General features: G+C 45.9%; 1 protein-coding gene and 2 long non-coding RNA genes across 3 annotated transcripts; 1 reads left to right on the forward strand and 2 right to left on the reverse strand.

Annotated features, from left to right (window-relative positions):
- Positions 1–8,105: 8,105 nt before the first annotated feature.
- LOC135379584 (uncharacterized) lies at positions 8,106–11,692 on the reverse strand. Its single transcript, XM_064612470.1, has 6 exons — positions 11,659–11,692; positions 9,331–9,396; positions 9,219–9,257; positions 9,093–9,155; positions 8,531–8,969; positions 8,106–8,471 (listed from the first exon to the last, which is right to left on the reverse strand). Exons 1-5 carry the CDS (start codon positions 11,690–11,692, stop codon positions 8,566–8,568), a joined length of 606 nt encoding a protein of 201 aa, XP_064468540.1. The 3' UTR covers positions 8,106–8,471; positions 8,531–8,565.
- A 19,625-nt stretch (positions 11,693–31,317) lies between these two features.
- Positions 31,318–32,063, reverse strand: LOC135366901 (uncharacterized). The gene is made up of 2 exons (XR_010414309.1): positions 31,948–32,063; positions 31,318–31,493 (listed from the first exon to the last, which is right to left on the reverse strand). It is a non-coding gene; the product is annotated as an uncharacterized LOC135366901 (long non-coding RNA).
- Positions 32,064–44,245: 12,182 nt separating this feature from the next.
- LOC135366903 (uncharacterized) lies at positions 44,246–44,983 on the forward strand. Its single transcript, XR_010414313.1, has 2 exons — positions 44,246–44,353; positions 44,808–44,983. It is a non-coding gene; the product is annotated as an uncharacterized LOC135366903 (long non-coding RNA).
- The last annotated feature ends 27,106 nt before the right edge of the window (positions 44,984–72,089 follow it).

Here is a 72,089-nt window from a genome sequence, read left to right on the forward strand (position 1 = left end):
GAGGCTCCGCCTCCAAATGGCGCGCCAATAGGAGGACGCGGGAGGCGGAGCGCTGCGGTCTCTGCTCCATAGAAATCATAAGGAGAGACTAGAAGCAAAGGCCTGAGGAAGAAAGAGGGAGAGAGCAAAGGAGTTGAACGGAGGGACTTTCCTCCTCAACGGCAAAGCGCGGGCTTCGCCATATTGTAGGAGCCGAAGCCGACCGGAAGTGCATGAGCGCCAGATAACCAAGCCAATCCACAAAAAACAAAAACAAAATTGGCAGCTGGTGCAGGTACGTATTCGTTTATCTGCCTCCCGAATGTGCCTCTCCAAGTATTGTACGCTGCAACGTCATGCTAGCCTTTTATGTCAGGTCTCGTATACCTGTTTCAACCGCAGGTTGTGCTAGCATGACAAATAATGTCTGTAAACGTATACGCTGCGTAATTTCTTACGGGGATGGAACGTCAATACCCAAATTTTCAGTGCGTGTTACCGATATAGCTTGGTCTGTGCAAGAAGTTTAGGTATCGTAAGCTACTCTGTCATATTGAAAAATGCATGAACGGTGATCTGGGTTGATATCTGACCTCCATTGAGCTCGGCGTTCTTCACTAAGCAGACACACAAACACAGGAAAATGGGGGCCTTAAAGGTGATAGGTGCTGTCATAGTTGTAGCATAAATTTTGAGTAAACGTAGGACGCTTGGCGCCTAAATATTAAAGGAGAATTTGCACATGTAACGAACATGACTGATTGAACTCGTTTATTGGTCTTGTCGTGACCTCCGCCTCACTGGTTCATGAAGAGCACTTGTTTTGTCAGCTTGCTCATGATGTAGGCCTTCTGGGATTTCTCTGTTATCTTGCGGGACAGTTCGTGCAGCTTCAACAGCAGGAATGATCTTGAGCTTGAATGAGCTTCCACAGCATGATCACTTTCACCAGTGAGATGATATGTTCGGGCTCAGAGCTGTAGTGGTCCAATAGATGTTCTTCATCTATGTGGTGGACTTTATGGTAGAGTTATGCTGCATTGTTTATGACAATGTGATTAACCAAAGCAGAGTTCTCATTCATTTTGACTTGAAGGAATTTCACCGCACGTATATGCATGTAGAGACTGTGTTTTCGAATCTGTTGCTTGCGCTCTCTCATTTTCACAATTTTTTAAATCCTAGTTTCACAGGCTGTGGACACTGCAGCCATATGCTCTGGAATGACATGAATGTGGCACCATGCTTCGCAAACAGGTGGAAGCACTTCATCACCTTCAGAAGACGGTATCGCCAGAGTGTGGAGCCAAGTAAAGCTTTGTACCACGGTACAACTAAACAGTTTTCAGTATCTGCTTATTCATTGTAATACCTATTTCTTAGGTGCACTTTACTGTGTGCCACAGTAAGCATTTAGTAACTGCAACAACCAGTATCCAGCACTTCTTGTTTGAGCAAAGCAGTAATTTGACTAGTGGACTGCACTCTACAACAGTGTGAATATCCCTGTGCACCATGGTGTGTTTGACTTGACCATTGTTTCAGCTGGTATGACGTTTGACTGAAAGAGCATTCACTGTATAATGCTCGAAACTGAGGTATTGATTTTGAACTTGCACGTTAGTTACACCTCTGTCATAGCTATTGCATATCTCTGACATTAGTACTTTTCAGGAACTGTTACTTACTTGTACTATAATAAAAATCTTGATTATTACTGCCTACTCCTACCAGAGGTAACAAGATGTTATTATGTAAGTAAGAAAACAAATGTAAGTAATTCTTTTCTCGACAGGCACCGTGTGTGTATACGACCTCATTCTTGCTCCAAGATTGCTTTCATCTGTCCTGTTATTCAAAGGCCATACCACTTTTTGCATATGAAATAAATTGTAATGTACCACATCTTGTTCGAGTGTCATTCCTGCATGTTTCATGGACAAGTGTAGAATGAACATCATGGACCCCCGACCAGTTGCAAACGCTGCCAATACCCCGAAAGTGTGTAACTCTCTGCATCACAAAATGAAATTAATATACTACCGTGCTGCTGTCCTGTTTCCAGGAGAAAATAGTGGGGATAGCACCTGGCTTCAGCCATTTCTTGTTGTGGCTAAAGTAAAAGCATGAGGGCTCGAAGTGTTTGGGACATATCCTTTGATGCATAATGTAAAAACCCCGAGACTAGGGAACACGAAGGGACAGACACAACACGAAGTCTCAAACACAGAGCTGTGTTTGAGACTTCGTGTTGTGTCTGTCCCTTCGTGTTCCCTAGTCTCGGAGTTTTTACATTATGCATCATCTTCACCTGCTCGCTTGCTTCCTAGCCATTTTTTCTGTGTCATATCCTTTGAGTCTGAAAAGGGTGAAAAGACTGCTCAGATACACTTGAAACCACTGTCGCAAAAGTATGGGGTCATGGTGGGGAAACCAATAATATTGACAGAAGTACGACCTATGGCACCTCAACAATTCCCATCGCCTATGAATAGAAATAATGATTTGATTATTTCTATGCCTCCAATAAAGGTGTTAGGGAATGTTAGTGAATAATGACACTCACTTGTGGAAAGATACTCCAGATATGGCAGAATGTCTTGTGTAACACCTTGGAAACGCGCACGACATGGGCATGACTTGTGCCCGAAGCACACACACAATTCGGGAAGCAAAACTCCAGATACAGTGCAGCAAGATTCGCAAGTCCACCAGCCAACACCAAACACCTTATTACAAATGAAGAAATGCTGACATGACAACAACAGCGGGAATAGTGGGTATTGCCGGTGTACATTGAAGAACAATATTCACCACGACCCTGCGGCCTGGGAAGCTTCCTTGCACTGGCTTCAAAACTGTAATCCACATCTCCAGGAAGCAGGCCATTACATTAAAAAGAAAGAAAGTCAGAGCCCCAAAGAATTATCGGCAAGCTTGTGCTGTGAGGTACCTGCTCTTCCCCGGGGGCGCCGAGCCCGTAAATCATTCCAATTCACATTATGTAATCTTGCTGCTGTTTTTGCTATTCCAGTGACACTCCTCTTTTCATATGTTGTCTTTTCAGTGTGTATTAATTGTGTAAAAAGAAAAGAAAGCAAGTCGTCGCATCCAAAAGTTTAACGCAAGAGTGACGAGCATAGAAATCATCCTTATGATTTCTATGGTGTAAGGGCCCCATGTCTTTAGCGACGACAGAATGCACCTGAGGCGCTATGTTTGTTTGTGCGCTTACGAGGCTCTTCCGGGAGAGACAAATATTTTTCGGCTGTGGCGGCAGTCCCACGAAGGAGGGACCGCCAGAATTATCATCCCCAGGGTCAAACCAGTCTTTCAATCGTTTCATTACTCCGTCGGAGTTTCCCCTAATTCCACATGTTCTAACGATCTAGTCAAGGATGTCTGGTCACTTGTTTCAGCCGCATTGTTTCTTGTGATGCAGCGAGCGTCAAAGTCGCACTCCGCGTAATTAGCTTTCGCCGATAACCGCGGCCGGCTGTCGGCAATTCCGGAACCGAAACTCTGCTAGCTTCCCCTTGCACTCAAGGCTGCCTTTTCTTTTTAGAACAGGTGATTACAGCACGGGAAGGCCGCAGTGTTACTTACTTCATGTTTATTTGATGCTTACTTCCATTTATTTCCTCGTAAATTGATTACAGTAACAATATTCAGCATTGAAACCGAGCTGCCAAGGACAGCGCGCAGACAGCACTGGCACATGGCAACACTGGCCGCCACAATATGGCGCATCCCTCGTTTTGACGCAGAGCCAGTGCCACCTTTGCTTCTAGCCTCTCCTTATGATTTCTATGCTCTGTTCTTGCCTAATAGATGGCGCATCGGTAGCGCTCGGCTCGGGATATGTGAGCCGCGGTCGTCTGCTTCTTCCGGTAGAGCTACGACCTTGAAGCCTCTGCTCTCGCGTAAGAGATGGCGCAACATTGGCGCTCGGTAAGGGCACGTGTGGTCGCCATAACTTTTAGCCTCGACCTTGAGACTGGCCGGTAACCTAAATTCCGATGACACGGCGATAGCAAACCATAGTGCGTAGTTTTGACGATTATGCTTCATCGATGTGTCATTACATTACCAAATTTGTGGCCAGTTCGACGTTTCGCTCCGCTCTTATGCGTGAACATTGTCTCAGGTCATGAAAAAGGAAAGAAATGTTGCTGCTTTTATTCTACTCCTCGCAATTAAATAAATCATTTAAAATAATTGTACTGTGTCTTTCTTTTTTTTCTTGTTTTGTAAGTAGTTACGCAAGTGTGTAAAAAGGAAAGAAATGTTGCTGTTTGTTCTACTCCTCGCACTGAAATAAATCATTTCAAATAATTGAACCTCTGTATGCAATAAGGGGATAAGTCGGAAAATCCCAAAATGAGAAGAGGGGCCTGATACGATTGTCCGTCCCATTGACACACTTGCATTTCCCGTTTTTTACCATGCTGTAGCGGGCCAACAAATCGCAATAAGGTCCTAAGTTTTCATTGGCAGGTGCATACTGATATGTCGACGTCTTTGCAACAAAAATAGTAAAAAGAGGATAAGTCGACTTATCCCCTTGTTGCATACAGAGGTTCAATTGTACTGAGTGTTTCTTTTTTCTTTTTGTAAGTAGTTACGCAAGTATACTGCGTAGTTTTGACGATTATGCTTCATGGATGTGTAATTACATTACCAAATGTTTGGCCAGTTCGACGTTTCGCTCCACTCTTATGCGTGAACATCGTTTCAGCTCATGAAAAAGGAAAGAAATGTTGCTGCTTTTGTTCTACTCCACGCATTGAAATAAATAATTTAAAATAATTGTACTGTGTGTTTCTTTTCTCTTTTTTCTTTTTCTTTTTGTAAGTAGTTACGCAAGTAACTACGGTAGCTACTTACAAAAAGGGAAAAAAAGAAACAGAGTATAATTATTTCAAAGGATTTAGTTCAGTGTGAGGAGTAGAACAAGCAGCAACATTTCTTTCCTTTTTACATACTTCCGTAACTACTTACAAAAAGAAAGAAAAAGAAACACACAGTACAATCGTTTTAAATGATTTATTTAAGTACGAGGAGTAGAACAAAAGCAGCAACACTTCTTTCCTTTTTCATGAGCTGAGACAATGTTCACGCATAGAGCGGAGCGAAACGTCGAACTGGCCAAACATTTGGTAATGTAATTACACATCCATGAAGCATAATCATCAAAACTACGCAGTATACTTGCGTAACTACTTACAAAAAGAAAAAAGAAACACACAGTACAATTGAACCTCTGTATGCAATAAGGGGATAAGTCGACTTATCCTCTTTTTACTATTTTTGTTGCAAAGACATCGACATATCAGTATGCACCTGCCAATGAAAACTTAGGACCTTATTGAGATTTGTTGGCCCGCTACAGCATGGTAAAAAACGGGAAATGCATGTGTGTCAATGGGACGGACAATCGTATCAGGCCCCTCTTCTCATTTTGGGATTTTTCGACTTATCCCCTTATTGCATACAGAGGTTCAACTATTTGAAATGATTTATTTCAGTGCGAGGAGTAGAACAAGCAGCAACATTTCTTTCCTTTTTACATACTTGCGTAACTACTTACAAAAAAAAAAAAAAAGAAACACGCAGTACAATTATTTTAAATGATTTATTTAAGTGCGAGGAGTAGAATAAAAGCAGCAACATTTCTTTCCTTTTTCATGAGCTGAGACAATGTTCACGCATAAGAGCGGAGAGAAACGTCGAACTGGCCACAAATTTGGTAATGTAATGACACATCCATGAAGCATAATCGTCAAAACTACGCACTATGGTTTGCTATCGCCGCGTCATCGGAATTTAGGTTACCGGCCAGTCTCAAGGCCGAGGCTCGAAGTTATGGCGACCACACGTGCCGTTAGCCGTTACCGAGCTAAAGCCCCTCTATACGGAAAAGTAGCGACAACCTCCCTCTCTCACTCCTCCTTTCGACGCGCGCGCCGTCTCGAAGGCTCCAGGGAGGAGAATAGCAGACGACATCTGCCTCATCTCCATGCTTTTTCTGTGTCGGGAAATACTCCTGCGGCGGGCATATACACACAAATATGCGCTGGATACTCATTAGAAACGTTGTCAAGGAAGTGCTGAACTGCAGGAGCAACGAAATAGACATTCCACAGAAGTCTTAAGCCGCAGAGAAGCGGGTGAGAATGGCTACGGATCGCTACCGGCTCATCTCGAATGCATCTGCTGCAGCCGTCGGATTATCGGTGATAATGAGAAATTCGGAAGGCGAAATATGTTCTTTGGTGTCTGTGCTTGTGTATCAGCTCAGCACAAAATTTGTTAGACAGGGTCTCCAGGTACGTTCGTCCTGCAGTGTTAGCGCCTTGCTTGTGACGGTCGATCCATCAAATCTCATTGAGGTAACCACTGAGACGAAGCTAACCCGTCCCCATTATCTCTTATTTTCAATAAACGTATATTTCCCCCGTCAATAATAACCTTTCCCGCCACCCCGTAATTGACAACGGCAGGAACCAGAGGATTGGCAGCTGAGTGCTTGTGTATGTCTGAGTATGTTTGAGTTTTAGGCACTGGTTATATCCGGTTTTAACTCTGACCCGGGGACGTGCAAGTTAAACTGGGTCCAACTATGTCCCATTCAAACAAAGAGTGCAAGCAAGTACATGTCTGCAAAACATTTATTTCACTACAGCCTACCGGATCTTACTAACAGCAGCCTGCATGCCCAGACTCCTACTGCCACACTTTTGGCTGTTTTGCTGGCTCTGCACCAAAACAAGATTTCTCTTTTTAACTAGAATGCGCATCCTTATTCTAAAAAATGTTGCTATTATAGTGTCAGCAATGTCATGACAAGAGGGAAAGCAACCTGCCATAACAAGTGCTCCCCGTACAGTTTTTCTCAAGGTGCTAAGTGATAGTCTGTTTGTGATTAGGTTGTCTTGGTTCTCGCGGATGTAGCCCTCAGCAGCCTCTATGACCTGCACCACAGCAGGCGATGGAACTGTCAGCGACATCTTTTCTTTGTTATATGCCTTCAGAACTGTAAGCTTGCTGCCTTTTGCTGTGCTTGTTATCGCAGTGCTGCAGTTTTCACACGAGATTGTCTTCTTGACTTGTGATGCAACGTAACCTGCGAGGTACTCCAAAGATTCTTGCTCTTGGTTGTCGAGGTCCAGGAAATCCAAAGGACAGGCTACGCCATTTTCTTTTGGCCTCGATTTCTCATTCTGTGGCAGGCCTGTCAAAAGGAAACAGTCCTCTTCAGCATAGCTTCCATCCTTGCTGGGACGAAGGAACTGTGCCATTGTTGCTGCACGGAATGCATATTTGAACTCGAGGACTCGTGGGACTGGGTTTTTCGAACGCAGTGTGGAGAAGAGGTTCTCTAATGCATCCTGGGAAAAACGGCTCAGGAAGAGAAACTTATAGCCACATTCTTCGAGAAAATGTCTCTGTAGAATTAAGGCAGAGCTTGTTGCAAGGATAAAGCCAGTCTGCACTGGCTTCCAGGCAGCCTTTCTTGCGTCACCAATAGACAGCACTTCAAAAAGCTGGATTACCCCGTTCGGAAACTCAGTTGCTCTTCCATACTGTATGCCATCAAAGTTGCTGAGGGCTAGTTTTGTTGTCCTTGATGTCATTAGGCGGAACCACTTGAACACCGTTTCGACGAACCATGCTGTCGTTAGTGCAGATTTGTCCAAGGTTCCATTGTCCACAAGTAAACGAAGTGCAGCGCTTGTGTCATTGTTCAGTAAGGTGAACGCCGGTCCCACCTTCATTTTATCATAGTGGCTTGGGTTCACGTGAGAGGGCTTGAGATGAGGAGCGACTTTCAGTTCTGCCTTGCTGTCAATCTCTACAAGCTGCCTAATTGGTTGAATAGAGACCTCGTTGCTTGATAGGCCATGGGCTTTAACTATCTTCTCTGGCAGATATATCTTCTGACCATTAGTTAGGTGGCTCCTCAAGTTCTTGAATAAGTGGGGCACATCGGCCATGAAATGCAGCTTTCTGTTTTCGTCGCAGGGATGGGGGCACCAAGTTTTTGGTTTGCTATGCTTTCCAACGACAACACCAAATAGCTTCCACAGGCCCTGGTTTCCACCACCCATATCGGTAACGACAACACCAAATAGCTTCCACAGGCCCTGGTTTCCACCACCCATATCGGTAACGATGACATCCACCTTCAACGAAATGGCCTCGCACTCCTTAATGATGTCAACGATGAAGTCCTTCACTGTCCCGGCATGAAATGAGTTGCCAGTCAAATGGTAAGCAACTGTTTGCTTCCAGCGTGTAGAGATGCCTCCGAGCATGAAGACTAGTCCATGGGTGGCCAAGCAGTCAACCGGGAGAGTTCCATCTGCAAGAGGGACGGTTGGTGTTCCCAGCACGGAGCCTGAAGAAGGGTCGTAGACGAGACCAAGAGCCAGTTGCACCTCATCCAGCATTAAAGTGGCGTGACGTTCTTCAGGTGACATCAGTTTTGCCTGCACATGGAACGTTGGGTTTACTTGTATATCCAACTAAAAGGTGTCGTGCACCCTACCTATTTATCATGCGTGGTGTCAGGTGTCATGCATTTTATTTGTGCCTTTGTACCTTTAGTGCGAGAGACTTCATGATGTCCTGTAACAACCCTGGATGGAATTTGTAGCCCTCCAGATGCCTTTGCAGAGTCCGTTCGGAAGGCAACGGTTGACCAAGTTCCTTCACAGCATTGTAACCTCGTGCTCCACAAGATAGTCGTATTTTTAATGCCTTGACTACAGTCTTCCTGCCCCAGGCTGTGCCTTTCATTGTTGACCTCTGAAGACACTTCACTTGGTCCTCATTTAGGTACTTCTTCAGTCCCGCGGCCATTCGTCTGTTGACAGCAATGGCATGACACCTCTGCTTTTGAGACAATTTGAGCTTCCGTCGTACAGTATCGAGCTCAGCTTCAAGTTGCTGAATCCTCTTGACCAGGGCTACATGAGTGGATGCATCTGGGTAAAAGAGTGAAACAACAGCTTGAAGTCAATGTACATGGTAGCGGATGTCCAAACAGGCGATTGTTAGAATTAACATACAAAAAGCCAGACAATATCTGTGGAACGTCGTTTACTCACCAGTCGTTGGATGGTCTTGTCCAGGTGTGCAGTCTTCTAAGCTTGACACTGCTGTGGGCATAGCTGGACAAAATACACAAAATTCATAAGCATGTGCATAATCATGTCACTGAGATTCACACCTACCAGGTCCTGGCTGGTGACTGACAGGAACATCGGTAGAGGCTGTGAAGGGTAAACAAGCAAAGTGCAAATGTGAGACAAACAAGTACCCCTGGAGTGGAGCTAACGTACTTACCATTATCCGTGTGCTGTTCTGGTGAGGCATCTACAGTTTCTTTTGAAGCTGTGGGAGTAGCTGTGACTAACAAAGAAGACATACAAGCAATATTAGAAGACGGAAACATTTTCCCAGTAATTTATAAAGCAAGTCAACACTGTTCAGATGTTTTTCATCGCTACATGCATACCTGGAGTCTCCCTTTCCCTTCTTCACCCCGGTTGCGGTAATCTACTGCGCAGCAACCGGGCATGTTCGCCCTTTAGAGAAATAAATATGGTAAAGAAGAAGCAAAAACTAACTTCCGCAAGCAGAACTTACCAGTAGTCTTCAACTTACCAGTACTGACAGTCGCTTGCAGGAACGTTAAAACAGTGGACGTTGCACAGGACAGCAGCTACAATGGCCACACAACGCCCGAGGCTGGAGCCTGGAGCCTTCATGGCGGCGAAAAACCACGTGCTGCGAACGGGCCTATCAGCGAGCTCGGCGGCGATTTCAAAGCTTCTCGCTACTTTTCCGTATAGAGGGGCTTTATACCGAGCGCCAATGTTGCGCCATCTCTTACGCGAGAGCAGAGACTTCAAGGTCGTAGCTCTACCGGAAGAAGCAGACGACAGCGGCTTACATATCCTGAGCCGAGCGCTACCGATGCGCCATCTATTAGTCAAGAGCAGAGGCCGCAGCGCTCCGCCTCCCGAGTCCTCCTATTGGCGCGCCATTTGGAGGCGGAGCCTCCCTGACTCTTGGTCAGCAAAGGCAAGGATAGTCGAGCGCCGAACGCGCCAGAGCCCCCCCCCCCCCCCCCCCCCCCGTCTTTCCCGGTTTGAAACGCTACTTTACTGAATACAAAAAAGAGCATTACGTATCATACTATGCATCCCGCCCAGAAATTCAGCATCCTTCGCGTTGTATGTGTTATCCGTAATGGACGTTTGCAGTTTCGCTAAGTACAAATTATATTCCTTAGTCCAACAGATGATTCACGGGAACATTATTACCCATATAACTTCGTTTCACATGTGCTCTTCTGTGTATGACTTGAAAAGAGGTCAATGGCTAGTTAACTTTCCTATTTTTGACCTTGGAGAGTGGGGAGTTTCATCGCCACAGGCGATACTCTACCCAACTGCTGGTGGGAACGTGGGGAATAAAATAACGAGCCCCTTCACAATAACGATCGAAGTCCGATGGTGTCCAGAAATGTCAGAAGAGCTTTTAGCGCAGAGCGTTGCTGGGCTGGATTGGGCCAGGGACCAAGCAATTTCGATAGGGAGAAGGGGCGAGACTCCAGCTGACGAAGAGACTCGGAGAGTGTGGTTCGGGAAGGTTGGTAGTGAGGGCATATGCTCCAGATCCTCAAGAGCACCACAGTGGCAGCAGGTGGGAGAGTCAACTTGCCTCAAGCGGTAACGCCACTGAGCTGTAAAGGCCACATCGAGGCGCATTCGGTGGATTAATGCAGCATCTTGACGAAAGGTGTTTCGTGGCATGCGGAAAGCGAGCGTTGGATCAACTCTGCTCAACATAGAGGGGGGAAGAATGTCGGTTGGCAGGAAGCCAGGGGTGTTACTAGGCGTCGCAGAATTGAACGGCGGTCTCCTCTCAGCAGAACAATACTGGTCCGTTTCTGATACGCGAGTGCTGCTTCTGCGGCGCTGTCGGCCTGCTCGTTCCCCACGACACCACAATGGGCTCGAACCCACTGGAGAACTAGCCTGTGACCTGCTGCGTAGATTGTGTGGTAAGCCATTAACACATGTGTGACTAGGGGTGCGGATGGGCCTCGTATGCCGGAATTTTCAATTGCTTGAAGTGCAGATTTGGAGTATGTAAAGACTGCCCATTCCCGGGGTGTAAAGTCAGCGATGTGTTGTAGAAAGAAAAGCATGGCATAGAGTTCCGCCGCTGTGGAGGAGGTTGGATGTGAAAGGCGCCTTCCGTGCACTACGCCTTCGGATGGTATGACGAATGCTGAGGCGGACTTGTTGTTTCGGGATGCGCCATCGTTATACGCTGCCGTAAACGTAGAAAACTTCTCGTCTACCAGAGCACGAAAATGGGCTCGGAGGACTTGAAGGGGGACCTGATCTCTTCTTTCCAGAAGGTTTGGGAGGCGTACAAAAGTGGGCGGTACCGGTAGAGACCAGGGGGCTTCCGGCGGTATAATGTCCTTAGTTATGAAGCCAGTGACAGTCTGGCGTGTCCTCTGCGCTACTGGATAGAAGTCGCTTTCAGGGCGGTATCGAATTTTCCTGAGGAGCGGGTGGCGGGGAATGTGAGCTCGCAAACGGAGGTAGTGCCGAGCAGATTCCCGTTGACGGAGAATCTCAATCGGGAGCTCACCAGCTTCAGCCAGTACTTGCCGTGTCTCAGCCATTCTTGAAACTCCGAGGCATCGACGAAGGCTCCGAGCAAACAGGGACCGAAGTGTATTTAATGAAGTTGTTGATATCCTGTGCAGAATAGGAAGGCTGTAAAGCACAGTCACCCTCACCAATGCCGCGTGAACCGCGAGCAGGGAACGCTGATCACAGCCCCATCCTGATCCAGAAAGATGTTGAATTGCGGGGAGCCATTCAACATCTGCTTCTCTCACAAGCACACACACACACACACAGCACAACACAGGCAACAAGTTGCCTTACAGTTCGTATAAACTATGGTAAATTTGTGTTTCAGTTTTATGGAGGGAAAGAATGGAAAAGGGAAGAACTCCTTGCTGCTGGCATTAAGCGAGAATGCAAATTTTAACTCCTAGAGATGCGACCTTAAAGGTTATCTATGTCGTTATGCGACTGCTTCAATGTAACACACAACAAGTTTTCGAAAAATGTTCATGCTATTTTTCTCAAGCGTCTGACACGATGTCACAATGTTTATTGAGTATTTATAGCAGTACTGTGTACTTTTGGCGTCTATATGTATATATATATATATATATATATTTCTTTTCACACAGGACTGTACTTTTTTTTCAACTGTATAACATTGCATACTATATACCAGGTGAGATTGCATTATAGGTTTTGTCCTTGCAGTCGCTTTGAGATATTGTATTCTATGTATTGTGATAATAAAAATAATTGCATTGAATTAACTTGTAATGGCTGCAACTCATGTGGAGTTGCTTTCCCCACGCTAGTGAAAACGAAATCTCAATTTTATTTTTCTTGAAATTCAATTGTATTCAGTTCTCTGACTTGCAGGTAGCATCTGTAATTACTGCCTGGGTTACAAAAGGGTAGAGAGCGCTACAACGTAAAAAAAAAAGAAAAAGAAGAAGAAAAAAGAAGCTAGTGGCAATCTTAGTACGGTGATAACGGCCCGTTGTTACTGCCGTTCTACAACTTTTTTTTTTCTTCTAAGGCTGTTGGTTGACTGGAATGCCGTGTTTTTGGAACCGTTATAATGAACGCTTTGCGATGTAATCAAATCTGTTACTAGCTATTGTGCTACAGTAGTTCTGCCTTGGATATACAAAAGGTAGGGGGCGGTTCTAAAAGGCATCCTCACTAACAGATATCGCCTGTGTCTGCTCGGCTATCACGTCGAGTACTTATAGTACCAGGCACATTGATATGCCCTACAGTGAAAAGACCACAAGTCGTACCTAGAGAGAACAATGAGGACGATAACGAGTGAATATCCAGTTCGAGTACATCCGAATGTGTTCGCGATAACAGTTCCGAGAACATGATAAGCTAATCCCCCTGTTTCTTTGAAGCGGGGGACATCACGTCGCCCAGCGTGCGTTTGATAACTTTCTTTATCGTATCGTTTTCGTAGAATTCTTTCGATGTACTAAAAGCCCTAGTCGGTAGCTCAGCCCGTAGCGTGCTCACTTGCTGAGCTCAAGATTGCGGGTTTAAACCCGGCCGAAGACGGTTGCAATGTGGGGGCGTAAACACTGCTTCCTGCACCGCGTGTCGCATATTTTCGGCGCACGGCAAAAGAGCCCCAGGTGGTCGGAATTGTGCGCAGCCCTGTGGCACGTGTAGCATACTACAGGCATACATGTACCTTACGTGTAACATCACGGCATCATTATTATTATGTTGATGTACTAAAACTGTGGAAATCCCCGTTGCAATCACATTAACAAGGTTTCCCGTTATCTAGAAGGAGTGGCAGCAGTGCTCTCACAGCACCTCAAAGTATGAATATATCTTGCTAGACGGGTAGATCAAGCTTTCGTTGTCTTTCTGAGGGCGGCTCTGTGAAAGGCAGCTCAAGCGGGACAATGTACTGCCAGACATTGAAAGAAACTTGTTGCTTGATTGCAGACATAGGTCTGAACCTGTCTGTTCTTCTTTTGCTTCTTTGAACCTTTATATCTTCGGCTAATGCCAAATAAAGTTAGTCGTAAGTAAGCGCTCGTCCCATCTACATGCTCTCAGTGGTCGTCTGTTCTTACCGCTATCTTCTGTGCTGAATGTCGAGTGCAATGAGGATGGACGGATACTATGCCGTTACTTTTCCGCTACCATCCTTTCTCTAGGCAGCACATTACCATAGGCATCTTGTTGCCATGTGTCTAAAGAAGGCGCAATGTTTATGCAGCATAAAGTATGTTATGACTTACAAAAAAAGGAATACTATTTCAGATTGAACTCCATCTTGAGGTGATGCGCATTTAAGACATAATTTAATGCATATAGCACATATGTACATTTGTGTGTATAATAATTTTCCTCTCAATGTTTGGAATACGAGGCTGTTGTTCTGCAATAACAGTATTTTGTTCGAGATATCAGCGAATCTCAACCTCCAAACCTTTTCGTCTTCTTACTTACGACGGATTGAGCAGTTTTCCCTGTAGTCGAGCGGTGCAATTGCAACCATAAGCTGCCACTCATCGAGTCAGCAATGTGCTTTCTTTTTTTAACCTTGAGATTTCGCACTTAAACTCTCCTGCACTTGTTGCCTCCGGCGCCACGTTCTGTGCTGATGCCTTCATCTATTCCATTTCAACGTGTATAGATTTCAATAGTTTCCCTGTCCTTTTTCTTCCCGCCCTCCTTGGCCTTCTATTGTTTTACACATAACCAGCCCCAAATAACGCGTCCTGGAGTAGCCAGACCCGAGTGGCTCCATTATTTTCTTTTACAAAACAATCATAACTAGCTACGATGTCTTAAAATGATCAAACGCCAGGGTCAACGCCTGCAAGAGAACAGGCAGCCTTCTGAGAGCTGTTGGCATACTGCACCAAAGCTTAGGTCTCAGAGCAATTAGGAGTTACCACTGCTTCCATTCGTCCAGACCACACGACAGCTTATCTTATAAAGGGTTCGATTATACTACGTTTAATTACCACTTTTTCTCGTGAGTTCCTCAGAAACAGACTACCGTATGAGATTACGTCCGCAATGAAGCATACACAGAAAGAAAATCTATGTACTTAAGGGCCCTGTGACACTAGTGCGACACGACATTCAACAACCTGCGACACGACACAAGAAGTCGAAAGCAGTCGTGTCGCGTCGAGTCGTTGTCTCAGGACGTCGCCGACATACGGTCACACTGACGCGACACCTCCGCCACACGACAATAGAATCGCTGTCGTAAGACCTGTTTCATCAGTATGACTGCGGAACCTATTCAACTGTCGGATGACATGTGTCGTACGGCCATGTCGTGTGATGTTTAAACTCTGTTCAAACATCCGTGATCACTGCTCGTTAAACAGGAACATTCTCTACCATTCTATCTCACTTTTGGGAGGAGAAACACGTCCATTTGCGTTTTTCTTCGCTGTCTTTGATATCCGTTGCGATCTTCCAGTGCAAGCTCGCGCATCAAATTTTGATAACAACCGAGACGCTTCCGGTGCAGCAGGCATGGTCGCGACCACATTTGCTTCCCCCCAGGCTCGTCGTCACTGCTGTAGGGATGGAACGATATGGATATTCTTATCGTTATGTTATGCCTGCGATGTTATCGATAACTTTAAAATATCGATATTTATCGTGAAAAATATCAGTATTCACATCGATATGAATTTCGATCTTACATCGATATAGATATTGATATTACATCGATACAGATATCGATATGTATGCTGATAGAAATATTAGTAACTAGGCGGCTTCTGCGCAGGGGCAGGATAGGAAAAAAAGAGCAGGTCAGTGAGTTTGTTAATCAAACTTGAAGGTTTTTTTCCCCTCTCTCCCTCTTAATTTGGTTTTGCGACATGATGCTGATATTTCCTGTAAAAATGTGATGCACGTTAGGGGAAATTTTGTCGGTTCATACAAGCCCGTGGATCGTCCGGGGCTGCATTTCGTGCCGAACGACGCATTGGAAAGTGCAGAACGACTTCCCCGAGCGTAAACGTACACGGCAGTCGAAACCGAGCATTTTCTGTTGCTGGCGTGGCTCCGTCTGCGCAGACATCCACTCCCCCAAGAACAAAGAAGCAGGAGGCAAGTCGGTGCGGATGGTGCAAGAGGGCGACATCCTGTACACTCCCCTAAGTTGTTGCACTAATTATTCCCCAATATTTCTGTAACGATAATTGAGAATGTATCCTCATTGGTCCTCGTAATGCACGTTATTCACCGCCACCGCCAAAAGCGAGCTGATCCTGCCATTACCCCAACCCCCATGCTCACCACGTGCCCCAGCGGTAATTTGCATGAAAGGAGATAATACAAGGACAACTTTTTCAAGTAATGGCGTGACAGCTTTTCAAACATCGAAATATGGATATTTCCTTTTAAAATATCGATATATCGATATTTTAATGAAGTCCATCGATTATGTTTACGATGTTGATATTTATCGATATAGGAAAGTTCGATATTTTTGCCTCATTAGAGTGCTGCCAACAGCAACTGATAAACTGAAATAATAAATAAACTGAAAGCACCGGCAGAAGTAGCGTACGCCTCTGCCTCCGCCATTTGCACCCGGCATAAAGTGTCGGGTGTCTGTCAGCTGCCCGGGCCCAGCCTGTGTGACTTGCGACACGACAGTACAGTTGCCGAGAGGTGTTGTAAACTACGTGCGACTCAACATGTCGCGGAATGATGTCGGGGTCGGAGCTGACGGAGCACGACAGGACATTGCCGAAGCAGCAAAATGTACTGAAAGTCGAGTGCAATAGGGGTGGACGGGTAGGTGGAAGGCCTTGAACAGACTCCTGAAACTAAAGAACATTGATAAGACACATACCGCCCACCTCTATTGCACTCGACTTTCAGTACATTGTGCTGCTTGGGTGAACTTCCGGCTGCCGTATCCTGTCGTTTGACACGCCCCTAACTTTTCTCTAAAAATTGTTGCTTGAAAGTTAATCGCTTGTGTACCCCCACCAAGCTAGTGGGCAAATATAATTATTAAGCATATTTGCATACGCTGATCATCCCAGAATATTTTCTTTTTCATTTTGTGTGTCTCATATGCCTACAGTGTAACGTATCTAATGTGAGAAAATACCTACACCACGTTCGGCAACCTGTGTGAACTAAGGTAATTCTCTCTTGTCGGAAATGCTTTACCTGTGGCACAAATATCTTAAAGCAAAGTCGGCGGCACCTCGGAGTGCAATGACTATGGCGATATCTCGCTGCGTGTCCAATATATTTTCATATGGTTCTTCCAGATGGCACGGCGCTTTGTATATCTGCTCCGAACAAGTTACAAAACACAGCTTGGGCTACCAACGCCCTCGCTCTAGTTTTGCAACTGATGGTAGGGAGTTTTACTGCATCGTAAGCATTCCACGAAACCAATACGATAAACGAGGCTGTCAAGTCATAGATCAAAGACGTGATATCAGCCCTTTCGAAGAAATCAGGCGGTTGTCTTATCATATTTTCGGAAACGTTATTATGAGTATATTCCAATGAATACTAGAAGTCACTTACGGAAACTACATTCGAAGCCCATATTACGCGGCATGTTATATATATACATACATGTTCGTGCTCCCCAAATGTAAACTAACTGTGAAAGTTAAAAAAGAATGCAGAAAAGAACGCAAAATATAATATTCAATATTCATAACGATACAAGACATCTGGGATAGTTGGTACTTGTTGGTAAAGCAGTTGTCCTTGTGTTTCTCTCTTTGTCCCTGTTGTTCCTACTGCTTCAGATGCGCTTCAATATTCAATCGCACTTAGGTTATGAGAGTTAGTGAAACTGTGGAAGATCGGCCACACCACTCTGCCTCATTAACAAGTAACTAAAAGTAATAACAAGGAAAAAAAATCTGCTTAGCCATCAACTTGCTTTTTTTACTCTGTATTCCACTCTTCCATACCATGAAAAGTAGCGTTAACGGTAGCAGAGAAAGAGTCCGCCACTACCCATCTTTGTAGCGGAAGTACTTTTCCCGTTACCAATTTAAAATGTAGCGGGACCGCTACTCCGCTAGTGAGAAAAGTTGCAAATACGGTATCAGCTATATACTAGTAGCGCCGCTATGTACAACACTGGCCATCCACTCCCATATACGTGGACTGTCAGTACAATGTGTAGCCTGAGATACCATTTGGCGACTCAGTTTCGTACATTGGCTGTCAACTTCCTCGTTTGTAGCCCAGCATGATATGGTATCGCTCATCTGCTGGTACAAAATCGTGTCACATTAATGTACCAAATATATTTAACAATTTAAGGTGCTGCCTCAAAGTGTCACTTCTAACGGCATGGAAAAAATATATTCGGGTCTGCATACAACTGGAGAGAGCAAAGTTAAAAGAACAATATTAAACCCAGTAATATGTTGGACAGTGACGCCTATCCGTTTGTACCCAGCTCGGTATTCACTGTATGCGCTGTAGGACGTAGAACAGAGACATCGAAATAACGCATCGTCCCGTGTATTTGTTCTACGTCATTGTAATTTTCAGCGCTTACAGTGACTATGGTATATACCAGTACTTATAGAGCCAAACGCATTTAACATTGATGTTGCGCTTGAGATGATGCGCATTTAAGACACAATTTAATGCACATATCACATATGCGCATTTAATAATTGTCTTCTCAGAATTTTTAACACAAGACTGTTTATCTATTCTGTTCGAGACATCCGCGGCTCCAAACTTCGATCTTTCCCGTACGCTTGTTGTTGACGTATTGATAAGTTTTCCCTGTGATCAAATAGAGCGACTGCCATCCCAAGCGACCACTCATCGAGTCATCAGTAAGTATAGCTACCAGGTGGTGAAAAGATCAAATGAATGGCGAGAATAGACCAGGGTTGAAAAAAATCCGGTTATTTTTAAAAAGATCCTCTCCAGTGGGATTTTTGGATAAAACCCGGATAGTTTTGGAGAATATTTACAAGGCTAGAAATGTGACACAGAGTAAAAACAAATGTGATTTGCTGTTCTTGATTCCGGGTGACCTGTCCTAGTTTCCGTTTACGGAACTGCCTCTCCCAGCAACATTGTATCAGTTTCTGTTGTCTTCCGAAAAGTGGAGTTCCATGCACGCGTGGTTGAATGGTGTAGAATCTACACGCCTGTATTAGCTGTCGTGTTTCGGAGCACTTCAGTTACAGTGCCTCCAGGAAGCGGAAGAAAGTCTCTCCCTGAATGGGCGAAGTAGATGAAAGCCGGAAAAAAGTTAAATCTGAAAAGTTATATTGAAAAAGTTACAAGCTAATGTTGCGCGCACCTGGGCTTTTGCAAACAGCCAACACTACAAGAAAATAAACCGGGAGTTTTCCGTGTGACGTTGAATTCAGATTCTCTTTCACATCACATCTGGAGAAAATCTCTAAAAAACCCAGATAAAATTGTGTGGATAAAATAAAAAAAAATCCACCGGATAAAATCCATGTGGATTAAATCCAAACAACCCTGGAATAGACAGCCTTCTGAACGCTGTCTGCTGCTGGCATGTCTTCCTAGCGTCTAAATATGCAAAAATACGAAATATTATGATGCCGAGAATGTTGCTACGGAAGCTATCGCTACTCTTGAATTGTATAAATATCACAATTGTCTAAAAAAATGTTCTACAAATGAAAATGCACATTCCTTATTGGCAGTTCGAACGTATACACGTTCACGCGTCCACACTCAGGGGTATTCCTCGTAGGTCATTGCAGAACGCTGCCATAGCCATACTCAGGTTTTAAAACGCCTACAAACACACTCGTACGCGTTTTTACATGGCACCATGAAACGCTTAACGTTTTGCCAGTTAAGGAAGCCATGTACCGCGAAAATGTGCGCTACGTCTCTGGATGTTATTGCCGCGAATTAGCTGGATTAGCTGGTTCATCTACGCCATGTGCAGGCAGCTCTTCGTTGTGCTGTTCATTCATTTGCAGAACGACGCTTGTTATATGTCCAATATACAGGGTGGTCCACCAACCATGATAGAAATTCATAGTAAAAAACGTAGTCCCCGGAGAGACATGCGGTCAAGGGATTTTTTTCTGCCAGTAACTTTTGCCCGTATTGGTAACACTTTTATTATATTTCAATTGACGGAAATTTAATTTCTTGAATTGAACTCCGAAATATCCCATGGCAACCTCACGTTTTCTTTGCGGAAATGGGCTCCCCTTGGTCATTTTAGTCAGTATAGCACATAATCCCACTCGTAATGCAATGGCAATTGCCGAAATAAATTCGCCGAAAATCCGTGGAAATGAGCTCTTGGCTCCGCCTGTTTTTAGACGGCTCGTAGTTTGAACGCAAAGCTGCGAAGAAAGGAGGTTACATTGACACGCCACAGGATGGAGGAAAGAGTTACAAGCCGTCGGGTGACCTCATTGTTGATAAGATAGCTCTGATTCCTGCACTCACTGCGCGTGTTTGTTCCGTGGGTAAGGCTTGTGACCCTTTCCCCCCTCGTGTGGCGTGTCAATGTAACCTCCTTTCTTCGCAGCTTTTCGCTCAAACTACGAGCTGTCAAAAAACAGGTGGAGCCAAGGCCTCATTTCCACGGATTTTCGGCGAATTTATTTCGGCAATTGCCATTGCATTACGAGTGGGATTATGTGCTATACTGACTAAAATGACCAAGGGGAGCCCATTTCCGCAAAGAAAACGTGAGGTTGCCATGGGATATTTCGGAGTTCAATTCAAGAAATTAACTTTTCGTCAATTGAAATGAAATAAAAATGTTACCAATATGTGGCCAAGGTTATTGGCAGAAAAAAAAATCCCTCGACCGCATGTCTCTCCGGGGCCTCCGTTTTTTACTATGAATTTCTATCATGGTCGGTGGACCACCCTGTATATGTCTGACGCTATATATGTCCAAGATAGCATACACGCGTCCAGCCCCATCGGGATTATCAAGAGCGCGTGCGCTCGTTCAATGTTCTCTTTTCAGTTTGCAAGGAATAAACTACGTTCGCATTGCCTACGTCTCCATGTTCCCCTCGAGGTCTACGACGACACCTCCAACGAACCTTACGAGCATTGGGTTACGCAAGACTGCAATTCCAGATGTCTGCCGGGAGGGTCATCTGCTGTCGCTCGCTTATTTTTATCTAGCGCAACTTTGACTCGCTGACTACTCGTCGCGCCTTCTGTTTTCAGAAGTTGGTTCACGGTGGTAGTGGTGCTAGCCGAATCCACTGACTGCGCAGCACGAAGCAGCCTAAAGGCAGCGTAGTACCTTATATGTCTAGCTGGAACACGGGTTTCTAACTGGTGACCCCCTTCTTTAAGTAGTGGGAGCAATAATAAAACAAAGGCAACGGCAAACGTTAAAAAATGGTTCAAATCGCGCCGAAAGATTACATCATACACAACCGTCATATTATATGACGGTCGGCAAGAAATACGACGAAATATGCGATTATATGACACTCAAAACACAGTAGCTATGCGTCGTAGTGATTGGTAATGTGTGGAGAAACCTTACAATATCCGTTAGAACGCGTTCGAAAAATAAGCATTTTGCATGAACTCCCGTCAATCACAAAGCGATGTTCTACCAGGTGACGCATAGAACGTGGTGATGAAATTGCACTTTACAGTCCCTTTTAATTGGTATCTTAAACATTAACAGTTTTTATTTTGTCTATCATGGTTTTTCATCTCGGTGCTGTGCCCTCAAACAATATAATTATATTTAAACGAAAAACGAAGGAACAATATGAACATCATATGGTGAATATGATGATCGCGAGAGGGCTCAAACTAAATTGAATGCAATTGTTTGGGTATGGCAGGGCGGTGATATTGGAACTGCTAGCCGTAGTTTGTGTAATGCAACTTCACATAAGAAACGCGGAACGCTAGTCGTTGAGAAATTTGAGCTGAGTATTACAAATGCACGATATTTCTCTTCATAAACTAGGTGGCTACGGCTGTCCATTTAACCAGTGCCACAGCCACTGCAATGGTATTCGTGGCTACAAAGGAGGCTACTGCAAAGGCTTATTCAAACAGACATGCAAGTGCTACTTAGGAGTCTGCAGCAGATTAACGCAATGAAGGTCAAAACTGAAGGAAACTGCCTTCATGAAGCTTTCACTAAATCAAATAAGTCACTGAAGTAATATTTGCTTCAGGTTCTACTATGAATTACTTCACAAGTGTACAAAGAACAAAAAACAAAAAAGAACATGATGTGCTTGCATCTATTCAGAAATCAATGTACTCTGGGTCATTTCGCTTTTTTTGATTTCACAAACTAAAAAAGATGACAGGGGGAGATCAAAAACATCTGACCCGTAATTTAGAATAGTGTTTGGAATAGAATAGCGTTTTACGAGTTGCGCTAGACGCTTTGAAGAAAACACAGCAGCGGTAGTGCTAAAAAACAAGGAAACTAATAACATAAGCTCAGAGTATATGTACATTATTTCGTTGGCAACATGTCACGTGACATGTTGCCAACGAAATAATGTACATATACTCTGAGCTTATGCCGAGCTTATGCTTATCAGTACTGAGCTTCGGGGAAAGACAGACACATCACAAAAGGAACAGCGCAAGACAGGCTTTCAGTGTCATCTCTCCCTCTCTCTCGCTGTTGCACGTGTCTGTGAAGTCCTCTTTGACAACTGGCCTGCATCTATTAACAACAACATGAAATAGAATGATGATGAATGGAAGGAAAAGAAGCGGCGTGCTACAGAGCGTCCTGCCATGACACAGATGTTCAGAAATGCGCACCAAAGAGAACAGTGATTTCGACAAGAACAGACAACAATTTTATTTGGTGAATATGATTGGGGAGTTTCATCGTCAGGGTCGATACTCTACCCCATTGCTGGTGGGATTCTGGTAAAAGGAAATAATGAGTCGCCTTACAGTGAGGACTGAAGTCCTATGGCGTCCAAAAAAGGTCAGAAGTTGTTTGAGGGAAGAGCGTTGTTGGGCTGGATTTGGCCACGGACCAAGCGGTTTGAGACAGTATGAGGGAGCGAAAGTTCAGCTGATTAAGATACCCTGAAAGGACTTGAATAAGAAGTGAACGCGTTTGCAGCGAAATCCGTGTTTCTGCACGAGGGCCATGGCAACCTATGGTCGGGTTTGCCGTTGCGCGCCATGCAAATCATGTCCAGACAATAGCGCAGGTACCGCCCTTCGTATGCAGCAATTCTATCGCATTTCGTACGCGTTTGTCAGTGCGCAAAAGAGTACAGTGAATTTTTTTTAATTTCAATGTGCTCTCTCTCTCTCTCGCTGTTGTACGTGTATGTAACGTCCACTTTCATAACTGGCCTGCATCTATTAACAACAATAACAGCTAACAGAATGATGATGCTGATGGTGAATGGAGAAGCATCTATTCACGATGGTGCGCAGCCCTATTCCAAGGTCAAGGGTCGGTCCCATAGCTTTATGCGAGCAGCAGCAGCAAAGCAGCAGCGGTGCAGCAGCAGCAAAAACGGCAACATGGCAGCAGAGCAGTTTTCTGCTGCCGCGGCTCTGCTGCTACACTCTTATCTGAGTTACTTCTATTGTTACTTTTAGGCCGTTTTTACTTGTATTTAGAAGTAACATCGGCTCAAAGGAAGAGGTAACACAGGAAATTGCGAATTGGGTCTCGAAGAGCTGGGGTAGAGGTAACCTGTGGGGAAAACCCCTGTCTTCTCCTGGTTACTTGTACGTGTTACTTGTAGTGGGAGTCCATTACTTCTACGTCGTAATGCGTTCGCAAACAATCACAGCCGCGTTTGATCGCTTTTGGTCGCTCATCTGGCAACAGTTTACAGTATCACACGAGAAGGGACACTACATCGCGTCCTCGTGTTTTGTCGGTTGCATCTTTTGAAATGTGACGCCTCTGTGGCTGACAAGTTAAATCACGCTCGTGGTTGTAGATGTGCTGTGAGCTGCTTCCAAATGGCGTTTACAAACAAGGACTTCTGGGGAGTGCCGAGAGACAGATGCAAAGAGTGCGAGGACTGCAGCAAATACATTGTAGAGTCCGACAGTCGTCATCTAAAATATGAATACTGTGCGCACAGCCCGGTTTCACATAACAGGATACGTGAAATAGGTAAGTGCGTATTTCATCAGGATCGTTCTAAGTAGATTCGCTGTTGGTTCCTGTCTTATGGCAAGTCATACATGATGTGCTGTCTGCGCACGTGTAAGCTGTTGGTCGCAGTGTCAACGCTCGGCCTTAGCGCATTCTGCTTTCTCTTGCCAGCTTTGCTCTCTGCATCGACTTTACTTTGTATCTCTCCGTGTCGCCTTCTTGTCCCAGCATCTTTCATACGCTGAATGGTATACGATACCTATAGAGCCATTTTGACATTGGGTTTTGTGTAATGAAATTTAACTACGAGCAAATTGTTTCCATTCAGCGTTGAAGAAGAGTGATAAGCGCTATAGTCTGTGTGTCGTAGCAATGACAACGAAAAGAAACTGGATTTTTCGTAGTACATTGCTCTGAGAATTATTTAGTTCTCTTATCGTGGGGATTATACTTTTCATTTCGTTTTTTTCTGGCGGACTTAATCGATTTCGGTGTATGGGCTAATTGCTAAAAAGCTAAAGCCTAGTCGATTCACTAATGAAACGATGCGCGATATGGAGTTCCTCATGAATAGGCAACTGGTTGACCACTACAGTAATTTTATGATTGCGTTTCTTTATGCCCAGGTGTGTGTGTGTGTGGGAGATTACTATTTTCTTTACTTCTTGATACGGCTTGATTTTGACTTGTTCAGGGTCGTGTTGTCAATGACAGGTTATTTCGTCGTCTTACTGGCTGGTTGATGAACTGACTCAGTCATTTTCTGGCTGATTGCCTTCGTCAATTTCACTGACTTCGTGGTGAACGGGTCGACTGATTGCACGGTATGACTTGAGCCACTGTGATTGGTCGATGTGGTTAATTGACCGGAATGGTTGCCCACATTGATGCCTTAATTGGTTGTTATCAGTGGTTTGCTAGTACAACTGACCACCAGATAGCATCTCGCGAATTATACCAATGAAGAAAGTCAAGACAATCAATCAATAACACCAACTAGTCAGTAAACTGTTAAACAATAAGAAATCGATCACATCTGCCACTGAATTACATTCAGATGAATTTATCTACCAGGCAACCTAAATCGCCAACCCGATGAGTCAGGCAGTGGAGGAGCGGGTGGGCCGGTGGTAATTAATATGTCAAGGGCCTGCAAACTAATGCCGACTGACTTCCCTCAGGTGGTGAAGGACATGTTCAGGACGAGAACTTGCAGCCACAGGAGGGAACAGGACATGGCTGTAACGTTTTCCATGGTATTTATTTTCTTGCATAACGACCTGTCATCCACAAAATATTTTGCCATCTGTGTTTGTTGGAAGTTAACATTTCTCTCTTCTTTTTATGTGCATGTATCGCTGGCCTCACAATTATGCTGCATTACACCTTGCTTTGAGGAAGTTCAATGTGAACTCCATACTGTGGCTGGTTCCATCACTGCCACTACATGTACAAATATGGAAGTTCGTGAATTGGAAAATCCCCCGTTTTCGGGAAACGACGCTACGATACCGAACACCGAGTATTCCAACATATCAGGTATCTACATTTTTGCATTCATTACTCGTGCTTGCACAAGTGTAATTAAGGTCTGCTTTGCTATTGATGATGTACCCAAACAACGTGAGAATGATTAATAAGGAGTGCCCATTCCATTTTAGATATTTATGGTTGGGAAAGCGGCACCGTCCCCACAGCAACAAGCAAGGATGAGGACAAGGTCCGTATTCGTGCATGCCGCCCCTGCAATTTTACAACACAATATTTCACGCGATTCTGTGAACATATCAAAGCCCCTTTGGAGCTGTGTTCATTATACATAGTCTCACATATGCCACCACATTGAGAAACGATATCTTCGTTATCTTACGTTGCCAATGCTGAGTTGTGTTTTCCTGATATTCACAATAAAATACGTGCCCAGGAAAGCCCATGGTCATTGTATTTTGGTATGTCACCCGTGTCGTGTTTCGTGCGTGCCTGCATGCAATTTGCTGCATGTATGCAGTGACGCGAGGAACGAGCGGGTGCAGCCCCGGAGCCCCGGGAACGGAGTTACTTCTAAATACACGATGCATCTGGTTACTTTCAGAGAGGTAACCTCGGCAGAGGTAACGCTGTACCCATCTAGTGTACAGGTAACAATATTGCAATTTTTTTACCCTTACTAGAAGTAACCGGGCTAAGAGTGTAGAGGCGACCCATAGCTTCGTTTTGAATTAGCGGCAGCAGCGGCGTAGAAGGTCCAAAACGTGTTGGCAACTACGGCATTGTTTACGTTTCGAACATTCCGAAGGCGTACGCAGTAACTAAGCCTTTTAGTACACACACGTAGGAATGCAATTCTAGGTGAAAGGCTGAAGTGTGTGAGACATATTATGGATCTGTAGCTCACAAGTGGGCTGTGAAATGATTGTGGTGGTGGTCTGAGCCTCACATTACCTAATTGACTCTTCGTTGATATGTAGGAAGTCTGACATTCAACGTAGGTTCGTCCTTTCGCACTGCTGTGCAGAACAGCCTTTGCTGCGGTTGTACGGAGACTCTTCTACAGGATTTTGTCGTATAAATATCGCCTCGTTACTAGGATTCGATATTATGCGTTGTTGTTACTGAAATAAAGCTGTCTAACGAAAACAAAGGCATCCCCAGACGAAAATCTGGACTGGTCCCAGAATGGTTCCAGTTGAATCTGGACTGGTCCCTGTTGGATGTTTGATGGTCCCGGAATGGTTCCAGTTGAATGTGGATGGTCCCAGCTGGATTCCCAAGTGGGGTGGCTGGTTCCACTTTGGTGACATCAGTGGTACCACTCTGGTCTCGGATGGTTCCAGAAGTTCCAGCTGGAGCCTCACGCATACCATTTTGTTCCCAGAATGGTCGCTGAGACTCCAAGTTGGGCAGCTTCCCCCTTTGAGATTTGATTTTGTCCACACTTGCCATGTTTTGTTTGATCTATTACTCTGATCTATTTTAGCACAGGCATGATCTCTTTTTATTGCTGTTTATCCAGGTGCGCGCGTCTGCGAATGCTGCATCCCTGTAACTCCAATTCGTGCACATTCTCATCTGAGGTGAATATCATAACATATTAAGTACCAGAGAAATGTAAAAAAATACATTTCAGCAACATCAAAAATTAAGCTAAATAACTAGAAGAAAGACAACAACAACAAAAAAAGAAAAGGTAATTGCAGAGGCTGATGCAATGTGAAGACCGCCACGGCAATTTAAAGGGACTCTGACCAGAAGTTCGACAAATCTTTCGTTTGCATCTATTACGAAGGTATAATATGCCTCCAAGCCACACGCGAAATATTTTGGCTGTGCGCGGCGGCAAAGTTTGCCAAACGGGGAGCTGAAAACCGGCTTCGCTTTTCCTCCTCAACTCGCGCAATCGGGGCCGAAATCTAGCCTCTTTGTAGTGGACATCCGCCAATTTCCGTGTGCGTGACGAAAGCACGATGTCCACGTTTCATTGGGCGCCCGGACCGGAAGTTCTGTTGTTAGTGAGTCTGTGAGAGCGCCGGCATCCGTCCGGAAATTGATCTTCAATATGGACGTCGAAGGAAGAAATGCGGAGACTTCGAGCCCGGAACTTCTTTCTGACCTTTCTGCGATCGAGAAGAAACTTCTGCGTGCTGAACAGCTCGGTAGGCTTTCGAAACGACGCCGATGCTGCGAATGCGAGACGAAGTTAGAGCTCTACGAACATCGGTTACAGATGAAGCAAACAACATGAGTCGCCTGTCTTCAGGTAAGCGATGAGCTTTTTAACGCACATTGTGATCGAACATGTAAACGTTCTCTGAAATTTCGTGTTCTGATATTTAATGCGCACTTGCTGTTCATGGTGCCGGTGTGGCTGGTGTGTCATAATGCCGAAGGAGATCGAATGCTTGTGTTGCTAGGCGCTCGAAAACACTGCCGAATGACTGCAGTATGAGTGCATTACAACCCACGAAGATTTCCAACTTCTATGCTTCAATATGACTGTCCTGTCGAACATGTGTCCATGTCGAACAATGTTAAAATTTTGGCGCCCAAAACTGGTTTGGTCCTGCATTAAACTCGTTAAAAACTCCAGTACAGGGCGCAGCACATAAAAAGACTATACAGTACACAACTCTGAACTGGAGAAAACCAATATAGGCAATTTTGTAATTGTCAGTGCGCTGTGTCCTGGGTCACGTTTTTATGTATTGCCCTGTGCATAAGGTTTTAGCATAGCTTTTTAGCGATATTGAGTGTTCTTGATTGTCGATTCAGTGAAAAGTAAAACAATGTTGGTATCTAAAATAACGCAGCATGTGTAGTAATGTACAGGGTGTGGGCAGGTAAACTGCAGTTGCTCTCAGGTGCATGTGGAAATGACACTGCACACACGCTGTACTGTAACCGGTTACTTATTTGCCTAAACTATATTTTATGTACATCTGTGTATACGATGCAGATACACTGCGTATCGCCAGTTTGCAAGGTGGTATGGTACAAGCTTGGGAAAAACAAGAGCATGGTCATCCCAGCCTGTGCAGTGAAGAGGGTCTGGCAAGCCTTTCCCACAGAAAATGCCACAGGCTTCAAGTACCCAAGATCCTAACTGGAGGTACCTCTTCGCACAGCTCGTCTATCGCATTTCAAATAATTCAGTATCTGTATTTAGGATGATTTATAGCTCTCAGGATGATGCATGGTTCATGAGTTCAATTTGTTGTGTTGAAACACAACAGTAGTCCTTTTTAATGAGTCTTGCGGAATGATAGATGAGCACTCCTTTCGTGACATTGTGTACCATTGCTACAGTGAACAATTTCTGGAGCAAGACTGATGAACGAACGAAAAACAGAGTCTGTCTTCCAAATATATATGTTCCTTGTAACTTCCATATTTGTTAAGTGACCCATGTTGATGTCCCCCCTCATGTAATGCCTGCGAGGGCCTTTCATATATATTCATAAATAAATATCAAAACCGGAAAAAGATGTAACACCTATCCTCTCATTATGTGAATGATACATAAACATTCTCAGAAGATTTGTACATAGTCACACTTTGCCTCATTTTGCCTAAAGCCTAGTTCCACCTCTTACATCATCTCCACATCTTCAATCTCCAAAGCAGTACAAGGCTAAAGTAATCAGCTACTACATAAAAAGGAGGAGGGGGAGGAAAACAAAAGCTGGCACATCTAAAATTCGAAGAAACCCTGGTGCTTTCACGGGGCTACTCACGGCTCAGTCCTGGATCAGATCCCGATGGAAAACAGCTTTTCTGAGCCTCAGTGATAGATTCCCTTGATTGCACTGACTGTGAGGCACAACTCATTGGCTTGGTGGCAAGTGGGCTTGTGTCTGATAGTACGATTTGGAATAAAGGGAGCAAGGAACATCTCTCTACGGTCTTAAGAAGGATATCAACATTACCTGTCAAGGTACAGCATTTCATGTTGCTTTCAGTAAGTACAACACTCCTCATAGCAGTTACCATTCGTGTTGGGAAAGCATGCTGATGTTAGCTCAGGCAGTGTATCCAGAACTGTGAATAAGGTTCATTGAGAGCACCTAGTGAGAGGGACAGCAACAGTGTCCAGTAAAGACCCTCCAGGAATTTTGTGCAGTTTTGGGGGTCACACCTTTTAATAGTGTTGACAGAAAGCAGGGTGTGTGAAACACTGACCTCTGGTAGATGAATTCTTGTTATTTATAACCAGGTACCCATGTTCTAGTAATCTAGAAAAAGCCTTGGCTCTCTTGGAGGAAATTGCTAATGAATCTGAGTGTCTTTTGTGGAAACAGGTTGTAACTGCCTTTCTATCCACCCTTCTTAGTTGCCCTAACAAAAGCAAATATGTAATGCTGTACACCATATCTGATGCTAGCACACTAATTGCTTTGAGTGTTCTCAGGCTTCTGAAATGGAGCTACCTCGTACATACGCTGTGCCATGTCGGCAAGATAAATCAGACAGCCTTTACTTTTTAAATTGGCCCTTCAGTGCTTGATGTGACTGCAAGAATGCAACCCCCAAAACAATAGACAATGAGAATGATTTCTGCAATGTATTGAGCTTTGTAAAACAACAACTTTATTTGAAAATACATTCCAAAAAGCCGGGTGAAGACCTCATAATGTAGCGTCCTTTACTGCAAACATCGCTCAACACAACGATTAAAAACAGAGCGTAAACGTTTTGTCGCCTATCCGGGTGGCATCATCAGTACAACAGAGGCCAAAGACGAGCACATCAGCCTATCTACGAGGGCATCATACACATCCGATAGGGGGCCACGGTTTGTATTACAGGCTGAAGCATCACGCCTGATAAAGCAGGATTCTAAGAACTTTCTAGGGCCCCATCGCTAGTCATATGCAAAGGTTACTGCACCATCAAAATATATGTCCCTTAGGACAGCAATGGTAGACTAATTCGGTCCTGTTTAGTTAAGCTAAGCATTAGCAGCCCTGGCAACGTCCCTTGTGTGCTCTTTTAGTCTTGTCCCACGTCTTTTGTCTATCTCGACAATGTAGGTTGCATCACATTCTATGCACTCATCTTGATATGTACAGTGAAAATGCCTGATGGGTACTGTGCCCTCCAAATAGTGTATGAAATACGTTGGATGGAAGGAATGCGCACCACCGATTTGACTCCTTTGATGTTGTTTTTGATTGTTCTCTGTTGTAGGGACGATGTTACCTGGATAGGCAACGAAACGTTTTCTCTCTTTGTTCTTAATTGTTGTGTTAAGCCGGAGTTCTCAGTAAAGAATTTTACATTATGGACTTTGTTTGAATGATGATTAGTGGCGAGCTTCATACCCTGGCCCACTACTCTAATAATTGCTTGTGGTAGTGTGGCGAAATGGAATAACGAGCCTTGTAAACAATTTACTTGGCAATATATTTATTTATCTCTCATAGGTTGAAGAACGCAGTGTGGGGTTACGTAACGGAGGGGCATGTAATCATACAAGAGCGATCACCAAAAGGCCTTGCTTTTGACTAGATTAAAATGTGAAGCGATTGTAACATAATAAATGCTGCATGGTGGCGATATGATAGGTTCTCCTCACGAGTTGTCGCCAAGGTTACGGTTAGTTGAGAAACTGCATATCCAGGTAGCAAGGTCAAATTTTAATTAGGCTACTTTGGCCAACACGCGAGCATAGAGCACAGTGTCAAAAGCCCTTACAACATAAAAAAAATACTACATCTACGTGGACCCAGGAATCAAGACAGTAACAAAATGCTGTGAACGAATTCCACTACGTTAGTTTTGCCTGAATACCCTTTTGTAAAGCCATGCTGGAATTTAAAAAAAGAAATCGACAGACTCAACTTGGTTGACAACAGTAGTAGTTACTGGACACAGACTGTCCGCAACGCTACAAGGCTTCTGGACACGTTTAATTAGCAATTAGAGCTAATTGGGACCCCCCACATTAATCAGGACCCTCCAGGGAGTCATCACACTAATTGGGGAGCATCTAGGACGTGTCCAGACCACCCTGTGCGTTGCGGACAATCTGTGCCCATAAAAATAAAAAAAATAGGTAGAAAATAAAATAAAAAGATGGAAATAGAGTGGAGAGAAACAATTTATTCGAAAATCAACGATGCCGTGGCGAAGAACCCGCTCCGCAACACCCGAGTGACCAGCGCCCGCCATGTTGCTTGTTGACGACTGGTAGTTGCAGAGATCGACGACAGGTGGCCACTTAGTTGCAAGGCATCACACCAGATGGCGCCACCATCATAGCTCTGGACGAGAACGACAGAGGAGAAGATACTAGCGGCAGGTAAAAATGGCAGCACTGCTGAACAAGTCTAGGCATGCGAGAGAAAAGGTCTAACCGCTACTGCTAAACAGAAAACAGTACACATCGGGGAAAAAGGCTTACGGGGGGACGATCGCTTAGGCCTAACCACAACACTACGCAGCTAACACAAGGCGGGAACCACACATCGCTAAACATGCGAGAAAAGGCTTGCTCACCGCAAAACAAGTCTAAGCATGCGAGAAAAGGAGCGCGCTTGGGCATAACCTCAACACTACGCAGCTAACACAAGGCGGGAACCACACATCTCTAAACATGCGTCAACAGGCTTGGACACCGCAAAACAAGTCTAAACATGCGAGAAAAGGCTTAGCACGAGCGCGGTCACCGCTAAACACGGCAAACATACGAGAAAAGGAGCGCGTCAAATCACTCACCTTTTCCCCCCGCGGCAACTTCCAGGCAGAAACTGAGCGAGCGCGGAGAACATACGTCTGCTCTCTACGAGAGGCAGCCAGAAACTGAGCGAGCGCGCGGAGCGCACGTCCGTCTTCCGCGACGGTCCGAGAGAAACTGAGAGAGGCGACGCGCGCGCGCGCCCTCTGCTCCACCCGTCCGCGCATGCGCGCGCGCTGCTAGCTCCCTCTGTGCCGGCCGCGGGTGTTTTCGGTTTCGGCTCTCTGCTGCGCGCGCGCGCGCGCTCCTAGCGGCGACGGGTGGCTTTTCAGTTTCGCTTTCATTCTCTGTTCTTTGCGCGCGCGCGTTTATCTCTATAAAGGCAGCGCGCACAGCGCTCGCGTCATCATTCTGACCGATACGTGGAAAACGCCATGTGTGGTTTATTCTCCTGCGTTTCTCGTCGTCGCAAGGAAAAGACAAAAAACGAAGAACTTCGCGATTTTATACGCGGCATCGTGGAGGAAGCCTTTCAAGTCCACCGTCTGGAATGGTTGCAAGCACGTCAAGAAATGTGTCAGGACAAGATGAAGACGCTCGACCGCATCTTAGCGGCGGACAGACTGGCGAAAAAGAAGTCCAACTTTAGCCTGGACAATCTGTATTGGGAACGCAGTTCCGATGTAGAGGACGACGACGAGGATGTGTAAATAAAAGCGATGCATTTCTCTTCGAGTCTCAGTCTCTTCTTTCTCTTCGTGAAACGTGTACGCACGCAACATGTCTTCCCCCGAACCTTTTCGTTTCCGTCATCCTTTTCGCTGTATCTTAAGCGGTCCCTCCATGTGCGGCAAATCTACGTTCGTTGCTAACGTGCTGAGGAACCTGAACGACGTGGTGGACAAGCCTCCGTCACAAATATTCTACGTGCAGAAATATGCTTCGCCGAGCATGCAGGACGAATTCGGGGACTCCGTAAAATTTACCAAGGAGCTACCGCGAGAGTGGGACACGTCGCGCGCTACGCTGATCGTCGTCGACGATCACATGACCGACGCCGGTTCCTTGAAGGAGGTGACCGATCTTTTCATTCGGGGTTCTCACCACGCCAACGCGTCGATCTTCTTACTCGTTCAAAACATCTTTTTCGACAGTAGCCATTTTAGAACAATATCCTACAACGCCAGTTACGTCGTCCTGTGGCGCACTGTGCGCAGCGTGCACCAGATGGAACATTTCGGCCAACAGCTATTTGGCAGAAAAAGATTGGAGTATTTTCTGGACGCATATAAACAAGCGATGTCGTCGCCCCACGCATATTTACTCGTGGATCTTCACAACTATACGCACGAGGATCACAGGTTGCGTAGCAATATCTTTCCGGGAGAACATCAATATATCTACGCTCCGAAATGAATCTCCGCCCTCACCTCACTTTACTCAAAGTACTCTCCACTCTACCCCCTCCACGCCGCCGCGACGTCTTGAGACGTTCGTCCTCTTCCGACATGAAACACCTCTCCGAAATTTGCCTCAATGTATTGAACGGAAAGGTGGCTCTAGCTCCAGATACGTTCGCGCGTTTGAAGAAGCACAAACGCTTTTTACGACGGCTCGCCTACAAAAAGATTCACAAGAATCCGCAACATTTGAAGCGCTATCTGTCTCAGCAGCGAGGACAGGGCGTTCTTTCGTCGGTGGTTCCTCTCCTGCTTTCCGCCGTGTTGAACCTTTTCGCCAATGGCCAAGAGAATTGAAGTGACCACCTCCTCCTCCTCCATCGGAAACATTCTTTCCTCGAAGGAGAGTGACGACGTCAAAGTGAAACTCATACTGCAAGCACTGTATCGCATACTCAAGCAGTACGGATTTGACCCCTACGACAATAAAAACAAGGCGTCCGACGCTACAAATGACTTTGACTATTCGCTCCTCTCTCCAGAGGTGGACGAAGAGGAAGCGGAAAGGGTCGTCTCGGAATTAAAGAAGGTTCTTTCCTGGGATCGCGAGGGTTGTGTCTCCGTGTCGGGCAAGCCCATCAGACACTCCTCCGTTTACGAACTCGTCAATTATTTGTTGCAACGTAAGACGGGAAAGAAACCTTCCTGGTTCCCCAAAGTCTCGAAACTATTGCGTCTGATTTCTCTACCCAAATCTCGCGAGCCTCAACAGCAGCAGCAGCAGCAACAGCAGGCCTCCATTGCGTGGACGACTTATGGAGGGATATGAGAAACCAGAGGGTGGTTTGGGGGGTGTGGAACGTTATAGAAAAGCGCATCACTTGAGCAAAAAGAAGGCTCTCGCCATTCTCAGAAAGCTGGATGCCTACACGCTCCACCATCCGGTCAGAAGAAAGTTTAATAGGAGACGCATCATCGCGCTCAAGATCAACGACGTGTGGCAAATGGACCTCGCCGATTTTTCAAAATACAAGAGATTCAACGGTGGCTACCGCTACATTCTCGTGGCAATCGATTCCCTCTCCCGCTTTCTGCGCACCCTCCCACTAAAGACGAAGCGCCCCGCCGAAATGAAAAGGGCCATGATAAGACTTTTTCGGGGAGGTAACGTACCTACACGCATCTTTTGCGACAGAGAATTCTACAACAAGACCGTCAAGGAGTATCTCTCACGAAAGAAGGTACACATGTATTCTACCTTCTCTCCAGTAATCAAAGCATCGCAGGCAGAGCGCGTCATACGCACTTTACGCGACAGAATATTCCGTTATTTTAGAGTAACGGGAAAATACCACTTCGTTTCCGCGCTTTCCAAGATCGTGCGCGACTACAACACCACCAAACACAGGACTTTGGGCATCAGCCCGTCCGAAGTCACGCCCGAAAACGAATTGGAGCTGTTCAATAAGATAAATGGGAAGCCCGTCGTACCCTCCGTGAAAAAGAAGCTCAAACTGGGGGATAAAGTGAGGGTCCTACTTCACAGAAAAGGTTTTCATAAGAGCTCGGAAGGGAGTTGGTCGCCTCAGATTTTCACCGTCTCCCGCCTGAGAGACACCTCTCCTCCCGTCGTACACCTGGAAGATTACCGGGGTAAGGAAGTGGACGGATCTTTCTACCCGGAGGAGGTACTCGTCGTAACCTGAGACGCCAATCAGCCTTGGCCAGTAACGAAAGTGCTGAGAAAGAAGCAACTGAACGGTCAGAGCTTCTCCTTGGTTCGCTGGTTCGGTTACGACAAAGAACACGACAGTTGGGTTCCGAGCAGCGACGTGGTCAAGATTGGGAAATGATGTCAGACATCTACGTCCACCTGCTCTCGAATGCCAGCATGGATAAGTTTCCCTCGAATAAACTCAACGCCTTCACGGTAGCTTTCGATAGTCCGCTTCAGCTCTCGAATCGGTATAAAGTCAGTCTGATGGATCTCAGCATAAGTAACGATTTTTTAAATATCGGCTACGAAAGGCAAGATGCGAAAATCGAGGTTTCTTTCGAGGACACGGTGGAAGCCGGCAGAACTTTTCGTGTCACCTCGGATCTCGAGAGGGATTTGGGAAAAGCCCTTTCGGAATTCAACGTTTCTTTCACGTACAATAAATCGCGATACGACTTCGTCTTACCCGTGGACGTGAAAGCCGTGGAATTGGACCCTCGGCTCGCACAGGCGCTCGACGCCTCGCTAGCGTCCCGCGAAGCAGGTCGTGCGGTGAAACCCCCCAAATTGAGCGAACGCGAAGCCACCTCCATCTTATTGGAGCACGCCGCACCCGTCGCTTTCGGCGACGTCACTCTGAATTCGAAAACCACGTCCCTACGGAACACACTCAACAAGTATTTCCAGACGCACAAGCTGGACGCCTCGCTCGAATTCGCGGATAACGTCTACTCTCTGAAAACGCCGAAAGGGTTGCACGTACCGGAACCCTTTGTCAAGCTGCTACATCTCACACCCGTCGAGGGACACGAAGAAACGCTACGCGTCTCTCTCCCCGTAGCGCGCCAATTTTCTTTCACGATCAAGACGAAAATTCCTCGATCTTTGCAAGTACATGTGCCTCCCGGCTATTATGCGACGCCGCAAGCACTTCTAAATGCGATTAACCAGCGCGTAGGCGAACGGGCACGCTTCAGCTTCGACGGAATCGAACAGAAATGTAAAATTCGGCTTTCCGAGGGCACCTCCACCCTAAGACTTTCCGAGTACCTGGCCGTGCTTTTGGGCTTCGAATCGCGTACCGTGTTCACGGGGGAGGAGGAGGATGCCACGAGCTCCGTCGAGGTACTCCTGGAACCCCCGTTTCACAACATAATCGTCTACACGGATATCGTGGAACCCACGTACGTGGGGAGTGGGAAAAAACCGATATTAAAAATACTACCCTTTTATTACGAGAAAGACAAGCACGTCGTCACCTACACGTTAGATAACATCCAGTATTTTAACTTGTCTCAATTCGAAATTCCCTCAGTGACGATCGTTCTCGCGGACGAAACGGGAAGACGTTTGCCGTTGCGGTCCAAAGGCAGAACCAATCTAACGTTGCATTTCAAATATGTACCGTAATTCACCCAAAATAACCCCCTGTACACGGGACCCCTTTTCCAACGAGGGGGCGGTGTGTTGAGCAACATATCCAAGTTTATCGTTGCCATCTGGCAGCAAATAAAACCGATCGCCAAGAGAACGTTGAAGCGCTTGGCTCGGAATTTGGCCGATGGCGAAGGAATATCGCGCGCAGTAAAAAAGACAGCCATAGCAACAGGGAGAGACGTGCTGGATTCCATGTAGGGCTCTGGAAACAACAATGGGAAGAAACGCCGCAAACGACAACAAAAGGCGCCGACACACGACGCACCTGCAGATATCTTTGGTACGCCGTGAAGGTCACACATCCGCTGCGCGCGCTCCGTCATGACGTCAACGAAAGGAAAAATACAGACGCCGATCTGTCTAACGAGTGATGTGATGATATTCGAACCCCCTTCCATTCAATACGGCGTGGAAGATACTTCGTACCAACTTTTTTATCCGGTCGACGGAGTAAATAATTCCTTGATCGAGTTTTGTATTCAAAATTTGCAAAGGGCACACTTGGATCTCTACGGCAGTTTCGTGTCTTTGACCGTGCGCATTGTTCGCGACGACGGGGAAGAAATGGACGAGAAAGATGTCGTTTTCCCAATAAACCACCTGTTGAGCGGCATGTTTAAGACGGTCACCGTTTATGCGAACAACAAGCTCGTCAGTTCCAACGAGTTGTACGCCTACAGGAGTATTTTGGACGTGGTGCTTCATTCCACGCCCATGGCTCAAGAAACAGTGCACGCGGCTGGACTTTATGTCGAGGACGACGAACATTTAACGGACGATTACGACGTCTCGTCTCGCGGTCCGAAACAACGTTACGAAGCGACGAAGGGTGGAAAATACTTTAACCTGGTCGGTCAGATCAATACCGACCTGTTTCAACAGCCGCGCCTGATGGTACCTGCCGTCGAAATTCGCGTCGTTTTCCTATTAAACAACGACGAATTTAAACTCGTATCGGTCCCCAAAGACAAGAAAACGTACAATTACGAGGTGGACATTAAAGAAATGACGTTACACTTGAAAAAGGTGACGCTGGCACCTTCCCTGTTTTTGGAATACGAGCGTCGGCTTCAGACCACGCCGGCCATCTACGTGTTACGCGGATTGGAAACCAAGGTGCGGAGCTTGAGTGCCGGGAGCTTGGACGCTCACTTTGAAAACGTTTACCCCGAAAGGGTACCTTCCAAATTATGTGTCGCCCTGCTCGCCACGTCCGACTTTCTCGGCGACATCCAATCGAACCCCTACAAATTCCGTCATTACGACCTGTCTCATTCGATCCTCTCCGTGGACGGCCAGCAAGTGCGAGCCGAGTACGACTTTCAGAACGACCTCGTCAAAATTCCCTACTTTAACTTCTTGCAAGAACTGGGAGAGAAACATTTCAAGTATAGCTACGAGCGATTTAAAACGAACGGGTTCCTCCTCTACTTCAACCTGGACGTGGACAAGTGTTCTTCTCCTTCGCATTTGAATGAGTGGCGAAAAGGAAACGTTCGCCTGCAATTACGCTTCGCTAAAGCCCTTCCACACGCGGTCACCGTCCTCTTGATTTCCGAGTGTCCCAAGCTCATGTACGTCGACAAGGACCGTACGGTCACCTTCCCATAAGAAAAGATGTACGAGAGCGACATCTTGGAACTCGTGTCCCTGAACCCCCTCGCTTCCTCCATGCTGAGAGGCATTTGCGCTTCCAACGAAGCCTTCGTTTTACGCAAGCCCGGTTATTTAATCATCAATACGGAAGAGCGAAGAAGACGCGGGCAGCACTGGGTGCTCTACCTGAAAAACTACGACGGGTCTACCGTGTTTTTCGACAGCTACGGACTTCCCCCCATTGAAGCAAACCTTCGAAGGACTTTACCTGTAGTGGACGAGTATAACGACAAGTGTATTCAATCACCCTTTTCGCCTTACTGCGGGCTTTTTTGTATCTACGTAGCCACGCGCATGTCGAAACGCTACAGCTTGAAAAGTTGTGTATCCATAGCTATACTTGAAATGTTTCTCTCCCAGTTCTTGCAAGAAGTTAAAGTAGGGAATTTTGACGAGGTCGTTCTGAAAGTCGTACTCGGCTCGCACTTGCTGGCCGTCCACGGAGAGCATCGAATGAGACAGGTCGTAATGACGGAATTTGTAGGGGTTCGATTGGATGTCGCCGAGAAAGTCGGACGTGGCGAGCAGGGCGACGCATAATTTGGAAGGTACCCTTTCGGGGTAAACGTTTTCAAAGTGAGCGTCCAAGCTCCCGGCACTCAAGCTCCGCACCTTGGTTTCCAATCCGCGTAACACGTAGATGGCCGGCGTGGTCTGAAGCCGACGCTCGTATTTCAAAAACAGGGAAGGTGCCAGCGTCACCTTTTTCAAGTGTAACGTCATTTCTTTAATGTCCACCTCGTAATTGTACGTTTTCTTGTCTTTGGGGACCGATACGAGTTTAAATTCGTCGTTGTTTAATAGGAAAACGACGCGAATTTCGACGGCAGGTACCATCAGGCGCGGCTGTTGAAACAGGTCGGTATTGATCTGACCGACCAGGTTAAAGTATTTTCCACCCTTCGTCGCTTCGTAACGTTATTTCGTACCGCGAGACGAGACGTCGTAATCGTCCGTTAAATGTTCGTCGTCCTCGACATAAAGTCTAGCCGCGTGCACTGTTTCTTGAGCCATGGGCGTGGAATGAAGCACCACGTCCAAAATACTCCTGTAGGCGTACAACTCATTGGAACTGACGAGCTTGTTGTTCGCATAAACGGTGACCGTCTTAAACATGCCGCTCAACAGGTGGTTTATTGGGAAAACGACATCTTTCTCGTCCATTTCTTCCCCGTCGTCGCGAACAATGCGCACGGTCAAAGACACGAAACTGCCGTAGAGATCCAAGTGTGCCCTTTGCAAATTTTGAATACAAAACTCGATCACGGAATTATTTACTCCGTTGACCGGATAAAAAAGTTGATACGAAGTATCTTCCACGCCGTATTGAATGGAAGGGGGTTCGAATATCATCACATCACTCGTTAGACAGATCGGCGTCTGTATTTTTCCTTTCGTTGACGTCATGACGGAGCGCGCGCAGCGGATGTGTGACCTTCACGGCGTACCAAAGATATCTGCAGGTGCGTCGTGTGTCGGCGCCTTTTGTTGTCATTTGCGGCGTTTCTTCCCATTGTTGTTTCCAGAGCCCTCCATGGAATCCAGCACGTCTCTCCCTGTTGCTATGGCTGTCTTTTTTACTGCGCGTGATATTCCTTCGCCATCGGCCAAATTCCGAGCCAAGCGCTTCAACGTTCTCTTGGCGATCGGTTTTATTTGCTGCCAGATGGGAACGATAAACTTGGATATGTTGCTCAACACACCGCCCCCTTGTTGGAAAAGGGGTCCCGTGTACACGGGGATTATTTTGGGTGAATTACGGTACATATTTGAAATGCAACGTTAGATTGGTTCTGCCTTTGGACCGCAACGGCAAACGTCTTCCCGTTTCGTCCGCGAGAACGATCGTCACTGAGGGAATTTCGAATTGAGACAAGTTAAAATACTGGATGTTATCTAACGTGTAGGTGATGACGTGCTTGTCTTTCTCGTAATAAAAGGGTAGTATTTTTAATATCGGTTTTTTCCCACTCCCCACGTACGTGGGTTCCACGATATCCGTGTAGACGATTATGTTGTGAAACGGGGGTTCCAGGAGTACCTCGACGGAGCTCGTGGCATCCTCCTCCTCCCCCGTGAACACGGTACGCGATTCGAAGCCCAAAAGCACGGCCAGGTACTCGGAAAGTCTTAGGGTGGAGGTGCCCTCGGAAAGCCAAATTTTACATTTCTGTTCGATTCCGTCGAAGCTGAAGCGTGCCCGTTCGCCTACGCGCTGGTTAATCGCATTTAGAAGTGCTTGCGGCGTCGCATAATAGCCGGGAGGCACATGTACTTGCAAAGATCGAGGAATTTTCGTCTTGATCGTGAAAGAAAATTGGCGCGCTACGGGGAGAGAGACGCGTAGCGTTTCTTCGTGTCCCTCGACGGGTGTGAGATGTAGCAGCTTGACAAAGGGTTCCGGTATGTGCAACCCTTTCGGCGTTTTCAGAGAGTAGACGTTATCCGCGAATTCGAGCGAGGCGTCCAGCTTGTGCATCTGGAAATACTTGTTGAGTGTGTTCCGTAGGGACGTGGTTTTCGAATTCAGAGTGACGTCGCCGAAAGCGACGGGTGCGGCGTGCTCCAATAAGATGGAGGTGGCTTCGCGTTCGCTCAATTTGGGGGGTTTCACCCCACGACCTGCTTCGCGGGACGCTAGCGAGGCGTCGAGCGCCTGTGCGAGCCGAGGGTCCAATTCCACGGCTTTCACGTCCACAGGTAAGACGAAGTCGTATCGCGATTTATTGTACGCGAAAGAAACGTTGAATTCCGAAAGGGCTTTTCCCAAATCCCTCTCGAGATCCGAGGTGACACGAAAAGTTCTGCCGGCTTCCACCGTGTCCTCGAAAGAAACCTCGATTTTCGCATCTTGCCTTTCGTAGCCGATATTTAAAAAATCGTTACTTATGCTGAGATCCATCAGACCGACTTTATACCGATTCGAGAGCTGAAGCGGACTATCGAAAGCTACCGTGAAGGCGTTGAGTTTATTCGAGGGAAACTTATCCATGCTGGCATTCGAGAGCAGGTGGACGTAGATGTCTGACATCATTTCCCAATCTTGACCACGTCGGTGCTCGGAACCCAACTGTCGTGTTCTTTGTCGTAACCGAACCAGCGAACCAAGGAGAAGCTCTGACCGTTCAGTTGCTTCTTTCTCAGCACTTTCGTTACTGGCCAAGGCTGATTGGCGTCTCGGCTTACGACGAGTACCTCCTCCGGGTAGAAAGATCCGTCCACTTCCTTACCCCGGTAATCTTCCAGGTGTACGACGGGAGGAGAGGTGTCTCTCAGGCGGGAGACGGTGAAAATCTGAGGCGACCAACTCCCTTCCGAGCTCTTATGAAAACCTTTTCTGTGAAGTAGGACCCTCACTTTATCCCCCAGTTTGAGCTTCTTTTTCACGGAGGGTACGACGGGCTTCCCATTTATCTTATTGAACAGCTCCAATTCGTTTTCGGGCGTGACTTCGGACGGGCTGATGCCCAAAGTCCTGTGTTTGGTGGTGTTGTAGTCGCGCACGATCTTGGGAATCGCGGAAACGAAGTGGTATTTTCCCGTTACTCTAAAATAACGGAATATTCTGTCGCGTAAAGTGCGTATGACGCGCTCTCCCTGCGATGCTTTGATTACTGGAGAGAAGGTAGAATACATGTGTACCTTCTTTCGTGAGAGATAACTCCTTGACGGTCTTGTTGTAGAATTCTCTGTCGCAAAAGATGCGTGTAGGTACGTTACCTCCCCGAAAAAGTCTTATCATGGCCCTTTTCATTTCGGCGGGGCGCTTCGTCTTTAGTGGGAGGGTGCGCAGAAAGCGGGAGAGGGAATCGATTGCCACGAGAATGTAGCGGTAGCCACCGTTGAATCTCTTGTATTTTGAAAAATCGGCGAGGTCCATTTGCCACACGTCGTTGATCTTGAGCGCGATGATGCGTCTCCTATTAAACTTTCTTCTGACCGGATGGTGGAGCGTGTAGGCATCCAGCTTTCTGAGAATGGCGAGAGCCTTCTTTTTGCTCAAGTGATGCGCTTTTCTATAACGTTCCACACCCCCCAAACCACCCTCTGGTTTCTCATATCCCTCCATAAGTCGTCCACGCAATGGAGGCCTGCTGTTGCTGCTGCTGTTGAGGCTCGCGAGATTTGGGTAGAGAAATCAGACGCAATAGTTTCGAGACTTTGGGGAACCAGGAAGGTTTCTTTCCCGTCTTACGTTGCAACAAATAATTGACGAGTTCGTAAACGGAGGAGTGTCTGATGGGCTTGCCCGACACGGAGACACAACCCTCGCGATCCCAGGAAAGAACCTTCTTTAATTCCGAGACGACCCTTTCCGCTTCCTCTTCGTCCACCTCTGGAGAGAGGAGCGAATAGTCAAAGTCATTTGTAGCGTCGGACGCCTTGTTTTTATTGTCGTAGGGGTCAAATCCGTACTGCTTGAGTATGCGATACAGTGCTTGCAGTATGAGTTTCACTTTGACGTCGTCACTCTCCTTCGAGGAAAGAATGTTTCCGATGGAGGAGGAGGAGGTGGTCACTTCAATTCTCTTGGCCATTGGCGAAAAGGTTCAACACGGCGGAAAGCAGGAGAGGAACCACCGACGAAAGAACGCCCTGTCCTCGCTGCTGAGACAGATAGCGCTTCAAACGTTGCGGATTCTTGTGAATCTTTTTGTAGGCGAGCCGTCGTAAAAAGCGTTTGTGCTTCTTCAAACGCGCGAACGTATCTGGAGCTAGAGCCACCTTTCCGTTCAATACATTGAGGCAAATTTCGGAGAGGTGTTTCATGTCGGACGAGGACGAACGTCTCAAGACGTCGCGGCGGCGTGGAGGGGGTAGAGTGGAGAGTACTTCGAGTAAAGTGAGGTGAGGGCGGAGATTCATTTCGGAGCGTAGATATATTGACGTTCTCCCGGAAAGATATTGCTACGCAACCTGTGATCCTCGTGCGTATAGTTGTGAAGATCCACGAGTAAATATGCGTGGGGCGACGACATCGCTTGTTTATATGCGTCCAGAAAATACTCCAATCTTTTTCTGCCAAATAGCTGTTGGCCGAAATGTTCCATCTGGTGCACGCTGCGCACGGTGCGCCACAGGACGACGTAACTGGCGTTGTAGGATATTGTTCTAAAATGGCTACTGTCGAAAAAGATGTTTTGAACGAGTAAGAAGATCGACGCGTTGGCGTGGTGAGAACCCCGAATGAAAAGATCGGTCACCTCCTTCAAGGAACCGGCGTCGGTCATGTGATCGTCGACGACGATCAGCGTAGCGCGCGACGTGTCCCACTCTCGCGGTAGCTCCTTGGTAAATTTTACGGAGTCCCCGAATTCGTCCTGCATGCTCGGCGAAGCATATTTCTGCACGTAGAATATTTGTGACGGAGGCTTGTCCACCACGTCGTTCAGGTTCCTCAGCACGTTAGCAACGAACGTAGATTTGCCGCACATGGAGGGACCGCTTAAGATACAGCGAAAAGGATGACGAAAACGAAAAGGTTCGGGGGAAGACATGTTGCGTGCGTACACGTTTCACGAAGAGAAAGAAGAGACTGAGACTCGAAGAGAAATGCATCGCTTTTATTTACACATCCTCGTCGTTGTCCTCTACATCGGAACTGCGTTCCCAATACAGATTGTCCAGGCTAAAGTTGGACTTCTTTTTCGCCAGTCTGTCCGCCGCTAAGATGCGGTCGAGCGTCTTCATCTTGTCCTGACACATTTCTTGACGTGCTTGCAACCATTCCAGACGGTGGACTTGAAAGGCTCCCTCCACGATGCCGCGTATAAATTCGCGAAGTTCTTCGTTTTTTGTCTTTTCCTTGCGACGACGAGAAACGCAGGAGAATAAACCACACATGGCGTTTTCCACGTATCGGTCAGAATGATGACGCGAGCGCGGTGCGCGCTGCCTTTATAGAGATAAACGCGCGCGCGCAAAGAACGGAGAATGAAAGCGAAACTGAAAAGCCACCCGTCGCCGCTAGGAGCGCGCGCGCGCGCACAGCAGAGAGCCGAAACCGAAAACACCCGCGGCCGGCGCAGAGGGAGCTAGCAGCGCGCGCGCATGCGCGGACGGGTGGAGCAGAGGGCGCGCGCGCGCGTCGCCTCTCTCAGTTTCTCTCGGACCGTCGCGGAAGACGGACGTGCGCTCCGCGCGCTCGCTCAGTTTCTGGCTGCCTCTCGTAGAGAGCAGACATATGTTCTCCGCGCTCACTCAGTTTCTGCCTGGAAGTTGCCGCGGGGGGAAAAGGTGAGTGATTTGACGCGCTCCTTTTCTCGTATGTTTGCCGTGTTTAGCGGTGACCGCGCTCGTGCTAAGCCTTTTCTCGCATGTTTAGACTTGTTTTGCGGTGTCCAAGCCTGTTGACGCATGTTTAGAGATGTGTGGTTCCCGCCTTGTGTTAGCTGCGTAGTGTTGAGGTTATGCCCAAGCGAGCTCCTTTTCTCGCATGTTTAGACTTGTTTTGCGGTGAGCAAGCCTTTTCTCGCATGTTTAGCGATGTGTGGTTCCCGCCTTGTGTTAGCTGCGTAGTGTTGTGGTTAGGCCTAAGCGATCGTCCCCCCGTAAGCCTTTTTCCCCGATGTGTACTGTTTTCTGTTTAGCAGTAGCGGTTAGACCTTTTCTCTCGCATGCCTAGACTTGTTCAGCAGTGCTGCCATTTTTACCTGCCGCTAGTATCTTCTCCTCTGTCGTTCTCGTCCAGAGCTATGATGGTGGCGCCATCTGGTGTGATGCCTTGCAACTAAGTGGCCACCTGTCGTCGATCTCTGCAACTACCAGTCGTCAACAAGCAACATGGCGGGCGCTGGTCACTCGGGTGTTGCGGAGCGGGTTCTTCGCCGCGGCATCGTTGATTTTCGAATAAATTGTTTCTCTCCACTCTATTTCCATCTTTTTATTTTATTTTCTACCTATTTTTTTATTTTTATGGGCACAGATTGTCCGCAACGCACAGGGTGGTCTGGACACGTCCTAGATGCCCCCCAATTAGTGTGATGACTCCCTGGAGGGTCCTGATTAATGTGGGGGGTCCCAATTAGCTCTAATTGCTAATTAAACGTGTCCAGAAGCCTTGTAGCGTTGCGGACAGTCTGTGTCCAGTAACTACTACTGACAACGTGGTAGTACATGATGTGCTCCATTAATTTACAGGGAACCCTAAAAAGTGGGGCTGGTTAATAGATAGAAGGAACATAGTTGTCAACTCTTCTGAAGACAGGAATTAGCTTGAGACCTATGTCCTCGACTCACACTCGTACTAAGCACCTTTCACACAGATTAACGTATCTTCGTTCCAGCTCTTTCACTTTCAGATGGTCATCTCTGTTGAGTGGTCTGTCATTCTTGTAATACAGATTGGAATTGAAATGCTGGTGCATAAGGGATCCTCTGATAGAAAAGTGTTTGCTTTTAGTCATCTTAATGTTTCCGAAAACGAAAACAAACTTCACGGTAACTATTCTTCTGATATGAGCAATTCCAGGATGACAGCAAAAAATATATCTCGCGATATCATTATATCCACCTGGCACTTAAATTGAATAATGGCAGTTGAAGATGATGATGATTCAATTTAATGGTGCATAAGCAACTCGTGCTATAGTGTGCCAAAACCATGGTAAAACTGTGACTTGTTAAATATCAGACGATTATACTAAAATAATATACTTTGTTGGTTGGTAAATTGAGATATAGACAAAAACATGATATGATAAAAATAAACAATTGAAGAAAAGGCAACTGTTGGCATTGTGTGACTGATGTCGAGCTTTCCACACTAGGTGTTGAATAATAATGTACGCTGATATGCTGTAGCATATAATGTACAATCATACACACGCTCAATATGTGGTGGATATGTGAAACCAATATACACATACTTACATTTTAAACTTTCTTGAAAAAGGCAGTCCAAGTCTGTCGGATTTGCCAGACTCTATACAAAGCCAGTAAGCTCAGCGAGGAAAGACTGTTTCATCTTTCGAAAGCGGAGCTGCAGCTACCACGACGCTTCATCATCTCAATGCTTCGGGGCGGCATAGCCTAGTAAGAAGCCATCAGAAGGATCTCATAAAGATAACTTGGTTGAAAAAGTGGAGGGTTCTGTGGGATACGTAAGAAAGCATACGCGTTACACAACAGCTACGAGAATGATCGACTTCACTTGCATGGTTTTCAGTACGTAGACTTGGAACTGAAAAATAAATCTGCTAACCTTGTTGAAACTACTTTTCCGTCAGGACCACACGAGAACACACTTGGTTTCTTTAGTTGAAGGCATCATCAGGTCCCCATGCTCCTTTGAGATGCAGCAGACAGAATTTCGCTGAGGCGAGTGACTGCCGTTGCGGTTCGTCGCTTCGCAGCAGACCAAGAACAGTACACCGCAACGATAGGTGAAACGTTCAGAATATGGCGACCAACTCCAACATCAACCCAATGACCCGAACAAAGAGGATGAACCGGGAGTCACACAAGTTCGCAGTTCGCAAGCTCGGCATACGGCATCCATTACAGCTGACGGGATACGGAAGCATATATTTAACGCCTTGTACAGATTGAAAAGAAAATCGTAGAAACTGTTGCAGGTGATAAATGCAGGGTATATTTTTCTTTTTGAGGCTCTGTAACAAAAACATATTAACATAGAAATGCCATTTCATGAAGGAAATTGACAGGTATTGCGTGACCATGTGACGCGTTTGAGCGAATTGTGGGTGTTGCGAGTGGCCCCCGTGTTGACGTCATCTTGATGGTGGGCCGGGGTGGATATTCTATATCAACGTATGTTTTCTCGGTTTGACGCTATGCGTGCTGTACTCGGATGAAGTCGAATGTTTAAAATTCGAGTTTAGAGAAACCGTGGGGTTTTAATGCGTGAATTTTCGCATGGAGAGTCCTTGTTGGGTACTTTATCGACTGCAAGTACGAAAGAGCTCCCACAGTTTCTGGTCAGAGTCCCTTTCAACTTCAAACGGCGAGAGCCGAAAGGGAGAGGAGAGGGCGAGAGGCGAGAGTGGCAGGTGGCAGCTGGAGGCGTCGTAGCAAGTTGGTTTTGTCTTCAGTAGCCGTTAGCCGTCGCAAGGATAGTGCATCTCCTGTGCAGTATTTACGTGTGTTTCACTGCGCTTTGTGAGACAATGCGATGACAATGGTTCCTGTGCAACACATTGTCGATTTCCCGGAAGAGTTTTGACGCCACGAAAACGTAAACGGCGTAGGGGCAAGAACGCACTGTGAAACGCTAATCGGACTGCACGTCGCGAATGTTTGCAGGTATGAGTGATGACCGTGGTGTTTTGATTACTATTAATTAGATGTTTCATTTAAGAAACTTCGGAGGAACTTGAAGAGAAACAGGATAAGAAGATTCCGAATGTACGGTGAAAAGGAATGGGGTGTATGTCGCGACCTGCATGGGAAACAGGAGTGTCTTGTCATCTTCTCTAAGAAAATACAAGATGTGAGGTGGCCAACGAACGAAAGCTCCCTGTGTTCCGTGAGTGCATCGCACAGTCAGGCATATGCTTTGTCTAGACACAGTGAGTGATCAGACTTATACTACGTGGTATGTACATGTAGAGATATATTGACTATTTCTTTCTGCTCAGTGTATGCTTTTAGCAGAATAAACGGCAATTACTTGCGCAATATGTGCATTTCTACGCATTATTTTCGATCATGCATGCAGTGGTCCCAGCTGCTAAGTGGCAGGATCCCGGACCACTTAGCAGAAGGGACCACTGGACCAATTCCACTGGTTCCATCTCAAGTGGGACCATCGTGAAGCTGGTTCCACTTTCAACTGGTCGCAGTCACCAAGTGGTCCCACACTCAAAGTGGGACCTGTCCAATAAACCACTTTGAAGTGGTCCCACTCCAGATTTTTGCCTGGGTCTTCTGCTAGTCATCACTAGCTTCTGCCTGTTTTCATAAGGTAACGAGTTCATTGTTTATTTCTACCGAATCTTTTTGTAGCCTGAACATTGTCTATCTCTATCGAACCCTTTTCAAGGGTCAGTTTCATTTACAACAACCTAGCTCGCAAGTCGTCGATCCCCACAGGAAATGCGGTTGGTATGGTTTTCATGCAAGATGGACGTGGAAGTAATTTGCCTGTACGTTATCAGGTCACGGGTTATAAAGTACGAGTACTTACCAGAAAACAAGCGAACATGTTATCTGCAACTCTGGCACAACATATGTTTCACGCACGTTTTGTCGAACACTTTATTAGCTGCAAATAGTAAAATAAATGAACTGAATTATGTCCCGAAAGCGCACTTCATGCGGTACCGATGGTTGAACACTCATTCCAAACCACTGGTAATCCCAAGCGTGTTAAGTTCTTCAGGAACAAATCACAAAACAACCAGACACAAACCTTCAGCCGTCACCGCTCTGCTAACCCTAAATACCGTCGAATGAAAACAACACCAACGAACATCCTGATTGGCTTGCGAGACTGGCTGCCCAGGCTGCAGAGTAACAGGGCAGCATAGCAACCAAAAATTCGGATACGGGAGCAGCAGGGAATTTCTGCAGCTAGGCAGCGCTGCAGCTGCTCTCACCCAGTGCTATATGGGACCGCTGGTGTCGCTGCAGCTCTGCTGCTGTTGCTCTGCTGCTGCTGCTCAAATCGAGGCTATGGGACCCCGTCTTAATTCCACGTCACGAGCATTGCCTACCGTTCGAGCGCTCATTAGCCCCTTCCAAACCACGATTTATGAATTCCTTGATTTATGAAGAATCTTCCCTTCTAGCACCCGCCACATTGAGATTTGGGAAGAAATGTTTCGTGGTGTGTCGTTTTGCACTATTAGGGACTGCTGAAAAAATTTTCGTAAAAATTTGCGATAGCTTTGTGAGGGCCGAGCAGGTCCGCTGGATCATTTCGCGTGGAATCGCCCAGCTGTCATTCTGCATGGCATGTAAACTGGGGGAAAAGTGAGGGGATATCTCCAAACATTTAGGGGTGTAGGGTAGTCTGGTCAGAGTTGTGCCTAACTCGTTACAAGTAACTCGTTACTTGGTAACGGTTACTTTTTTTGGTAACGAAGTAACGATTCAGTTACTTTAAAAAAAACGGTAATAGTAACGGAATCAGTTACAAAAATTGGTAACTCGTTACTGATGTTACTCGTTCCTTTTCTACAGCGCGGGAGAGCACATTTCGGCACTCCGTGTGGTGCAATGAGTGGACCTGCGTGACCACGACCACGTGTGACTCAAAGTATTATTGCAGTCCCTCGTTGGATGTGATGTTGACGTGCTGAATCGTCTTAAACAAAGGCCCTTGTCTTTTCTCTTGTTTCCGTGATCTCCGACCATCACTCCTTCCCAAGGATGGGTACCAATTGTGCTATGGCTACAAAAAACGCGTTTCGACTTCTAGCCTTTTCTTGTCTTTGCTAAGCTTCTGAGAGCCCTAAAATATGACGCAGCCCATCGTCTGTTTTTGGGAACCGTTGGTGATCGGTGACACGAAAACCGGTGTCTTTTCTTGTGTTTCCATAACCTCCGATCACCCCCACTTCGGCAGCAGACGTCATCACACCAAAGAGAACGAAGATCAGATCAGAAGATCAGATGTAAATTTCGAGTATCAGCTTCTTGTGAAGTGCAATTTCTCATTAATAATGAGTTGAAGGCAAGTGACGGCATGTTTGTTGGCTCCTTTAACTATGCGGCTGTAACGAAAAAGTAACTCGTTACGTGTGAGTAACGAGAACTCGTTACTTTTGTATGTTGGTAACGAGTAACGGTATTTAGTTCCTATTTTTTTGGTAACGGGCACAAGTCTGAGTCTGGTCAAATCACTGCAGCGGAATACACATGACATTACAGAAAACCAGTTGTTGCCAAAGTTTATTAGGAAAGTTGAAGTTACATCAAATTAATGGACCATGGACATGGTAGGTCAGTTTCATTTCGGTAGCCTTTGATCCACTACGGCCCTGTGAGATTCAGTGCTCTCTCGTCTTTGTGTATATCTTTTTAGTAAGTTTGATCGAAAAGACAGAGACCCAGTTTTCTTATTTTGTTTTCCCTGATATGACCGGCCTCGGTGGCCCAGTCTGTAGCGTGTTCGCCTTCTGATCGCGGGTTCGAACCCGGCTGAGGACGCCAGTAACTTGGTGGCAGGGTACAACTTACTTAGAAACGGGGTGCCGTGTGATGAGCTTTCACCGCACGTTAAAGAGCCCTCAGGTGGGCAAAAGTAATCCACAGACCGACCGCTGTGGCGTCGCTCATGATCTCAGTTGTCTCGCGACGTAAACCCCCAATTATACAATTATTATTCCCTGATAGGAGCAGCCTTTTGTAGGAAGTCCTCTTACAGTTAGACAGTTCGATCTGGACATATGCCATACTGCAATTCTGTTTGACATTCCGCCAGCCTATTCAGTAGATCTTTCATTTTGTTAATATCACGACAGTAATAACCAACACTTTTACAACATGTCAAGGCCGCGAAACGCGACTGGGAGTACACGTGCACAAACCGCAACTCTCGCCTGTCATGCAAACAAAAAGCAAGACAGAAAACGTCATGCTCTCTGCCCTCTTTACTGGCCCTCCCTAACACACCCTCTCTGTACCTGGAATCGGTACCGAAAACGGTCTCCCGTGGTAAGAAACATTCGATGGTCTGCAGCACGGGTGAGGATAACCACTCGCGACACTAAGCTAACACGAAAATGAGCCAGCTGCTGGGAGTTCTTCTCCAACGTGGTCGCAGCTATGTCGGTGAACATGTGATCAAGGACAAAACAAGCTGGAAGACGGTGGGCCGAGCGCATGTGTGCCCGCATCCGAGCTTGTTAAAAGCTCATACACGTCCGTATTCAACACGTATCTGGTTGTATATTATTCTTTAAACATTTAGCTGTCTCCAGTTGCAAGCGGACCCGAATATTACTTCTCTTCATCAGTGACACTTTGATGCTATCGACGCATAACCCCTGTCAATATTTTGTATTTCCAGCTTGGCAATACCATATCATGCTGGGCTAGGCAGCAACCGCATGGAGCACTTTTGTCAACTGAATCGCAGCAGAACTTGAAAGCAACGGTGACCTACTAAGCGAACAATAGACGACGGACCGATGAGCCGGTTTCTGCGAAGGATAGATATTTAGTCTGAGGAGAGGAAGTGACACCACCCGACGGAACCGTGTGTGCCAATGAAAACACGCTTCACAGGAAATGCCAGAAGCACGTGACAAAGTCACCTGTGACCATGCCCGTGACCGCTTTTTTTTTTCTTTTTTTTTCCTTGCGGGCTTTGCCCTCTTCGCCCTGCCGCCTAGAAGGACACGCAGATGGCTCGTCGCGCGGACTTCGACGTGGATATATTAATATCGGAGGTTTCAAGGAGGCCACCCCTTTGGAACGTCAAACTTCTTCAGTCTAAGGACATCAACTTAAAATATATGCTTTGGCAGGAGGTGGCAAGGTGTGTGCAAGGCGAAGGTGTCTAAATGAAACATCCAAATATTATTTGTGGCACATGGCAAATCGGAAATGTGTGAGGAGATAACGGTAACAAAAATGCAGTCTGATATTCCTTTAGTGAGCATTGCTAGAAACACTCATAAGCCAACATTCTCTTCGTATCTCAAAATTTCTTGTAAACACCCGATTTCTAGATGTTATTAGCACAGTACTTTTTCAAGAACCGCTAAAATATTATATATGTTACTAAACAGTGCGTAGAGCAGTTTACTACAATAAGCATTGCCACCCCGCGTGCAACAAGCGGTGGTAAACGCTAGGCCGACGCCTCACCATGACAACCAGAGGTGGGGAAATTACTTTTATTTTGTAATGCATTACCATTACTCATTACTTGCATAACAAACTAATGCATTACATTACTCATTACTTTTTGGATATTAGTAATGCATTAGTAATGTCATTACTTTAACAAAGTAATGGCATTACTGTGGCATTACATTTACGTTTTAGGGTATAAGCCTCAAAGATGCTATGCATAAGTTTTTCCCTTGTTTTTTTTTTTTTTTTTGCTAACAGCAATAGCCACCCGAGTATCCCCAAATTGGTGCCAGTAAATCCCCGCAGAAACAAGTCTTATAGGCAAAAACTATAGATAAGATTTATTGCAGATGCCTTTTCTAGCATTATGGAGCCGGCGGATGAAGCCCAGCCTACAGAAAAATTGGCAGAAAAACTACCTCTGACAGAACAAGAGAAACTAACACCGTACCATACCAAAACAGTGAATCACTACAGCAAATGTTACGTGATACCTTCATAGAGGCTATGTTTCTATTTCACTGATTATCCTTTACTCCAAATGCACACAGGAGAAAATCGGTGATATCATCACGTAGACACTTGTGACACACGCCGCCGACTGTTGAACCCTTGCAGAATTCCCCAGGCTGCGCCTTTCTCTTTCCTTGTTGCCCTGTGCTCATTGTTAAAGGCGGGTTGAAGAAAACCTGGTTGGTTCCCAATCTTCACGTGGCTCAATGAACATTCAACAAAAGTAATGAGTAATGCATGGAATGTAATGCATTACCGTTACTCATTACTTGCTGGCGAAGTGTAATTGATTACCAGTACTCATTACTCAAAAGTAATGCATTACTTTGTAATGCATTACTCCCCACCTCTGATGACAACCTCAACATGGACATTCTGCTCCATGCGGTTGCATACCTTCGATACCGTTCCGTTCACGCTGAGTTGGCGTCCGTTGGCCAGATTCAGTTGGCAAAAGTTGCTCCATGCGGTTGCCGCCCTACAGACGATGAAGTTGACAGTCAGAACGACGAGGAAGCTGGCAAGGTGGTGAGTTTGAGTTTGATTATAGAAAAAAAACCGGAAGATATTGAATTCGTCACTGACGAATTCTGCTACTCCCACAAGGAGAAAGAAAAGGAGAAAAGGAGAAAGAAAAGAAAAGGTGAAAAGCTAAAAATAGAAACACATCACCCCTCCCAATCACCGAACTGTACGTGCATATGCGTAGCTACATCCCCTACAAGTGAGCTGAAGTGCAAGAAACAAAACTGCAACGGGGAACTCGACGACACATGCCTAGCATGCGGTCCTAAAATACAGATTCCATCTCACTGCTCACTATGAATTTGACAAGCGCTGACAATGCCGCATCTCTCTTCCCGGGTTCCCATACACCCAGCACCTTGACTATATCGAAGGTTCTAATGTCCATGCGGTCTAGAGCAAACTTCAATGTAGCCCTTTGGGATGCATATCTTGTGCAGTGCATAACGATGTGTTCCGTGTTTTCCACAGATGCACACACTGGACAGTTTGCTGAACTAGCCCTGCCGACTTTATGGAGAAACTGTTGACCGTACGGAACGTTAAGGCGAAACCGATGCAAGAGTGTTTGTATAGGTCGCGGTATGCTGGACGGAACACGGAATTTCAGATCCGGGTCAATCTGATGAAGCAAGGATGACCGCCTGTCGACTTGTAACCATTGCCTTCTGCAAATGTCTTCTGTCAGCAATTTTAACATGTGCTTCACATCTGACGTGGAATATATCACCGTGTGTTCCGTTGACGATAGGTGCGCTATGTCCGCCATCTCATCTGCAGCTTCATTACCGCGTATGCCAACATGTCCAGGAATCCACTGAAGCAGTATGTCGTGGCCAGTGTCTACTGCTTTCTTGTATGCGATGAGAATGTCCCGTACTATTGGCGCCATACAGCCACTTCCCAAGAATGATGTTATGGCTTGGAGGCCGGCCTTTGAGTCGCAATATATTACCTATTGCGCAGGCTCCTGGCGTGCGGCCACATACTGCATTGCAAGCTGCATGGCTACCAATTCCGCAGCTGTCGACGATGTTCTGTGGGAAAGCCTTGCCATTCCTTCTCTACTATGCTGTGGTACAACAAACGCTGATGAAGACCCAGACGTTGACGTCGACCCGTCTGTGAAAATTGCGGTCCTAGCACGATGGCTCTCCATCAGAGACAGACAGTACTGTTTCAACACTGGGGATGGTAGTGAAGCTTTTTGGTGATATACGCCAGGAACAGTCAGCGCGATACGAGGAAGTTGCAGTGTCCACGGAGGATCGACCGCCGTTAATGTCAACTGTGCTTTTGGTAAAGCACTGCGATATGGAGCTATCACGTTGATGAATTGCGAATTTCGACGTGCCACCTTCCTTGCAAGGGGGTGTTTGTGATGCTGCGTGCATAGACGAACGTAGTGCCGCACTGTTTCCTGCGTCCTTAGTACATCTGATGGAAGTTCTCTGGCTTCTACTGTAGTTAGGACATTTGACGTTGCACAAGGTACACCGAGGCAGACTTTTAAGCTTTTCGATAGTACGCTTTGGAGTGTCCTCTCTGACGTGTCGCTTATTCCATGCAGTACGGGCAAATGGTAGGCCATCATCTGCCGAATAAGTGCCTTATGTACGGCGAGAAGAGACGCTGTCGACATTCCCCAGCGGGAGCCGCTGATGCGCCGTAGGATGTTGATGCGTGCGTCAGTTCTTTCCCTGAGGTGTTTAATGTGCGCAGCCCACGAGAGCTGCGAGTCGATTATTACTCCCAAAAACCGGTGATGAGACACTCTCCTTACTGGCTGGTCGTCAAGCTTCAATTGAAAAGTCTTCATTTTCTTTCGACTGAATGGAAGAAATACAGTTTTCTCGACTGATATGTCCATGCCCCTCTCCGTTAAGAAGGAGGCCGTACAATCTAAGGCATTTTGAAGACGCTGCCGCAATGCGGGCATCTGCACACCAGAGCACCATATACAGATGTCGTCGGCGTACATACTAATGTGCACGTTCTTCGGCAACCGTTGCGGTAGGTTCGCCATGACCACGTTGAACAGCAGGGGACTCAACACGCCGCCCTGTGGCACCCCGCTTGATAGGCCATGACTGTCACTATTCCCGTCTATTCCCGTCTTCGGTTGGCACATACACTGACCTTCCTGCAAGGTAGTCTGCGATCCACCGTAGAGACCGACCTTGTATTCCTAGGCTATACAGATCATATAGGACGTGGCTGTAACTGACCGTGTCGTACGCCCTTTTGATGTCTAAAAATGCCGCCGCTGTCGTGCGACCTTGCGCGCGTTCATGTTCTACGAAGGTCACCAGGTCTAGTACGCTGTCCATAGTGCACCTGCCCTTTCGGAAGCCAGACATGCATTCTGGAAGCAGCTTTTGTGTCTCGATGACCCATTCCACTCGACTTAGCACCATCTTTTCCATTACCTTACACACGCAGCTCGACAAGCTAATTGGCCTGAAGGATGCCATATCCCTGGGAGATTTCCCCGGTTTCAGCAAGGGCACTACTCTGGATATTTTCCATATCGCAGGAAGTTTGCCCTCATTCCAGCTCTTATTGATTAGACATAATAAAGTCTTCTGAGCGTTGATGTGTAGGCTACCTATATGCTTGTAGGTAACGCCGTCGGGACCTGGCGACGATTTACATCTTCTTGAACTTGAAGCGGCGTCAAGTTCTGCTAGGCTGAAATCAGCATCCAAGGCCGCACATCGCGCGTTATCGGTCAGCACAGTACTCCGTTTGGCATTTCCCACTGATACATGATATGCAGTTGTCGTGGATGATAAAGATGGCCTAGTAAACAGTTTGCAAAATTCATTTGCGGTAGACCTCTCATCAGTATCGTGATGAATAGCCAGAGCCCGGAAAGGGTAAGATTGCGAGTTTGCTGCCCCAAGCGACCGGTCTACCTGCCATACACGCGTCATGGGTGTGAATGGCGAAAGTGTGGAACAGAAAGACCGCCACTGTTGCCGAGATAATCTTTGTAGGTGACGCCGTATTATACGCTGTAGCCGGCATGATTCCCGATAGTCGTCTGGGTTTCCAGATCGTCGGAATCTCCTTTCCGCTCTGCGTCGAATCGCACGAAGCCTTTCGTATTCTGCATCGACGCGTGTGTAGGTATTGGGCACCGTGATAGCTTTCGATGCAGATTCCGCGGTTTTTTTCACCGCAGCTGCAAAATCTTCAGCTGTATCTGTAGCTGCGCGGGCGATGTCACGAGCTGATTGGAGTTTATAACGCGACCAGTCCGTTACATTCACGCGTCGCCGTTTTTTCAGTGACCCTGAAGGACGGTGCTCAATGAGCACAGGCATATGGTCACTCCCCAATGAGTCAGTATGCGTGCCCCACTCAATACGATGAGCAATTTCAGTGGAGCATAGGGTGACATCTATACAGCTGTGGCAACGCAGGCCGCGAAAAAACGTTGATGACCCGTCGTTGAGAACAGTGAGGTCAAGGTCAGTCACTACACTTTCAAATATTCGCCCACGAGCGTCAGTGTGCTGGCTGCCCCACAGTACACTGTGGGCGTTCATATCCCCGCAAACAATGACCGGTGCAGGAACGCCAGCAAGTAGACCTCTAATCTGTTCCTCGGTAACCCTTACGTTCGACGCTACATACGCACTGGTCACAGTAATGTAGGTGCTCTTGAGTCGAACGCGGCACGTGCCGTATTCGAAATTTTCATTTGTCGACACCGGTATGAGGGCACACGGTATGTCCTTTCGCACGCACAACATGGCTCTACTCTGGCTATTGGGTCGACGGGAGGAGTGCACCTCGTAGCCTGACAGTTTGAAGGCGTCATCGACTCTAGGTTCACTCAAGGCCAATATTGGGAAACGATGACGGAAAATGAAGTTACGAAAATCTCCCATTTTCTGCTGTAAACTGTTACAATTCCATTGAAAAATAGTAGCAGACTTGATTGCTTTAGTCATGTGGAGGTTCATTCAGCCGTCGACGCAGGTGATCCTGGTGTAGGACTGCCTCCATTGCTAGTATAGCTTGTACCTCTGGAAGATCCCCGGAGGTCGGGTGGTCTCGTAGAATTGCGCGTAAGACAGCAAACAGCAAGGGCACGATAATATCTAGTACTTCTGATGACGATCTGCTACAGTTATCTTTTGCGGTTTGTCTAGGAGCCCGATGTAAGGACTCTTTCGACCTGGTATTGTACGCTGAAGTGGTCTTCCTGTCGGAGGGCTCAGGGAAGGACTCCTCGAGATGTTTCAAGCTTACGTGAGATTTAGAGGCAGCTACATTGGCATATGTGTTAGATCCCTTCGACTTTGCTGATACTTGCTTCTTCGTTAAGTTTTGCTTTGGTGGTTTCGAGGTAGTGGGCTGGAGAACCTCTTGCTCGACGGCCCTCACGAATTCTGGGTTCGGTGGAGCCAATTTGCTAGTGTTAGAGCGACCGAGAGTCACTCTTTGCACCTGCGCGGCGGCAGCCGCTTTATCTATTCGGCATGCGCCGTAGGTTGCTGTATGTGCGAGACCGCAATTTGCGCACTTCGGTTCTCGCCTCGCAGAGCATACCTTATAATCATGCGACCCCGAACAGATCTTGCACCGTTCTTCATTCCTGCAGTGCCGAGCAATGTGTCCAAAACGTTGGCAGCGGAAACATTGGGTTGGGGGTGTGACGTATTCATTTACCGCATAACTGGTAAAACCCAGCCTTACTTCCGCTGGAAGGGGTTGTCCTGGTTGGAACGTAAGGATCACGCTGTCTTTTTCCAGAGGGCTGGATGTGCCGTCGTCAGCTCGGATGAATACGACTTCTCGCTTCACGGTTATGATACCGTAAGAGCTCAGATAAGCTTTTAGTCGCTCTTCAGAGTACTGCATGGGGACTTTACATATTCTCCCATAGTCTGAAGATATGATGATGGCACAAACGCTTCGACTGCGACAGTGGCGACTTTGTCAATTTGGAGCAAGCTTGTGGCTGAGGCTTCAGATGCGACATTAATAACCAAGCTTCCATCTTTGTTAATTCTGTGAGAAATGATTTTCTCCTGAGTTCCTTTCATGATGTCTGTTGCAATTGTATTGGGGTCTACATCCCAGAACGACTGGGCTGGGTCTTTTGGTTTAAAGACCACAGGAATGCCCGTGAGACGGTTCTTCTTGTATGAAACCACCTGGAACGGTGTTGGGTCGTCGTCGATTTCAAAGTTCACTACTGTTTCTTCAGAATCCAGGTTTGGGTCCTCGTGATTAGGATTCTGCCTCTCGAACTCATCATTTTCATCACGAGGCCGTTTTGTGGGGGGTTCAGAGTGCCTAGGGTGAGCAGCACTTCTGTCAGGCGGCTCTATTGAGGTTGTATGCTGGGAGCGTTGGCCGTCCATTGCTGCTGTAGCGACCCGAGCCCGAAGCCCGAGCGAAGGGGCCCGAGGTGTGACTCGGTGTGATGGATTGAGGTGCAAAGCTTGCCTTTCGTAAGAATCGTTGCAGAAAAATTCCGTAGCTCGATAGACACACGTCCGCTTGGCGCGAGCACTTCGTCGTTTTTTTCCAGGCAAGGTGGTGTTAGACTGACTCTTCGCGACTTTTACACTAAAATACCTGGTGATACTTGACCTTGACACGCCGTCTACCGCGAGGGACGTTAAATACCGCGTGTCGTGTGTGGGCAAAATTGCCATCTACAGATCGGCCATTGTGGTGTCGCTCATGATCACAGTTGTCCCGCGACGTACCCAACCTGAGGGTTTTAAATATGGATGTCAAGTGGACAGTCAATGCACGCTGTATGCCTACGAAGCTGTGTCGTGAAATGGTGCGCATTGTACTGATAGCCCAGGTACAACTAGCATCACAGTTAATTTACGCATTTCCGGCCTGCGGTCCCTGCTAATGCTTAGAAAAAATAATGGCGGAGGGTGTTTGGGTTATCTCATTCAAATTAGAGGGGTGGCTACACTTATGAAGGCGTTGCTTTCTGCTATTCGCTGCCAGGGTGGCTGCCTTTGCGCTTTTTAGGCCGGAGCCGCGTTCAAGTTAACTTTGACGCGAGCTGTATATGGGAGAGGACGGCCTGTGTCTTCGCTTCTGTTAAAAAGCTCCATTTCGCGGAGCTGTATCTATTTATTTAATTTGGTTATACGTTGAGGGACCACAAGGGTCATTACACAACAGGGGGCACGACATAGGCGTGACATAACTGCGACTTGGTGTTATACGAGAAATAATGCACACAGCTAATAATCATGTATCACCCTGAAAAGAATTAAATAACAACAAAAAGATAATTTAAAAAAATGTGTGCACATATCTAACAACTCTACACATGAATACATGTATACACACTATATATCTATACATCTATCAATATCTCTATCTATATCTACAGGGTGTCCCAGAAAACGTGTCATTGAATTATAATAAAAAAACTACGCCACCTAGAATCATGCGGTCAACAGCATTTGCTCTTATTAGGTTTTTGCCACCTCCTAATGTGAATATCATGTACTCCAAGTTTAATTATGTGAAGAGCGTGCCGAATTCACTCAAGTTCAGGATAATTCACAGTGATGTTCACGAGCTATCCCATCGGAAAAAACAGTCGAATATCATGCTTTTCGGAGCACTGGACCATAGCGCGCGATGACTTTTTGAGCGCAATCGCTCGCAGTGCGACGAAAGGAGGTTCCGAAGCCAGCCCACAGAGTGATAGTAGAAAAAGTAACAGTTCCTAAAATTGGGAGAGGGAAAGCATTATCTCAGCGAAAGTCGGACGTGATAAGCCGTGCTTGTTTTATCTCTTTCTGCGATGTCGGGGAGGGCTGGGTTTCCAACCTCCTTTCGTCGGACTGACAAAGATTGACTGAAAAATTCATCGTGCGCTATTCTGCGCGGCCTCCGTAGAGAATGATGTTCGGCTATTTTTTCCGATGGGATAGCCCCTGAATATACCTGTCAATTATCATTAATTTGACTAAATTAGACACGCTCTTCACATTGGTGGGGTAAAAAAGTGACATTTACTAGGCAAATTTCCGACTTAAGCTCGCAAAAATTTACATAATTAAACTAACGTTACACGACATTCACATGAGGAGGTCGCAAAAACCCAGTAAGAACAAATGCCATTGACCGCATGACTCTAGGTGGTGTAGTTTTTTTTATTATAATTCAATGACCTGTTTTCTGGGACACCCTGTATACACACATGTATACAATGTATACACACTACATGTTTATACTGCAACCTGTATGCATAACGGCAAAAGGTGGGAGGAAAGAAGACTGGACCGAGTCATTACGCACATACTAGCCTAGGAGATGGCTTGTGAGGGCGGCTTTGAACTTCTGTGGATCGTGAAGCAGGATTATGTTCGAGGGAAGAGCATTCCAAAGTATGGCTGTGCGAGGAATGAAAGAATGAAGGGAGTAGTTATGGTGACAATGGACCAAGCCCACCTTGTACAGGTGGTCAACCCTCTGGGACATAAATGTAGCCCTGGTAAGCATGTCTGAATTAATGGAATTGTTATGAAAGATACTATGAAAAAGTGATAATGCAGCGATGGTGCGACGTGCTTCAAGCGAAGGAAAGCAGAGCTGGTCTTTCATACTCGTGATGCTGGACTCGGGACTGGAATTATTACAAATGTATCTTACCGCTCTGTTCTGGACAGCTTCTGACGCTTCTGTGTAGGTGATTTGGTAAGGGTCCCATATAGGAGAAGCATATTCAAGTTTTGGACGTACAAGCGAAGTATATGTAAGTTTCTTAACGGCGCTAGAACTATGACGTAAATTACGGCGTAAAAACCCCAGGGAACGGTTAGCAGTTGAAACGACGTGGGAAATGTGTATGGCTCAAGAGATGTCGTGAGAAAGGTACGCGCCCAGATATTTGTAGGACGAGACGCGTTGCAGTGCACTTGGTCCAAGTCGATAACTCCACGGTACTCCATCGTTTCGCAGCGTCCGAACGACAGGACTTTGCTTTTGTCTATGTTAATCGGTAACTGCCATGTTGTACACCACTGCGAAATTTTGTCAAGGTCGTCCTGAAGGGCCGAGTAATCTAGAGAATCAGAGATGGTACGGTAAACTACGCAGTCATCGGCAAACAGTCGTATTCGTGATAATATCCCTGACGGTAAATCATTAATAAAAATTAAAAACAAGTGTGGACCGATAACGGAGCCCTGAGGGATCCCGGAGGATACCGATGACGGTGAAGAAGAAATCCCGTTAGCAACGACGAATTGTGCCCTATTGGTTAGAAAGTTGCTAATCCAGGTAAACGTTAAAGGGTCTAGATTGAGTTTCGATAATTTCAGTAAAGGTCTATGATGTGGCACCCGGTCAAAGGCCTTCGCAAAATCAAGGAAGACTGCGTCAACCTGGTTTCCCGTATCAACTGATGAAATAATGTCATGGGTTAGACCCGAAAGTTGTGTCTCACACGATAAGCCTTTCCGGAAACCATGTTGATAAATATAGAAGAAATTATTTTCCTCAAGAGAGAGAATAATATTCTTGACAATGATTTGCTCTAGGAGTTTGCAGGCGACGCAAGTTAGGGATATCGGTCTATAGTTATAGTTGGGGAGTGCTTGTCGCCACCTTTGTGTATTGGGACAATCTTTCCCACTCGCCAGTCACTAGGGATATCGCCGCTTTCAAGAGACTGGCGAAAAATCAGAGTAAGAAACTTCGCCGACTCCAGTTTAGTGTTTTTCAGAACTTTTGAGTTGATGTTATCAATACCGCATGAAGATGAAAGCTTACAGTTGTCGATTAATTTAACGATACCCTCGTATGTGATGCAAAATGACGGCATTAGCGGGATATCAGGGGAAGAAATGATGGGAATATGCGACATATCTTCAGAGATGAAAACAGAACCAAAGTAATTGTTCAATAAGTCAGCACACTGGTTACTCTGCACTGCCATGCTCGATGTATCAGTTAAATGAATATCAAAGCACATATCAGGGGTAACCAATTTCCATAACGGGTTGCTCTGCATTAATGTTGGTAACGTCACTTGATGAAATATACGCTTCGCGGACTTCAGAGATGATAAAAAGCTCTTTTCAGAGCTGTAATACCGTACACTGTTAGAAAAATTTATACCTTTTGGGGTATAAACGGCTTGTCCCAGGGCGCATACCTTTTGAGGTATAAACGCTATACCTTCCAGAAGGTATACTCTCTTTATACCTCCATAAAGGTATATTATTTGCACCTCAGGGTATAAACATATACCACCTAGAGGGTATATCTTGAAGACCTTGTAGTATAATTGAAGAAAACGGTAATATTCGATTTGCTTCAGCGTCATATCGGAGTGGCGGCTTCCCAGCGCAGCTTTCCACAAATATTGAGAAAAAAAAAGGACTAAAGGAACAATAACAAAAAAAGAAAATACCTGGAGACACTCGCACACAAACTCACAAAGCATGGATGTGAATCGGAGAGGAAAGAAATTAAGTAACAATTAGCATTAAATTGGAAACCAAGAAGCAACACATTAGGAACCAACAAATATTAGGAAAAATATTTCCAGGAGCAGTTGGCATTTGCTGGAGAACAGATACATATACAACACACCGCGGCTACACATGGTGGAGACCATCCTTCGCCCGGGAAGCAACTCAAGAAGTGAGGGCGTGCAAATTTATTTATTTTGGGATCAAATCATAGGCTTCCAGATGTCACTACCCAATATAATTAGAATGCTACTGTATTACTGCCTATGTTTTTAAATTAACTTATTGTTTAACTGAGATGATATAGTCGCCGTTACAAATTAATGTGACAACAGATGTTGCGGAAGAAAAGGTATACAAAACGCTGAAGGTATAAACGTGATATATAAGTACTTTATTGTACCCTCAGCTGCCGTGGAAGGTATACATAGAATCAGTGATCTATACCTTACATATGGTTTAAACAAGGTATAGACAGTGGTGATGAGGTATAAATGTCGTACTGTAGATCTTATTTATACCTTTCTTATACCTTTTATATACCTTTTCTTCTAACAGTGTAGCCATGCTTCACGTGTGTTGGTAGTCTTGGCCTTGCGAAAATAGCGCTTCTTCTTGGAACGAAGACGTTTAAGGTTAATATTAACCCAGGGTGCTGACGGGGAGGAAGATATAGTGAAGGATGGTATGGGGGGTATTGCCAATCCAGGGAATGTAGATTGTCTCTAAATAGAATCCAGTTTTCCTCAACAGTACGATCAGAGAAGCTACTAGCGCACTCTTCAAAATACATCGATAGTTCTGTGTTGATGGCAGCAAAGTTAGCGGACCCGTAGTTTTTTAAGACTTTTTTCACCCTTTGAGGCCGGTTGGTTACAATGGCCAGGTCGAAAGTTAAAAATGTATGGTCACTTGGACCGTCAAAACAACTTGGAGTAGACAACATGTTAGGTATGTTTGACAAAACAAGGTCTAGTGTGTTGGAGGAAGAACTCGAAACTCTTGTGGGCACCTTAACGAGTTGTTCCAAATTGTAGTCTGAACATAAGTTAACAAAATCGCGTGCTAAAGGTGGGACGTTAACGTTATGTATATTGTCAGCCCAATCAATCTGAGGAAAATTGAAATTACCCACGAGGACCATAGAGGAAGATGGATACATAGTACAAATTGTCCTAACGTGATCTCCTAACTTTGTTACAAATTCACACAAGGTCGGTGGGCGGTAACAAACACCCAGTAATAGACCACAGTTTGGATATGAAAGATGAGCCCAAACTATTTCTAAATCACAACGTACGTGAACAGGTACTAATGGGAGGCCACCTCTAAAAGCAAGCAGCACGCCTCCTCCCCTCCGCCCCACTCGGTCATGGCGAATAAAAGTAAAATTAGGAACTATTTCGTGATCAAGTATGCTATCGTTCAGCCATGTCTCTGTGAGGGCTATAATGTCAGCATTGCAATTATTCACTAAGGAGCACAAGCTGTCACTTTTATTAACAACACTTCGTATGTTTCCCGACAAGACACATAAGTTTTTCAAGGGTCGTCAGGTAGTACGATCGCTACATGTTTTCGCTCGGCTCATGGAGCGTGTAACCGTACGTAAAGAAGACGCTGAATCCGAGCTAGTGGATTTAGGGTTAAGAAGCTGACGCTCTGAGGTTGAATCATTCCAGATGTACACTTCGTTGTTGATAATTAACTTGTCATAGTTCAGTCGAACTTTACGACCGTTCTTTCGGTCTTCAGAGGCGCTGGCCCAAAGATTCTTCCTAACAGCACGGATACGTTTGGGAAAGTCCTCGCTAACTGAGTACTGAGTACCTTTCAGTCTAAAGCAGGACCTCATGACTTCTGACTTCAAGAAAAACGAACAAAAACTGACAAGAAAACGAGCGCTTGATCTACCCGCCCAGCAAGATATTCGTATCTTGAGGTGCATGAGAGCAAATTTATCCTGCGGCTTCTGTTTCTAGAGAACGAGGCAGCTTGCCAGTATTGTGCTTTCTAGAGGATTTTACCACTATTCACTCGTTATCGTCCTGATTGTTCTCTCTAGATAATACAACATACGACATAGGGTCTTTTCAGTGTAGGGCACATCAATGTGTCTGGTGCCAAATGCGCACCGTGATGGGTGCATAGTGAAATAACAGCTTCAAATTAAAACATGCATCACGCTTAAAATTCTACCCGTCAAAATCCGTCCGCTGAAATAAACCATTTCAGAACCCGGTGTCGAATCGAATGTCGCTGTAAAATCCGCTCTGTCGAAATAAATCATAGTTTATGAGCGAGACTATGTTTTCAACGAAACCCGCAATATTTTTTTTTTCATATATCTGTTACATTCATTGACCTTTTTTTTTTTATTTTTCCGATAATAGCTAAGGAAATCGAAATATCCAGTTTGGAAGAGCAGAGGACGACGACTATGACTACAGGCTTAACGCACACATTCCTGCGTCGAGCTGTGAGGGAGGCTACAAGCTACAAATAACTAAATAAATAAATCTAAAAAGGGTAGCGAAGGCGGGAAAAATACGAAATCTGACCCGGCAACCCTGGTATTTTGATGCGCGAGCGAACTTTGGTTTTGCGAGGACAAATTCGAATGTAAACAACTTTTTTTTTACATCGATGAGATAAGTTTGGTCAGGACTGAAGTATCAAGGTTCTTCAGCATCTGGTACGTTATCGGGTCTGATCCGCAAGCGCTTGCTCTTCTGCATCATCTCAGAGTATCACAGAGTTCGTTCATGGTAAACAGCTCATCCTTTGGGCCCAAGGCAGGTAGGTAGGTAGGTAATAAAAGATAAATATGGAGATGTTTGCTACATTGGGCCGGCTACTCCAGTACACTTACGAGGTCTGGCTGCCAAGGAGTCTAAAGTGAGCTTTGTTCTACAAAAGTCCTAAGGAAGGACATCACAGAATGCGAAACATGTCGATGTGTTGCTGGACAGTCACCGAGTACCTTCTTGAGGTCAAGAGGGACGTTGTTGGTGATGATTGGAGTTTTATTATTATTATTTATTTCAACGATACTGCAGACCGGAAGGCCTATGCAGGAGTGAATACAGGAGAGAGAACAAGGTGTACAAAAGCGACATTCCTGCGGTACTCACATGCTATAGCTTGGTCTAATTAGGTGCACTGGCATTCCACTGCTAATGAGAAGGCATTGTCAGAGCAAAGTGCTTCAGATGGTAATCGGTTCCACTCTTCAATGGTCCGAGGAAAGAAATAATACTTGAATCTGTTAGTACGCGCAAATATGGGTGTTATGACGTGTCCATGAGAATGTATACCTGTTCTTGTATTTACTTCCGATATGTATGTGCTCCGATTTAAACCTATGCGATGAAAATAAAGTGAGTACATAAACCCCAATCGTGCTTGTCTACGACGTTGCTGTAGCGGTAGAGGGTCTGCCTTAGTCATGAGCTCGGTCACCGAAGCAAACCTATCATACCGGTTATAAATAAAGCGCAATCCTAATTTCTGGGTTTTCTCAATTTTCTCACTGTCAACTTTCGTATGGGGATCCCATACAATGCTAGCGTAGTCAAGGGTGGGAAGGATCACCGTTTTAAATGCCATTAGTTTCACAGTCACGTTTAATGGAGCACAAGCAATTAAGCCCATAGTGCGCCAAGACAATGGTGGTTAGTGACTAAATAATAGCAGAAAGATCAGACTAAAATTAGCATTTCACAAAAATTCAGACATAAAACATGATATATGAGCAAAGCTGGGAAAAACTATATCGCATTTAAAGAGCCGTAAACAGATACGCAAGGGGCGCATTTCTCTGCGTCATGTTATTGAAACTGACACCTGAAGCTCCTTTTAATTACTAGTGCTCAAATTCAAAAGGCGCTTGCAAACGGATGAAATATTCACTGCACTCTCTCGCTTTTTATCTCCGCCCTTCTCTCTAACTTTACGTCAATTTGACGTAGCACTTTCCTCACCAATTACGATCACGGGTTCCACGTATGTTTTTATTTCACTTACGGAAATTGACTAGATGATTGTGAGTCTTGTTCCATTCAAAATCTGAACAGTTAGAACCCCAAATTGGAAGAGAAATCCCTGCAATTCAGATATCACACGCGCACTACGTTTTCCGCGCAGTAGCACGCAGCACAGCGCGAGCCGGCGCTACAGTTCCGGGATATCGCGTGCGCGGTAGGGAGTTGTGAGTTTTGATTTGCTTTCGCTTAATGCTCGTTCTGCTCTAAGTTGCTCTGTGGTGCCTTGTTTTGTCTCTTCTCGTGTAAATATATAAATTTCCAAGTTAATTGTAACTAATATTCATAATATATAGCTGTTTTCCTGCGATTGGCATCTGCCAAATATGCCTCCTGTATGCATAGTCGCAACACGCCCGCACCGAGGCGTAAAGAATCAGCCACCGAAGTTGAGATTTCACAGTGTGCCTAATGACGAACCTCGTAGGAACTTACTGGACAGCAGCAAGTGTCTGTGGAGAACCTGCCAAAGACAATGTTTGTATGCGAGGACCACTTCGATGGCAAAGCGTACCGCATGGCCATAATGGGACCAGTCAGCAAAAAACTTCGCGATGATGCAGTACCATCGCTACAACTGCCCAAGGATGTCGACGACGGTTCATCGAAATGCCGTGTTGCTTTGGGAAGTCCTGTTTATAGTGAGCACCGTTCAAACTAGAAATGAGGTGCTTCAGAAAATACCGCCTGCTTAGCTACTACTCAGTTTCGAGTGTCCCTGCCAAACATGAGCTGTAATTCTGCTGTATAATTGTTGTACTTTACCTTGATGCTGCATTCCAGCTAGCTGTGGTTTTGGTGCACCCTGCTGGAAACAGCAGGGCAAACCAAGATGCAGCAGCATATCACTTTTCTGACAAGGGAGCATAGACCATGCGAGGGTGCATTGCAATTACTCGTTCGTAATAATAATATCGTAATCTCCTTTCTTCCGTTATCCAAGACCCAAAACAAGTGCTACTTGCGCAATATCTACCACTATTGCAGTATCCACCATTTAATTCTTTGAAAATAGTAAGACAGCTTCTTTCACTGACTTCCAGTCATTAGTAAATCACATTATCGTTTCGTCAGCTTCCTCAAATACCAGCAAATCCAGTGTTGCAAGAAAACGACATCCCAACATCACCACGCATATTTGTGGTGGTCCCACGTACAATGGTGAGCTTCGGTTTGGTCATTTGAATAAGTTCACATATGCTTCATAGACATTGGGCAACTTTTGTAGACACGTTCATTTTAGCTTCCAGTGACTGAGTTATAATGTGGCCATGCCTACAATTATCAACAGTATATGAAACCCCCTAGTGGGTGGGTGATTAACCAGAAAAAAAGGGTACCGGCATCCTGTAATGCGATTATTGTGACACACGTACCTAGAAAGGAAATACTTCAAGATGTTCTGGCTCCCCGTGCCTGTGACATAACACATATGAAAGCTAAAACCAAATAAAATACAATGTTAAAGAAATAAAATTCATAATGTCACCTCATGTGTTATTACAGGAGTACATTCTCGCGAAGGAAACGGATAAATTTACGTTTACGTCCAATCTTAGCCTTACTAAGCGTAAATTTCGGCAAAATGGCTGACGCAGTATCCGTCAAGCTGTGTTTTATCCCTTCTCGTAAACGCGCCCGCTGTATGCGTAAATGGCACGGGGAACATGATTTATTCTTATATTCTGACGGATAAGATTTCGTCGTGACGGATAAACTGAGGTTCTGTGTCGGAGTATTAGCCCTTTACGCCTATATTGACGCATTTGTGATACGGGCCCTGCCTTCTGATACCACGTGCACAGTTCCGTGTGTAAAGCGTCTTTTCTTTCGCTTGGTTAACGGTCACTCTGGCTTCTGGCGTCTCATTGCCTCACATCATGCACCGTCTAGCAATGTAAGTCGTCACATTTTGGGCTGGGTGTCTCGAGTTCCCTTGAATTTCTGACTTCATTTGTGTCAAACGTGTGGCAGGAAGAAATGGCATCGAACGAGACAACGTCGCGCGATGTAGTGGGCCAAGCACGCGGACATTGCTTAAACACTTGTGATTCTCCCAGCTTTCTCCACGCTGCTAATTCATATGCGTACACCTATTGTCCACCGTGCTGGTGCCTTATGTGTGATGGTGATATACAAGCAGATGATTTTGTTATGTCTCTTTCTGCTTTCGTTTTTCTCTGATGTGCGTTTCCCGCCGTTAGAGCGTCTGTGTTAATGATTCCTCAATCTGTTCTTGTAATAGCAGTTCGGTTGATTATTGCTGATTATAGCGCGCAGATGTGTTTACAGGATGCAAATGGATTTCCCGACTCGTAAAAAGCGGTCACGATTTTTGAAAACGTGGTGGTGGTGGTGCAAAACACGTATGGAATGCCACTTCTTAGAGCTAAACTGATTTATGCGTTTAACCAAATTCAATTAAATGTTATGTTAAAGGACAAGAGTGGTTCCAGTACAGTAAGTGGTTTTTGTAGTCCGTGTTACGTCTATGACTATTTGCACGAAGCGGCCTCTGCGGAGATGGACTCAGGTCTCGCAAAGAGTAGCTTATCGGCATGATTTAGTTGAACATGATGGCAAGTGATGTTCTGAGGCTGGAACACATAGAAAGGACAAATAATCATTATTTCATGATTTATTTCGGCGTTACCATATTTTTCTGATTAGCTTTCCCATTTAAACACTAGAAACAGTATCAATTCCGCGGTGTCTACTGCTGCACAGGCACATGCGCCCATTTGACAATACCGCAGAGCACATGAATAACATGACGCGATGATTTCCGCGTCTAACAATATTCAGTTGAATGTTATTGAAAGGATGAAAAATATTCCAGTATGGTATGTGGTTTGGCAGTCCATGTTACGTTTGTGACTATTTCATGTAGGAGGTGTCTGTGGAGATGACTCAGGTCTAGCGAAGAACCCCTTATAGACATAATTTATTACGGCGCTAGCATATTATTTAGATTAGCTTTCTCATTCAAATGCTTCAAACGGTATCATAACTTTGGAATCTACTATCGAAAATACATGCGTAGCCATTTGACAATACCAGCAAGCATATTATTTTGCGCTTTTGTAAAGAAACTTCTGTTTGCAGCATCTCCAGGAACAGGACACGCTCTTCGTAGTCATGCTGCACTGCACTGTACCCCGCCGCCACCCGTGCCGACATTGCTGCGAAACGTGCCCATACCACGGCTGCCTTGAGCCTCAGCATCCCGCTTTCAATGTCTGCCTGCCTGCTCCAAATACGTCGCTTGCGCTCTCGCTGTGTCCAAGATTTCACAGAACGTGCCATCTCGCCCAATACATTTCTGCACTCCATCGACCCAAAAATGCAATACGAGGAGGGAGGCGTCCGTTATCCACCGTCTGCGGCTAAGCGTGGCTCGAACGCCAACACGGCTCTTCCAACTCAGCACGCTTGACACCCCTACATGTGCAGCCTGCTCTACCGAGGGCAACACTTCCCACCTACTCCTCCACTGTCGCCTGTTCGCCGCTCCCCGTGCCACTCTGATGGAGCGGCTAGCTGCCCTAGGGCTCAGGGAGGTCACACTGGCAACGCTACTGGGCCCTCTGCAACGCCCCATTCAGTGGCGCGTCGGAAGGGAACTCGTACGGACACAGGGCTCGCGCTGAGCCTGTGACTGCGCCTCTTCTTTCGCTCTTTTCGATTTGTCTTTCTTTTTTCTTCTTTCTTTTTATTTTTCCTTTTCTTCCTTTTCCTTTTGTAAGCGGGAATAGCAAGTCGGCTGCTGGAGCCAGGCTAACCTTTCCCCTCTTTCGTGTTTTTTTTTCTGTTTTCTGTTTTGTTTTGCAATAAACCTATATCCCCCCCCCCCCCTGTACCCAGCATGCACCCTCAGCTGCATTAGGTCATGCTCCTGAAATCTCTACTGTGCGACACATTGTTGAAAGAAGTTCACAAGACTCCGTCTCAGTCACGCACATTCAGCCAGTGCAACCCACCTGTAACGGTGACTTGTATGTTGTGACCACTTCAAGAATAATGATGCGTTGGTCGATAAATGCTACGTCGCTGAGTACACTGAACTATACATCAGTTGTTATAAATAATTAGCCTATGACCTGTCTGCTATAGATTTTTGTTGTGTATATGTCCCATATTCTGTGTACCTCGATGCCTCATCCTGCGATATAACACTCATTAAATGTTTTTAGAATATAAATGTAAAATAATTAAATTACTAGGTTATATAGCTAGTTTACAATTTATATGTCATTGTGTGTGAAGTGTTGTGAAGATGCACAAATGTCATTTCATATTAGTCTAAAACTATTGCAGGTATTATAATTTGTTGGTTTACGGCTAGTACGGCTGCTAGTTTACGGCTCTTTCCTTCAATAAAGTGCAATTATTTGGTGAATTTTTGTTGTATTACGGTTTAGATATGTGCTAACGCAGTGGGAAATACTTCCATGTACCCAGATGTTCTGGTTTAAATGAGATAGCGGAGCAACGCGGATTATGGTGAGAGGGTGATCCCGGTTCAAATGATGCACTGGTGCTTCCTATTTTTCTTTTGACCGTCGCAAAAACTCTTCCCAAGCAGCACAATGTAGTGAAAGTCTAGCACAATAGGGGTGGACGGGTAGGTGTAAGGCCTTGAACAGACTCGTGACACTAAAGGACACTGATAAGGCACATACCGTCCACCCCTATTGCACTCGACTTTCAGTACATTGTGCTGCTTGGGTTGTATATTACTTGCTTTGCGCAAGAACCTGCCCTTTATATCTGCTATTCAGGTGATGGATGCGTTTACCTGTATCATACGATTGTGCAGTGCAGTACTCCCAGCCATTGTGGCGTACTTGACTGTCAACTGCCACGTGGATTAGCAACAAGCTATGCCTATACCAGTTTTATGCTACAGAACTAAAACGGGAAACCGTTTTGTGCCATGTGGCATTGCTGCTCCCCCTCCCCCCCCACTCATGTCAGCATTTCTGACAGTTGCTTATCCAAAAGGTGCTTAAGACGACAGTCAAGAAGCATTTTTGACATTCACAACGTCCTTCGTTTTTACTTTTACCATGAGGCATATGGAAGATAAATAAGCGTTAATATCAGGGTAAGGTTACGACGGATGGAATAACAGTCAACCACTGGCTCTTATAATAATAGTTAAAAAACGGTTCGATTTTTTACCTATAATATCCATCACGGTATCTATCCGTACAGCGGTGACGTATAGGATAACGGTAAAAAAAGGATCGTTTTTTTTTTTCGAGAGTGTATCGTTCACCTCCAAGCATGACAAAAACAAAACATGTTGTGGTGCACCGATCTACATGTAAGTACAACTCAAGCATGTTACGTAGCTAAGTCCGAAGTTGGGAACTGTAGGGAACAGATCTCTTTCGGGTTAATTAAGAAGTAAAAAAAAAAACTTCCGAGTTTGGGGTTCACACAGAAGCAATACACACGACAGCATAGATTGAGAAGTTACACGTCAAAAACAACTCGTTACAAGTTAAGTTACCGCGTGCAAAATGTAACTAAGTTAATGTCCTGAAATGTAACTCGCAGTTACTGAGTTACTAAGAAAAAAAAGAACAAGTTACTTCCAAGTTACTTCAGACACAAAATAGCATTACGCAGGTGCAG

The sequence above is a fragment of the Ornithodoros turicata genome, chromosome 1, assembly GCF_037126465.1.
Source record: "Ornithodoros turicata isolate Travis chromosome 1, ASM3712646v1, whole genome shotgun sequence".
Lineage (NCBI taxonomy): Eukaryota > Metazoa > Arthropoda > Arachnida > Ixodida > Argasidae > Ornithodoros > Ornithodoros turicata.

Coding starts and splice junctions, on each gene's coding strand:
- LOC135379584 (XM_064612470.1), bottom strand. CDS start 11,692: ATGGCTGAGACACGGCAAGTACTGGCTGAAGCTG. Junction 9,258..9,330: donor AGAACAGCACACGGATAATG/GTAAGTACGTTA, acceptor TACCCTTCACAG/CCTCTACCGATGTTCCTGTC. Junction 8,970..9,092: donor ACAAGACCATCCAACGACTG/GTGAGTAAACGA, acceptor TCTTTTACCCAG/ATGCATCCACTCATGTAGCC.